Consider the following 71,519-nt stretch of genomic DNA (forward strand, 5'->3'; position numbering starts at 1 on the left):
TATGTACAGTGTAATATTCTATTAGAATATTTCACGTATTTTTAAAAAAAATGGAATTTATTTTTATTTTTTTTTATTTTTTTATTTTTTTAGTTAATTCAAGTTCCGAAAATAATATTTAAAAAAAGAATTTTTAGATTTTTCCATTTATTCTGCATTTTAAAATTATTTTTTAGAATATGTCAGTGTAATATTCTATTAGAATATTTCACGTATTTTTCAAAAAAAAATAGAATTTATTTTTATTTATTTTATTTATTTTTAATTTTTTTTTAATTAATTCAAGTTCCGAAAATAATATTTAAAAAAAAAAAAAGAACTTTTAGATTTTTCATTTATTCTGCATTTTAAAATTATTTTTTAGAATATGTCAGTGTAATATTCTATTAGAATATTTCACGTATTTTTCAAAAAAACGGAATTTTTTTAATTTTTTTTTAGTTAATTCAAGTTCCGAAAATAATATTTAAAAAAAGAATTTTTGGATTTTTTCCATTTATTTTGCATTTTAAAATTATTTTTAGATTTGGTCTCACGGTCTCACAAAATTAGAATGGTCTCAAATGAACCTGAACCTATATATATATATATATATATATATATATATATATATATATATATATATATATATATATATATATATATATATATATATATATATATATATATATATATATATATATATATATATATATATATATATATATATATAGAAGATTAAAAAAAAATTGGTTTGAATTTGACCGTTTGCAAACGGTCTAATAGTCATAACGGTTACTTTTTTGCCGTTTCACTTCGTTTCCATGGCAACGAGAAGCGGACAACGAGTTGGAGGGGAGGCGGTGTTCCCCCGTTAAGACGGCGTCGAGAACAGTCACGTCACCCGCGTTGTTACTCGTTTTGGCCCATACCGATCACTCCAAGTGAATCAAGCATGTGGCAAAACCCTTCCCACTATAGGCTCTCGGCCCCTCCTCTTGGGATCCTTCGAAAAGGCTCCAAAAAAGAACCATGCACTATCTTATCTTTGACCAAACTTTAATTCTCCAATTACCAGTTAAAAATTCTCAAATTTTTGACCTTTTAAGGACACCCCACCCCACCTACCTAAGAATCCTCCCAAAAAAAGTAGAAGACCCATCACCAGTCTTCTTAATACAAAACTGCAGAAGATCAACCCTCTTATTCTTAAGCTGATTGACAGCTTTAAGAGTATCAACCCAAATGGAATTCCTATTCGCAAGTACATAGCAATCAATATAAACATTGAATGGCCTTAACAACTCTAACCCAAAGTCCTTGGGTTTTGTAAAAATACCCATTTAAAGAGAAAGGCACAATTAGCAAAAAGGCTCCTAACACCTAGCCCAACATTTTTTTTTTGAGACAAGACATTCATCCGATTGCAAATATTTTAAATAAAAGTTGTGGATTTTGTTTTAAATGACGAGCTGTATTAATTTTCTATTCTTAATCTATAATAAAAATTTATACTCCACTTGGGTATATAATTAGTATATATAACTTATGTCACTACAATAATGCACAGAAACATTAACATGAATAATGATACGACATTTTCTCAGTTACTAGTCAGTAATTGCAGAAAATATGAACATATGAAAGGCCCTATGAATGGTAAAAAAAAAAAAAAAAAAAAAAAAAAAAAAAAACTATATTTCTATAAACAGTAAAAAGAATGAAAGTAAGTTGCTATTATACATATTTAATTCTTAAAAAATAGCGAGAACATTAATATATTGAAAGAATGAATTGATACATTAAAAGAAATCTTTAAATTCATTGTAGTTCATCAACATTAACTTCATATTGTTCCCCGGTTGATAGGATTTTAACACCAACCATTCCTCTTTCCCACTCTGCACTTCCCACAAGTATCAATCTGCGTGCATTTATTCTTGTTGCCCGTTTGAACACCCTAACACACACATACATATTAACAACTTAATTTATTACAAATAGATACAAAAATCACAAGTGAAGTGCTTATTCTTACCATTTAAGTGGTTTGTTTTCCAACACTAAATCCACACACTGACCCTTTCCCCTAAGAACACTAGCAACCATAGCAGCCGCACCTTGAAGATTAGGATCCAACGAACAAACAATGTTCTCAATTTCAAGTGGGGGTTCTGGCAACAGTCCTCTCTCCTTCAACAGCTATAATAATAATAATAATAATAATAATAATAGTTTATTCAAAGTTTTTTTTTTTAAAAAAAATGGTAACATAATGAAATGTTGAAGTAACTGACTTCAATAATGACAGCATCACCAAAACCAAAGCCACAAGCAGGAAGATCATCACCACCAAAAGTAGAAAGCAAACGATCATAACGCCCACCACCACATATCGCTCGAAGCTTACCTTCTCTATCAAATCCCTGAAAATTACCATATTACCCTTGCATTCCGACAAACAATTTTCATAGTATTCAACAATCATAATCAGATTGAGAGATTAAAAAAAAAATTAAAGTAATCTGACCTCGAATACGATTCCAGTATAGTAAGCTAGACCCCGAACAACAGAAGCATCAAATTGAATCCATTCTGAATAACCAAACTTTTCAGCAAGTGAGAATAGTTGTTTCAGCTCACTCACTGCTTCCCCTGTGCCTCCAAGTTTCTCTGTCAACAACATACAACATATGCATGTCACTCATTCACCAAATTTTTATTTTTTTTTATTTTTAATGGTAATAAATAAATATTTAATAACAATACCTTCCAACTCTGTCAAAGACTTTATGGTAAGAACTTGAAGTAGATCCTCAATAGCATCTTTTGATAACTCGACCAACTCCAGCTCTTTCTTGATCTCCTCCATTGGTATTTTCCCCATCTTTTTTTTTTCAATATAAACACAAATCATTGTTATTAATTCATAAGCATTCCAACATTACTGGTAGATTTTATTTTATTAAAATAAAATAACAAGTGTTGCATTTAGATTTTGACATAGGCATATGACTAACCTTATCTATGATGATGCAAGCTTTGGCAAATAAAGATTCTGGAACCGAATAGAAACTCAGCACTTCCTGTAGAACCTGCACATATTTACTAAAAGAGGTGAAACTTTCCTGAAATAAATTTCTCTAAAAAACTTGGTATACTCAATGTTTTGCATTACATATACTCGGTATTCAGACCTTTCTGCTAGATATCTTGAAGCCAACATCTTTTTCAGTTATCCCAATCCGTTTGAAAAATGTAACAATAGATGAGATAAGCTCAGCTTCTCCCTATTACAAGGAAAACAACAAACAGATGATCTTATTAGACATCAACATTGAAAGATGGATATGAACATTCAAATGAAACCTAAAATACCATTTGAGGTTAATGATTATGAAGAACATACAGTTACATCAGGGACACCAATTATATCCATGTTCCATTGGTAGTGTTCACGACGCCTTCCCCTAGTCATTCTTTCATAACGCCAGCATTGTCCAACAGCAAACCACTTTATTGGAAGGGCTACAGATTTTCTGGACATAAAATAACAATAAATAACTACACACATGCCTCATATTGTTTAAAATTTAAACCATGAAACACCTAAAGAGATTGAAATTCTCCACAATAATAGTGGTATAGTACCCTTTTTGTATGACAAGCCTTGCTAGAGAAGGAGTAAGCTCAGGCCTCAATGCGACTCTGCGATTTCCTCGATCCTCAAAACAGTAAAGCTGCATCATAAAAGTTGAGAGAGATCATCCATCAACATTCAACACAATTACACAAATCAATCTTTTTTAGGTTTTACTTGTAGATTATAATACACTTGACTTGCTCCTAATCTTTGTGTCATTTCAAATTTCTATCATTGCATTCCTATTGTAAAGATTTCACAATTCAGGCTTCACATAGCTGAAATAATTTGCATGTAAAAAGATTCTGCCCCAGATTCATCTCTTGTGAAAATTAGAAAAGTAATATGTCAAACCAGAGGTAACTGCAACAAGAATGAAAGAATTACCAAACCTGGTCCCTTATTTCCTCCCCTGCTTTTCTTATATATAGAGCTTCTGATTCTAGTACTGGATAGTCAACTTCTTCAAATCCGAACAATTGTGAAACCTAATATTCAACAGCCAGTTAGCATAAGTTTTAAAAGATATGAATACATGTACAGAAACATATGCCGAGCAGATGCAAATCGAGGGATAGTACTAGGTTTGAATTAGATACTACATCATCAATAAGTTCAAACAAATATCCCAAACCCTTCTTTCCCTTTACCAAAATAATCTACTCGAGCATCAACTAAACAGTGTCAGATGAAAAACAGAAATAAGTGTATTGGATAAAAACCTCTTTGAAGTTCTGGAAAAGCCAATTGCGGAGGCGCATTTCCTCTGGAGGGAAATCTCTGGTGCCTTTGGGCGGGTTAACGTCTACTTTTTGGGAGTAATCGACGACCTGATGTGGTGGGGAGGAGATTGAACCGGATCGACCGGCACGCGTGGTTTCATTGACATTAGAATTGTCGGCAGACAAAGGGGTAGCAGTGGCTAATGGGGAGGTGGAGAAGGAGTGGTGTTTGTTATGAGCGAAGCGAACAGGGAGGCGGCTGAGAGGGGGAGAGTGGAGGGAGAATTGGTGGCAGATGAGGGGGGTAGGGCGGAGAGTAGTGGCAAATAGGATGAGGCGAGGGTGGAGGATAAGGAGAGATGGAGTTGCAGCAGCCATCGCGCAACGGCAAATAGGCAATGGCTTCTTCTCAGTCCAAGGCAATGGCTTCTTCCCGAATAACATAAAGTGAAAAGTGCAAATTTGGTCCTTTGTTTGTAAGAAAATGAGGTTTAAGACACTAAACTTTGAGTTAGTTTTGCTTAGGGGTTGTTTGTTTGGCCTCTTAATGATCCCATAAAGAGGCTAACTCTAAATCCTTCAAATTCAGAGCGTTTGGTTGGAATTTTTTTAACCTCTTAATCGGTCCGATATAAAAGAAATGGGTATTGATCGGTCAGAGTTGTTGACAAGTCTGGATGAAATTTTTTCCAAATAATACCCTTAGACCTAAAAAAACATCCGCCTCTTTTTTTTCTTCCCCGTTGTTCTCCCATCGTGCAACATTCTCTCTTTTCCATCCGATTCTCACCTTGCCATCGGACCTCCGGCAGCCCCGCTCCACCTCCGCCTTCGTCGCCTCCCTCCTCGCCGCCTACCCCTTCGCTGGTAAGTTTTCTAATATGTCTTGTTATGGTTGTTTTTTTCTTTTGGCATCCTTCTGGTCGATTTTTCTGTGTTCTTGTGTTTATATGATCATTTTTGTGAAATCGATTTTCTCAATACCTAAAACCTGTTCTTATGTTTGGTTGATCAATTTTTTGAAATCGATTTTTTCTTGTGTTTGGTTGATCAATTTTTGTGAAATCCATTATTGTGAAATCATTTTTTATGCTGCTCAATATTATATCAAATCGGTTTGATGTTCATCAAATAACAATGAACTAATCGAATAAGTTAATATGTATATATGGATCGATGCTTGGATCCATATCTCTCTTTCAAATTTAAGAGTTTATTGTCAAATGTATGTTAAAGATTTGATGATTGAAGTTAATTACGGATGATTTTTACCCATAATCAAATTATGAACTATTTCCTATTTAATGAGTTTATTGTCTTTTACTTGTTGAATTAACTGGATTCATATGTGATTTGTATACTTGTAATCTTTAGGTTTGGTTTCTTATTTGTGTTTGGTTCACAATCTGGAAATATATGTTCGCTTTTCTTCTAACAACACTTTTTTATTACTTTTGATTCTCAACTTTTGTAGGGAGCAATGCCACTGGAAGTAAACAATAGCAACAAAGATCGTGATGAGTTATCTTAGAATTGCAATCAACTTGTTTCAATCGAAACCCGACAATCAAATTTGTTTGAACTGATTTATTGCAATATATTTTTATAAAATCTATTATACTATGATCTAAGGATCTATATATGACATATTTGGATGTTGTACGATATCTAATTTGAATGTTGTATGGAGTTTATTTTTTATGCAAAAAATAGTTTATAGGGTTAAAATGGTCATTTTTCTTGTTAAGAGGCAGCCGTTCACAAGCCTAACCAAACATCAATTTATCGTTAAGATACATGTTCATAAAGAGCCTCTGCATTATCCAAACATCTATATCATTCAGATATGAATCTTCCAGATGCTACCAAACAGCCCCTTAGTACATTTTGTTGTATGTTCGGTTTGAGCTTTTTAACTTATGCTAAAATTTAGTAGTTAAATCAACCACATGTTGTAACGCCCCAATCCTCAGGTATTAATTAATTAAGAATTTCTGGACGAAGCTCTACTCGACGAGTTGGTCGACCTACTCGTCGAGTAGCAGCGGGGTGAGAACACGTGTTTAGTGACCTACTCGGCGAGTCCACTATTGGAACTCAGCGAGTAGGAGCTGGCAGATGAAACCCTAAATTCCAGGGTTTGCACCCCTATTTAAAGGAGCCTCAACCTCGTTTGGGCCTCCTTATAGTCTTTGAGAGCCCTTAAAACCCTAATTCGTGTGTGTGTGCCTTGGTGTGGGTTTGAAGCTTGGAAAAGAGGATCTTGGAGGAAGGAAGCTAAGGGTGCAAAGGAAATTGAAGCAAGAAAGGAGTGGGAAGCGGTTTTTGCCTCAGCTAGCATCTTTTGAAGGTATCAAAGTGCCATTCTTACTTCCTTTTCTTCCCTATTGTTGAGTTCTAGGGCTTTTTATGGATTTTCAAGTTGGGATGATGAGCTATGGGCTAGATCTGAAGTTGTAACTTCAGATCTGGACCCTCTTTGGATGCTAGAATCATAAAGTTGTTGTATTGGTTGTGGTTGAAGTCCCTCTTGGACTAGAAGCTCCATTAAGAACTTAAAATAGACATTTGGAGACTTTATAACCATGCATGTGTTGGATTAGTGTCTAAGTCCATAACTATTTTGGTATGTACTCGACCCGATGGTGCATGGTCCTTTTGGGTTGCCTTCACCAAAGCAACTTGATAGGATGAATTATGGAGAGAAAGGATTAAATATGATTTATTAATATATTATGAGAATTATATATTAAAGGAGAAATCATATTGTTTAATTAATATTAGTCAATAATTAATTGGTAATTAGTTTTGTGACTAAAAGAGATTAATTAAACTTAAGGGACTGGAATTGTAATTATAAGATAATTGCAATTTGGGCCATGGATTGCCTTTTATTATAAGGTGGACGAATTCTATGGGGGAAGCCCATATGAAATCGTCCAAGGCCTTATGGAAAAAGGCTCCATGGGTTGCTTAGGGCTTAAGCATCCAAATTAGGGTTTCCAAGTTAGATAACCCTAATTGCCTCACTATATATAGATCCCTTAAGGACCAAAAACGTGGCTAAGCTTCTTGCTAGGGTTTCACATGTTTTTTGGGCAGCCTCTAACCTCTCTCCTCTTCATCCTCTTGCTTATGGTGTTTGTGAACCATTAGAGGAGTGACACTTGTGACTCTAAGCCTTCCAAAGTCAATTCAAGGAGGAATTGGGATTGTTATTGCTACATAACAATCAAGGTAATATCATAAACCTAATTATATGTTAATATTGATTTCCATATGCTAGAATTAGAGTTTATAGTCTTGGATTCAAAGTATGTACGATAGAGAAACCTATATCCAAGCATTAGGGTTTGTATGAGCACATAGGATGTCTTATGACCAAAACCCATCAGTGGTATCAGAGCCTAGCTTGATTTCAATTGTATTGATGCATTGTATAACTGGAAAATTCGTTTTTTGGGTTTCTGGAGGCTGGACTCGCCGAGTCCATGCAGACTCGACGAGTCCAAGCCTGACTCGACGAGTCAACTCGTCAGATGGAGAGTATTTCGCGATTTCTTGCTGTTTTTGCATTGGGATAGTTACCTTATCATGTTAGATCAATATTAATCCAATTATATGATATATTTGACTATAATTTTGATCTAATTGAATATATATTTATCAATTAATAAGATAATTGTTTCCTTATGTGATAATTGATTAATTATTTTAACTAAATTGATAAATTGTTTTGCAAGAAATCATTAAGTAAATCAAATATGGATAATTATGTGATTAAATGTTAATTTGAATTATTTGTTATTTGATCCTTGTTGTTATGAAAAGTTTCATATTTTGCCCTTTAGGTTTTATAGTTTAAATTTGAACCCAAAAGTTTTGTTGTTTTGAAATTTAAATAGTTAAAACCCTAATGTTTTGAAAAAGGTTTCAAAACTTGCCCTCAAGTTTTGGAATTTAAATTTTGATTAATAGTTTAATTTTGATGTATATTTAAATTCTAAACCCTAATGTGTTGAAATGTTTCAAAACTTGCCCTCAAGTTTTGGAATTTAAAAGTTGATTAAAAGTTTAATTAGGAATGTTAAATTCTAAAACTCTAGTATAGTTTTGAAAAAGTTCATATCACACCCTTATGGTTTTATTAATTAATTAAGGTGTATAATTAATAGAGATTTAATAAATCCATAAAAGTTTAGGTTTACAATTTAATTGAATTAAAAGTATAATTGTTAAATTAGACCACCTAGTATTTTAAAAGTATAAAATACACCCTATACTATATATAACATTAAAAGTCTAACATTATATATATGTATGAGTAAAAGTCAATCTTACCGTTAGTAGGCCTCATTCACGAAGCTGGTCTATAAGGGGTGTTTAAGGAAATTGCCTATAAAATGGCGATTGAATGGGTATCCACTCTTACCCACCACACTCTTGACTAGTGGAGGGTCGTTAGCCGAACGGGTAGGATAGGACGAAACCTTCCATTATAAGTATAATGAAGTATAAAAGTAACTAAATGTTTTCATTAAATTCCCAAACTTAGTTACTTAGGCAAAAGTGAATTGATGCAATTCTATGAAATTACACTTTGTGCCCTTGCGAAGACGTTAGTGGAGCGTGTGTGGTTTACCGGCACACTAAATGGTTCTAAGCAAAGGTAGCAAAGGGTGACTCAATGTTTGTCATAGTTCGGTGGAGCGTGTGTGGTTTACCGGCACATCGAATAGGTGACTGTAACACGTGAGGGCACCATGTAAGCTTGCATGGTTATTCACACCCGCTTTGTGATCCTCGGCATCCCAGTCACAAACAAGAGGGGCATATCGAGATTTAAACATGCCATTGAAACGTTCAATGAATCTCAAAGGATCTAGGAGTTTTCATAGATTTAAAACTTAAATTTCTTTTTTGTTTTTCGTGGTGGAAATTAGTGAATCGTCATTCACTTACCTTCAAATATTCTGCAATTAGGGTTACGGCATCCCTCTCCCGAGTTGTAGAATATTGTGTTGGGTCCTAGCCTTAGTATCTCATTTGGGTGATTTACTAAGGACTCAATCAATCAACTAACTTGAATTCGTTTTCTCCCGTTTTGTAGATGTCAAAGTTTGACAACTATGGTCTTCTCAAATCCCGTGGAACAAGCATTCCACATGAAGATGATATTCCACGATTCGATCGAGGAACAAGAGATCATGCTTCACTTCCTCCTCCTCCTCCAATTGTTCTCCCTAACCCACAAGTTCAAAGGCTTGAAAAGTTCAAGATCACTCAAGCCCTTTTGGCAAGTAAACATAAAGAAGGAAAGCCGGTGTGTGCACACGTCCTAGGGACGAAGTCACACATTGATAGGTTAAGAATGTTGGGATCCGTTGTCTGTGAGGAAATGGCTGTTGATTGGGTTCTTCAGTCACTTCCTAACTCATATAGTGAGTTCGTAAGAGAGTACTATATGATGAACTATGACGTGACCCTTATAGATCTCACCTATATGCTTATTGCTGCTGAATCAACAATGATTTGGCACAATAGAAAAGCAAAGTTGATTGGTGAATCTGCCTTCGAGACCTCTATGGATATAGACAATGGCAACGAAAGAAATGTTATGATCGAAAATTTTGATCACAAGAGAAAGGAAATGTCTGAAAAAGTTCCATGTCATGTTCCAAAAGAGTCAATTTGCTTTTATTGCCAAGAGAAAGGGCATTGGAGACGAAGCTGCCCCATTTACCTAAGAGATCTAAGAGATGGGAGAGTCGAAACGTATGGCTCTAATATAGGTAAAATCCATTAACTAACTCTTTTAAGCTTCTATTCTAGGTTCTTAATACATAATGTGATAAGATTACAATTGATGTTTTGTAGGATCGAAGAAAAGAAAGGAAGCTTAAGGGAAGAAGTGAGCAGAATCTAACCGTGAAGGAATGGATTTCGATCGCATTTCTCGAAGATTAGATTCTTAAGCTACTACTTAGAGTTAGAATTAGATTGGTAAGAAAGATGTATTAGCATAAGTTTTTCAATGAGTTGCATTGTAAGGACAAATTTTTCCGCATAAAATAAATTTTGATTTTTTATTTATCCTTACAATGGCGTGTATGAAAAATTGATGTTAAAATATTTCTATTATTAGCAATAATAGACTTGGTTCTTATTATGTTATTTATGGAAAGTCGAGAGTTTACCAAATAGGGAGAGTTTCTCATCGCCCAAGTTTCAATTGGACAGAAATTTGGAATCATGCAACTTGGTTGCACGATGAATGAGAAATTTCATATTTGGAAATTAGACTAATTCATTGACAAAGTGTCAAGTGAAGGACTTGGAGATCGAGTACACAAAGTTGTGTGTTGATCAAAGTCCACCATAAGAGTAACATGATATTCGTCATGATTTACTAAAAGTTTAGTAAATATGATTATACTTACAAGATTAAGTATTGATTGAAAAGATCAATAGCAGAACGAATAAGAAGAATCAAGTAGGCAGAAAGATAAAAGTTTCTCCATTCTAAGAAGAAGGGAGAGTAGCTTTTATGCTTTATGATAGGTCTTAGTGATTAAGAACCATATCTCAATTGATCCTCTAAGTGAATCTTAGTACAATTGTATGTCTAAGAAGAGGAATCAAGGATTGAAGAAATGGTTAAATCAAGAAGTCAATCATACTTCGTCCTAATAACAAGTCTTAAAGTTAAGATTGTGACATTGACTGAAAAGTATTAAGAAGGTTTGTAACATTCATCAAATGTGGAAAGGTGTGATGTCTTGGATAAGAAAAAGACCAACTAGGACCAATTTATGAAGAGTTTTGATAAAAGCTACACTAACTCTTGAATATTTGTTTGTCAAGAAATGTTTTGACAAGAGAATTGTATATGTCAAGGAGTCAGTGGGAGTCTTAATAGTCTTGAAAGGTTTCAAGAACAAATCAAATAAACCTTATCGATCATCACTAGCACACGAGTTGAGGTTTACAACCTATCGTGTTGACATTATTTTGATTCTGTTCCAATCCAATCGAGTTAATTATGCATGTGAGTTCTATGAGTTCTCATTTTGAACGCATAAAAGGCAAAGCACCTTAATCAATGAAAGGTACATTGATAGGAAAGGGTGAGCTGCTTAACTACTTGGAAGACATGGTGGGCAGTTCTGCTACCATAAGGCAAGAAATCAAGATTAAGAAAGTTCGGTCCATATGAGTTTGAATTTGTCGTAAACTTTAGTTTTAACAAATTCACATGGATAGGAACACATACACCGTTTAAATCTAAGAAGTGTCATAAGATTTCCTCCTTCATGAAAATGATTGTGAGGAAATGCTTTCACCACGAAAGATTTTAAGAAGATAGTGATTGTAACATTGCATTCTCAAATTCGATTATGGTTACGGTATCCCTTTCCATAATTTGAATTGTGAAGTTTAGCAATTAGTCTTAAATTGTTTAGACACACATATGAACTATCTAAGGCAAAAGTGTTCAAGAAGCCTTGATAAAAGATTATCAAAGCACTAAGTATTAGAAACATGAACTTAAGAAATTCAATAAACATTTTTTTTTTCTGAAAGTTAAGATGTTTATGAATACATGTCGAAGCTAGTGGGAGCATAAGTGTTATGTTTTATAATAATCATCATGATAGTGGGAGCATAAATGTTATGATTGTATGATTATTAAGGCACATATTGCAAGATGGCAATATTAATTATAGAAAACAAGAGTTATACCTTGCAAAGTAGTAAGGGTTATAAAGTTGTTTTGCTATAATTAAGGGAGAGAATATTATGCTTCATTTCAAATCTAAAGGTTTAGGTTGAGAAATCTTAATAAATTTAGTCAAAGGTACATAGTGTGTTCTTAAATTTTCAATTATGATTACGGCATTTCTCTTCACAATTCGAATTTTGAGAACATAGCAAATAAAACATTATGTGTCGTGTCCCACACGCTTCGGGTATAGGATCGATTGCAAATGCTTTAATGTTTAACCATTCTAAAATTTTCCAAATGTCTAGCGCATTTAGAAGGAAAAAGGACAAGAATTGGTTTTGGCTAAAATAATTAAACAACTATCAAAGGACAATCCAAAGTTCGACGAGGATTGGTCGGTTGTGAGTAGTTGGAAGCATGGTATTGGATGAACCATATCGACATTATTATGAATAAAAAAGATTCTATTAAGAATGAGTTGTCACATGGAAATTATGGAAATGTTTCCATATTGGATGGACCATATCGACATCATTACGAATAGATAAGATTCTATTAAGAATGAGTTGTCATATGGAAAATATGGAAGCGTGTCCATATTAGGGAATTGAATATTGAAAATCTATGTCTAGATTAGAAACTCTTATGCAAAAGGATGTTCAAAGGAATGTACTTTGAGTGAGAGACATCATATCTAAGGAATTGTCTTGTAACAATCTCCGATAGAAGACTTTCTAACATCATTGGCAATAGTCTTTGTGACTTTGGTGCAGTGACATTACAAAAGAGATCATTGCATAAAATGTTAGAATCCAGCATATTCTATAAGTAGCAAGAATTTGATATTCTTTCACTTATGAAAAGGATTTGGAGTTGTGAAATGAGAATGATTGGGAATGTGTTCAATGTAATCTATTTCACAAATTAAGAACCACAGGTAAACATTGTGTGCATGCTAGGATCATGGGACAAGTATTGTAATTCAAGCAAGAAGTTGATTACCCGAAACGACAACTAATGAGTAATCAATATGGTGATAAATAAAAAGTGTTTTATTTATGCTCAAAGAGTTGAGGCCATATGGGGTTAGTATTATTCTTGCATTTCACATTTGCATGTTTTGACTTCCAGAATAATTGAGTTTATTAAGAATAATCGAATTATTCAAACGGGCCACAGTCGTTCATATGTTGGAAGTAGATATGAATGAAGACTGTCGCGAATTGATGTGTGGATTGTCTAAAAGAGTATTAGACATAAGCAAATGTTTGCTGCAACGTTCATGAGTGCTTATGAATATGATTTGAGCATTGGATTCAACCCAAGCTCACTTGGATCACTCCATGGATTGTATCACGAGTGATTGGTGAGACAATAACATCTTATATTCTTGAAATTGAGATGTGTGAGTTGTATCTTGCAAATCGGTTGCACATTGAAAATATGTAAACGCACTAGTAACTTGGTGTTATAAAACATATTGTTGTGTGTGATTTGGTTAGTAAGTGCAACCAAGCATTGTATCAAAGTTTATCCGTTCCTTTTATCCAAAGTAGGATAAAAGCAATATCTTTGGGCCCCTCGATGGTTTTGTGATGGCAAACGTAAATGCTCGGTCGGGCTAGGGCTAATTTGATTTGTTCAATTAGTCAGTCGTCATAAATCGGGAATCAAGATATAGTACAAAGAGAATGATTTGAAATCATATCTCATATGATATCTAGAATGGAGGAATATATGATCCCTTATCTAAGGACACGCGTATCTGATAGGATCAGAGTTGACAGCGGCTTTGGAAAGCTACAATTGCAGATCAGGATCTGAAGTCATACGCAGAATAGTTGTTAGACTTATCCAAGTGGGAGACTGTTGGATTAGTGTCTAAATCCATAACTATTTTGGTATGTACTTGACCCGATGGTGCATGGTCCTTTTGGGTTGCCTTCACCAAAGCAACTTGATAGGATGAATTATGGAGAGAAAGGATTAAATATGATTTATTAATATATTATGAGAATTATATATTAAAGGAGAAATCATATTGTTTAATTAATATTAGTCAATAATTAATTGGTAATTAGTTTTGTGACTAAAAGAGATTAATTAAACTTAAGGGACTGGAATTGTAATTATAAGATAATTACAATTTGGGCCATGGATTGCCTTTTATTATAAGGTGGACGAATTCTATGGGGGAAGCCCATATGAAATCGTCCAAGGCCTTATAGAAAAAGGCTCCATGGGTTGCTTAGGGCTTAAGCATCCAAATTAGGGTTTCCAAGTTAGATAACCCTAATTGCCTCACTATATATAGATCCCTTAAGGACCAAAAACGTGGCTAAGCTTCTTGCTAGGGTTTCACATGTTTTTTGGGCAGCCTCTAACCTCTCTCCTCTTCATCCTCTTGCTTATGGCGTTTGTGAACCATTAGAGGAGTGACACTTGTGACTCTAAGCCTTCCAAAGTCAATTTAAGGAGGAATTGGGATTGTTATTGCTACATAACAATCAAGGTAATATCATAAACCTAATGATATGTTAATATTGATTTCCATATGCTAGAATTAGGGTTTATAGTCTTGGATTCAAAGTATGTACAATAGAGAAACTTATATCCAAGCATTAGGGTTTGTATGAGCACATAGGATGTCTTATGACCAAAACCCATTAGCATGCACGTAAAGTTTGCAACTTTACGTGGTAAGTATGCCCTAGAAGCTTGGATCTGTGATTTGGAGTTGCTGCATGGCTCAAAACAGGTATGTATGGAAAGAGGACTGGATGGACTCGGTGAGTCGCAAGGATGACTCGGCGAGTCACATGAAGATGGTCATTGAACTCGGCGAGTTGGATGAACAACTCGTCGAGTGCGATGAAGATCGCCATAAAACTCGACGAGTTGAAGAACAACTTGGTGTGTCAGATGGCTTTTCCCTAGGATATGCATGCGTGTGTACTCGTTGAGTTGCAAGGAGGAAACTCGACGGGTGGCGTTAAGGATTGATCAGGATTCGAAGGAACTCGACGAGTCACTCCGATGACTCGGCGAGTTGGAATGTGCTCCATGGACTCGGCGAGTTGAGGTCAACATGGACTGTTGACCTTGACTAAGGGTTTTGACCTTGATCAGGAATCACTAAGAGGTTATGGGGTGTCTCATAAGAGTAAGAACTTATGAGTATATTGTGCTATGGTTATAGGTGGTGGAGCCGGTGTCAAGTGATCCGATAGTTGGAGTTTGCATTTCGAATCGACATCTGCGAAGTGAGTTATCCTCACTATATCGATAGGGTCTACGGCACCAAGGTCGGCCCTTTATGATTTACATCTTGGTTTAGGATGGTTTCTTTGTTATTGCAATGTTAGATTTCATCCTGGTTTAGGATGGGTGTTATGTTATTGCTATGTTAGAATTCATCCTGTTTAGGATGGTTGTTATGCTAGAGATCGGTTAGATCGGTTGTCATGGTATGCTACATATGATTCTGATCTGTTAGATCGAAATCAGGATAGATAGTATGTTATGCTTTTATGATCTGTAAGGACTGGTATGTTAGTGACCTGTTAGGTCGATGCTCCAATTACGAGTGAAACTCTATGATTGATGGTAAATGAGATAGATATGTTTGCTATGTGTATGTGCCAGTATATGATAGTATGCGTACATGGTTAGTTGGGTTGAGGCGGTCCTGTTTTGTATTGAAGGCCAACACACCCTCTGAGCGGTCCGGGGAGACTGTAGGCCCTCGCGGCGAACCAGTCATGCCGAAGGCTCGGGATAGATTCAGATAGACTGCAGGCCCAGTAGGGCGGACCAGTCCGGCCGATGGCCCAGTATGTATGCTGTTTGATTGATCGTTATGGCTATGGTTTCTTCCAGTGTGGTATTGGTATTTTAGGGGTAGCTCACTAAGCCCTCGGGCTTACAGTTTTCAGTTTATTGTTTCAGGTACTTCAGGAGAGCGAGGGAAGGAAAAGGCGTGACCATACCGCTCCTCATCCTCATGATCTATTCTAGGACACTCTGATGATAAAAGAATTGGGAATGTTTTGTAAAAACAATTACTATTTGACTCTTTGTTAGTATTAAAAGTTTAAATTTGGCGTAAATTTTATGGGTGTTACACATGTGGCTCACACTTAAGTCATTCATGTTCAAAAATAAGAATCAACTATGGTTTTATGTTTTTGTGGTAGATTAGTAGTAGTTCATACATCATGACCAACAAAAATTTGGCCAAATATTTCTATGGTTGTCCATTAATAGTAATTTCTTCTCATAAAGTAGTGATTTTTTCATCTTCTGGTCGACAGCCTAATTTCTATTTTTTGAACATGAATGAATCAAGTTGTCATTTTACAATATGTGTGAACCCTCCTGTGTATCCTAATTCCATGGCCATTGTACTTGGTTTATTGATAAGAACTGACAAACCGGAAGCAATGGTTGATCAAGCTGAAAGAGGTTCAAGAAACTTCAAGTTGGGGTTCATTCTTAATTGGGTTGTGTTGTTGCTACTTGTCTTTGTTTGGAATCAGTGGCAAACATTATTGGGGTTTTTTTATTTTAGGTTGCAGAGAATGTTTTTTTTTGGCGTTTCTAAAGCATTGTTTTTTATTGCAAAATGGCATGTCATATGTAAATGTCATTGTTTACGTACTAGTGAAGTAAGGAACCAGACTTTGTATGTTGACAAAATCTCATATTTATTTCGCATTACATGGCACTTCTATCATAATGGTAAATAACTCCAAACATTGCAACAAAATCACCACAACAAAATTAATAAGACGACTCATTAGTAAATAACATACTATTTCCAGTTTTTCATTTAAAATAACGGTGCCACATTACCTGTTTTAACAAAACTTGATACCATGAAATGTTTGTCAAACAGATGACCAAATATTTTCCTAAACATAACCACTTACCTAGTACATCCTTAAACAAACACCAACAAAAGCAATCATAGTATTGTGTCAAGTTTCTTAAAGATATGCTCATTAACATCAACAAAACCATTTTTTAAATACTAACTCAATTATTTCGCTGACCTCCACATTGACCCTTTCATGTCCTTACATTATGCCATTGTTGAAGCATTTCCTCCAAGTAACATCGAATATATATCTACCTTCAATTCAAACATTTTCCCATGATAAAAATCAGCTGTTTGAACTGCACCTAGTACACATGTCTTCTCATTAGAAAGCTCTTTAAGCATTGTTCTCCCCTTATCTTTATTTCTAAAGCATATACATACTCCCAATAATCATTTAATATATACTCTATATATTCAAACATACATGTATATGCATTACCAACTACATTAGGTTGGTTTGTTGGAAACCCTACCCATTATGCATTCATGTCAATTGTGTTGTGGAAATCAGTCATACATACTTTTATTTCCTCCACAAAGTTGGTCTCATCATCCATGGTTTAATTATCCTTACTTGAGTCGTCATATTTTTCTTCCTTTGAGATATGGCTCTCCCATGTTACGTCCATATGAGTTCTAGCCAAATAATGGTTCAAATTCTTGAAAATTTTGTACAAACTCTTCATTGTCGACAAGAAATTTCTCATCAATAACTTGGTTATCCATGTGTATTAGTTCTTGTGTGCCTTTTTATTTATCAATATCATGAAAGACCAATTTCTTGTTTCAAGATGATGTTTATCTATTGGACATTGTCCCTGTACTTCTTAATTTACCCCTCAGCACCATGTCAAATTGTCCATCTCAATCATTCTTCTCAACCATCATCTCATTGTCACCCTCTACTTCCTATAGACTTTTATGAAGAGGAATTCCCCCACTCTCATCTAACTCTCTAATGATCACATGAGAGGAATTAACATAAGTGTAGGATCCCAATGAAGATGACAATTACAGAATTAAAGAATCAATGCATAATCAATAAGACCCGATTGTATAGATATGGGAGAAAGTGCGACAAATATAAAAGCATGATCTTGCTTACTACATTATTCTATCTCTCTAGAACTAGACTAGAATTCTATACAATGGGAGCTCACACAACCCTATAAATGAAAACTATACAAGTATGTATGTGTGTGTATGTATGTATATATATATATATATATATATGTGTGTGTGTGTGTATATATATATATATATATATATATATATATATATATATATATATATATATATATATATATATATATATATATATATATGCAAGCTCTACCCAAAACCCCATATCACAAAGGGAAAGCCTAAGACACCATCCAATGAAGAGCTTTGAATTCTAACAATAAGACTTGAAATAAGCCATAAGGATGTTAACCCATACTTTGCATACACTCCTATAAGCATATTTGCAGCAACATACTTAGATAGGATACGATCATCTTAATTATTCACTAATGCTTTTAACCCAAAATCTATATCAACTCAAGTATCCAAAATTGATAGTAGATGACTGATGGTGCATGATGACATAGTTATTCCACTACATAGTCTATTTTCATGGATTGAAAAATCATCATTATTTGGTAGGTCAATGATGCAAACTTTTCCTTCTGCATACCTCCTTCTAGGGAATCTGGTGAACTTACCTTCATGATGCACTTCGATCAAGAAAATTATAGGGTGGTTATCTATCAAGAACAAGAATAAAAGGGTTCCAAAATCTTTCTATATATATTGCTTTCTTACCCAATAAACATGAATGTGGTAAAAAAACATATATACTCTCAACCTCGATGTACTAATTCAGATGTCGTAAAATCCGCATTGGCACAACCATATCTAGCCTTGATGTACTGATTCAGGATAGATTCACTACTAACTTGTTTGGAAACGAATAATATGAAAAGAATGGGATGACATTTTGAGTGGTAATTGGTTAATAGGGTGATCAATTTGAAGGTGTAGGGAGTGATGGTTTTGTAATGGTAGTAAACTAGTAATAGAGTATGTGATAAATGAAATGTAAATTACCTTCATGTGAAGGAAGGTGTAGCACCTGGTTCCTGGTACGTATGACCTATCTAAGTAATTTACATTTTTAGCCTTGAACTCGGCGAGTTGTAGGCCCAACTCGCCGAGTAGAGCCGGGTTATTAAACACGTTTAAGTTGGCTACTCGGCGAGTCCCCGCTGTCTGGATGAAACCCTAATTTCAAGGGTTTGCACCCTATTTAAACCAACCTTATGCGCCCCAAGCCCGACTCCTTCACCCTCAGAGCTCCCTATATCGTCCTAACCCCGTTTCTTGTGAGATTGAAGTGTTTTGGTGTGATTTCTTGAAGATTTTGAGAGAAAAAGGAGGGTAGATCAAGAGGAGAAGAAGGAGGCCATATATATTGGTGTTATTTCAGAGATTCCTTGAGGTATAACTCAGTTTCCTTCTGTTTTTATGCTAAGAGTCCCTTAGAGCACCATTAAAGTCCTTCTTGAGCCATTTCCAAGCTTGTTTATGGATTAGGGATGGTAATGAGTTAATTAACCTCTAGATCTAGGCATGTTTGAGCTCTAGAAGCTCAGATCCATGGCCTTTATGGAAGTAAATGGCTTGAATGTCCTAGATCTACCATTTTAGCCTTTATTAAGCCTTAAATCCCCATCCTATGCATATATACACGTAAAGTTGGAAACCTTACGTGTAAAACCTACCCTAAGAGCCCGGATCTATGTATGGCATGAGTTGGATTCAAGCAAAATCGAGTATGTAGTAATTGCATGTGAACGACTCAGCGAGTCGTTCATCGGACTCGGCGAGTCGAGTCGCGAGTCCCCGAGTTTTCCCCTTTTTCGTGTTTGATGAGTGGAGTCGTGAGTCATGGGGGGGACTCAGTGAGTCGGAAGCCAGACTCACCCATGGAGGGACTCGGCGAGTCAACGCCCTGACTCGGCGAGTCCAAGGCCATCTTCTTACCTCAAGAACAGACTCAGCGAGCTGTTCATACAACTCGGCGAGTCTCAGCATGGGGTGTTCTTCGGATGAAGATGAACTCGAGGAGTTGTTCATGCAACTCGGCGAGTAGGATGAAGGACCTTTGGACCTCAGTTTAGAAGGAGAACTCATCGAGTCAATGCCTAAATCAACGAGTAGAGGTGGGATTAAGGACAATCGAATGGGTAGGGACTCGATGAGTTGGCAAGCCAACTCGGCGAGTCGGGTCAACTGGAAGTTGAATTTGACTTGGACTTTGACCTGGTCAAGGGTAAAATGGTCATTTTACCCTAGGTTCAACTAGCAGTGTTTGATTGAACGTTTTGTGGGAATTATAGCAGAGGACTTTCGGAACAGCAGCAGCAGTAGACAGTCAGTTCCCGCTCAAATCAGCAGCTACTTTGAGGTGAGTTACCTTCCAGTAGCGGTGGGTCTACGGCCACAATGTCGGCCCACCAGTAGGAGTTATATGTTAGATGATTGTCTTTGTGATATCATCTAGGTTTGCTATTACCTGATATGTTATATGCTGGCATGATATGTTATATGTGATGGTAGTAGAGTTCGGTCGTTAGGACCGAAGGGTAGGTCAGACACCCCAACTATGTCTGACAGTATGTGATGATATGCTTATATGCTGGCCTAATATGATATATGTGGTAGTAGCAGTAGGGGTGAAATAGTCCCCGAGGATCGGTTGTTAGGACCGATGGGTAGTCAGCACCCCAGAATGGCTTGACACGGGTAGTCGGCACCCCAGAATGGCCGCACCGGGTAGTCAAGCACCCCAGAATAGCCTGACAGTATGTATGTTACGTGATCGCATGGTATGTGGTACGATGGGGGAACTCACTAAGCTTCGTGCTTACAGTTTACAGTTTTGGTTTCAGGTACCTCTTCGTCCAAGGGGGAGGAGCTGGCGTGGTAGCGGCACATCATACACATACACTGTTTTCCGCATTCATGGGATTGTTCTGGGATTTATACTCTGACATTTTGATTGATCACATGTTTTGGTTTTCAGACTTAGTATATGTTTATGAAATGGTTTGATCAGACAATGTTTATTTGCAAATGATTTTACTAAATATTGATTGAGAAATGAAATTTTTGGACGTGAAAAATGGGTCGTTACAAAAGGGAACGTGTTTGACCTAACGAATGCATTTTAACAGGAGTTAATAACAACCACATTCATAAAGGAACGTACTTATAACGAATATCTATACAAAAATTAATTTTATGTATGTAATTCCCGTTCCTTATGGATGATAATATTAAGGTTCGTTTAATACCATTATCAATTAAATTGACAGTTAGAACATGTATTTTCCTAGAGTATATGAAAGGATGAATATAAAATATATATTGGTGTATAATTTTGAAATGAATAAACCCTTGTGTTTATGGGACCATAATTAAAAAAATAATCCTTTTAGCATAATTAATGTAAAATAAAGTTGTAGTTGAATCGAATATGAACGCGTGGATCTAAAGAATGTCGAAATCTGAATTCAGATAAAGAAGTTATGGTGTTTTCTAGTGGAATTGGAAGAGGGTTTATGAACCCTAGAAATTAGTATTGTTTTGAATGATGGAACTCTTGATGAATTAGGATAAGTAGAGTGGCAAATATTTGTTTTCCAACTTTAAACTCCAAGTAAACACTTGAATATCCCTGTCATTGTGAAATTTGGAAGATGATCATAAACCTTAATTTGGTGAATTATGGTATAAGTAATACTACACTTGTATCTTAATCAGTTAAGTGGTATAGATAAGTTATACATGGAGTATAATCGATTTAGATGTGATGATTTAGTCGTTAAATTAAGTCATGCATAAATGACATGTACATTAAGCTAACACTATTTGTAATGGTGAATGGAGAGTATGGAATATATATATATATATATATATATATATATATATATATATATATATATATATATATATATATAGAGAGAGAGAGAGAGAGAGAGAGAGAGAGAAAGACAACTATTTATATGATGAAGATAATTTGGGTGTAATTAAATGATATGACTTACTAAAAGTACTAAGTCAAGCTTGTGAATAAGTGAGTGATATTATGAGTTATAATACTTAAGAGTTATGTGATTGTTTGACAGCTATTGGAATTTCTTAAAACGGGAACAACTACGGGATTTTTAAAGTTTGATTCCCTATACATGAAGCATAACCAGGTGAGTAACCTTATCCTTCTTCGGATAGTTAATATTGAGATGTATAGAAATTATTATGTATGTTAAAATTATAATATAAGAGTAATCTTGACCTAATTTGATAACTAGTTAATGATGTTGTTATGTAAGTAAATTGTTATTCAAAGAGCTTATGATATATATATATATATATATATATATATATATATATATATATATATATATATATATATATATTTAAAAGACTTGGATGATGAGAATTCAAGTAATAATGTCATGAGTTAACAATGAGATAAAATAATCCTTGTGGATTGAAGAAGAAAATATTTTTTAGTGAAAAACATGAGTTAAGTACATATATGGTGAGACCTTTGAGAGATGATAAGGTTTACTTATGTGGTAAAAACATAGATTGAGTACATATATGATTAGATCTAATCATAACAGAATATTAATAAGATGAATAATGGAGTTATATTATGAGTAATATATTGTGTAAATGAGGGTATCCTATTTGTGAGATATATAGTTAGGCCTTTTAGAGATTAGAGATGATGAAGCTTAATCATAAGAGAACACATCTATAGTGAAAACATAAATCAGAGATATGTGGCTACGCATTTAAGAGATGATAAGGCTTAATCATAATGAATAAAATGTAATGCGTATTGTCTGATATTAATTGTTGAGTATGATTCATATGATGAGTATTTTAAGGAAGTTATACGTTTGGTAATTGGTGTGTGTTTATATATTTATATGCAATGTGTGTGCATTTTTCATTATGTGAAAGGCAATTGGTGATTTAATGGAGCTATTGTTGTTTTATTGATATAACTAATGTATATAATTATTATAGGCAATGTAATTAGGGATTAGTCGCTAAGCTTTATAGTTTAACTTTTGTGTTGTTGTGCCTTTCAGGTTTATGTAGATTTAAAAAGAATGTAACGTCGTAGTGAAGATATGGTAACGTCCTGCTAGAATCGTTGTTGAAGTTTATTATATATGATCCTTATTGATAACTACTCGTATCTCTTTTTTGACATAAATGTACATCATATTGTTTTTTAAAAAAATAAAAAAATAAAAAATTTGGGTGTATTTTGTGTTTAAAAAGTCGGGTGTTACAATGTACGTAAAAGCTAATTTTTGATGAACACAAATAAAGTTTACTCTACATAAACAATAGGTAAATTACAAAAATAGTCAATATACCATAGTGAAAATAGCAACTTTTGACCAACCTTTTTTCCATGGATAATTCTTGCAATTTCATTTTCTAGTAAGTATGGTCTTTTCTAAAAAGACATCGTTAAGATACACACGCTAAATGATTGTAAAATGATCGATTTAAACGTATTTTGTATTTTTCCTATTGTTATTTTTATTTTTGTCGTTATTATTAAATAAACATTGGACATCATAGAAAGAAGTGAAGAATAGGTGAGACTACAAGGAAAGAAACATAGGTGGTTCTGTTAGCATAATGAATACGATGGAATTGGAATATATCAAGAATTTGGAATCTAATTCTATATTTTGTTTGGCAGGAAAGAAATGAAATTAAAATCCAATTTCATATTTTGTTTTGTTGGAAGAAAATGACATTGGAATGATGTAAAATGATAAAATTGTCCGTCTTATTATTCTATTTAATTTTAATTTGTTTTATAAGTTATATGTGTTGGTAGGTAATGGTGGTGGTGGTGGTGGTTGATAGGGGGTGGCGACGGTGGTGGTGGCAAATGTAGTTGTGCTTGTGGTGGTGGGTGATGGTGGCGGTGGTGATGGTGATGGTGATGAATGGTAGTGGTATCATTATGGCGGTAGAAGGTAATATGATAATTTTACATTTTCCTTCATGAATTAGAATTAATTTCATAAACATTAAAGGAATTCATTTTCATTCATTTGATGGAAAAAAATCATTTAGGGTGCGTTTGTTTCACATAATTCTTAAGGAATTAAAAGGAATTGGAAATTAAAATTTGTGGAAGATTGTGTTTGGGTTAACGGAATAAGATTTCCATTATTACCATTTACTTCCTCATTTGAAAGAATTATAATTCTTCCGGTGTGCATCATGAATGTAGATTCAATTCTTTACATCATGAATGTAGATTCAATTCTTTATCATTATTTTAAATTACACAATCAGCTTCCTATTATTTATGAGATAAAAAAAAATCATCAGCGTGACTTTTACCTCTACTTTTTGTTTTCTTTTCTTTTCTTTTTTGCCTACGATTAATTTATTTTGTGTCCTATCTATTTACCCCTTATGTATGTTTTTTGGACAAAAGTCCTTAAATTATTTAAAATCTATGGTAGTTATTTTTTTTAATTCAATTTTTATAGAAGAGTTCAATAAAAAATATTGTAATTAAATAAAACTGTCGTGTTTATTAAAAAATATAATTAGTTACAAAAATCATTAAGGGTATTTCTGTCTTATTATAAAACTAGGTGTGAGACCCGTGTACTAACGTGTTTATTAAAAATAAAAATTTAATATCAATAATTAAACAATAAATATTTTATTTTATAAAATAATATTTTTACATAACATAATGTAATCTTTTGGAACATTTATAAAAGAAATCAAATATATTCTTTAGAATATTTACGAGACTTTATTATTAAATTAATAGAATGATTCTTTTTTCTTATAAAACTCATTAGAATTTTATTTTTAAACAAATGGAAATTCCTAAAAAATGACAAGTGAAAAATAATAGTTCTAAAACTCCCACAAAACTCATGTGGCAAAACTTTTGAGAATTTGACAAGTGGCAAAAAAACCTTCATTTATTAAAGAGGATTTATTTTCCAATTCATTTATGAAATCAGCAAACCAAACAGAAAATATATTTCATTCCATCTCAACCAAATGCACTGCAGCTTCTAGTATATTCAAATTATGATTCCTCCGGATTCCAATTCATTTGATAGATTTCATTCTTCTTTAAAATATTTACGAGATTTTATTATTAAATTAATAGAATGATTCTTTTTTCTTATAAAACCCATTAGAATTTTATAGAATTTTATTTTTAAACAAATGGAAATTCCTAAAAAATGACAAGTGGAAAATAATAGTTCTAAAACTCCCACAAAATTACATGTGGCAAAACTTTTGAGAATTTGACAAGTGATAGAAAACCTTCATTTACTAAAGAGGATTTATTTTCCAATTCCTTTATGAAATCAGCAAACCAAACAGAAAATATATTTCATTCCATCTCAACCAAACGCACTGCACTTCTAGTATATTCAAATTCTAATTCCTCCGGATTCCAATTAATTTGATAGATTTCATTCTTTCCAAAAACATTTTGTCGACCAAACAACCCCTTAAACATCAAAATGTCTTCTCCAAAAGTTGAACCAAAGAGGAATTTCCTTACTCCCCCGATTTCACAACTTTCCAACGAACCACATACCAAATTTCTAAAAATTGAAAAATGATTCCCCAATTTCACTTTCCAACAAACCACATACCGCCTATGCCTCCTTTTTATGAGGACGTTGTCTCATATAAGAGGACACAGGGGCTAAATATCGAGATTGATAAGTGAGCCTCCCTAATCCTTTATAAGTTTTCTAAGTTTCGGTTTTCTCATCTTTATTGTTGATATATGTTCCATGTTTTTATGTTTTACTACTCTCAGAGTTCATCTCATTTGTAGGTTTCCCGGTTTCATACGTTAATACTATGATTTATTTCTCGTTTATGTCTTCCAACTCAAGACTTACTCTCATTTTGTTCCTGGTTTCAGGAGATCATTTTTTCTCCGCACATGTTACAGGTCGTTTAAATGATGCAATTCTACCACACCGGAAACATGACTATCGACGTCCACCGCCCCTTCCCTTATTTAAATAGGATTCCCCCGTCGTGTTGTTGCTCAAAGAACTTGAACTTGTAATAGAATATACGGAGTATATAGCATCACCATATAATTATTAAGTTCATGTCATAATTAATTAATGTAGTAGGTGTCGCACCGTTGGTTGCGAAATTCCATGTGACATGTTCATGTTCGTTTCTTATATGAATGCTATTATAAAAAAACACGTTGACATGAATTAGAATTTTTAGAATGAAGAGACAATAAACAACTAAAAAATTTTATAAATCAAAGAAAGTCAGGGGTTTGGGTTTTTATCAGACGTCTGAGAGCAGATCAAGATATTTGTCAACGGCTATGGAGGGTACAGCAAGCATGACCTTCACTGAACGGCTGTGATCGTCTACAGGTAGCAATATACAGTACCTATCCGTACAAACCGGCGCCAGATGAACCGGCCTCCCCATTCCAAAGTCAACCATCTCTAAACCCAGCCTTGACCACTGCGATAAAACAAGTACGCCAACCGGGTCGGGGACACAACTTGCTCCGTTTAGACTCACCGATTCCACCACTTCTTTTACATAGTTGTTGTCGACTCGGTTTTTAGCTTCCTTTATTAACTCGGTGGCGTAGGCTAATCCCTTCTCTGTTAAGTTTCTTGCTGTTGTCTGAGCACAGCCGAGTACGATGCCGTTACCGTAGAATCCGGTGGGTAGGCTCGGTTTGACTCGGTGGCGTATGTCGACGCTGAAAAGCAACTTTAGGTTTTGCTGTGGTGGGAAGTCCAATGCTGTGGCCCAGCTTTTCCAAATATAGGCAGACAACACCTCGAAGGTCGTGCATAGCAATCTGAGTTGACTCGTCGGGTTTATGGAATGCTTCAACTCGTTTAGTCTCCACTCGTCAAACGTAACCGAGGTGGGAGTGAGTTTGTCGGGAGTGAACCGACTCATAAACTTGCAGTGGTCAGTAACTCGGTTGAACTCGGGGTGTAATAATTGGGTTGGTTGTTGTCTTAAAGTGAAAGGCGTTTTATCGAGAAGGTGTCTTTGCCAAACGGGTTTTGGTTTAAAATCCGCCGATGATCCATTCCGGCGGCCGGTGGCCAACTGAGCGAACAGATTGAGAAACTCGACACTACCGATTCCGTCGCAGATACAATGACTAAACCCGAAACCGAGTGCCGCGGCACCATCGGAAAGCCACGTGAGCTGGACTACCAACGGCGGAGCCCCCTGCAACACGTCCGCCACCTCCAACGCCAAAAACCTCCGCCACTCCGTAACATAACGTGGGGCCTTCTCGAAATCGGAAACCGTAAAATCAGCAGTTGCTTCGACGAACACTACTGGAAAATTGGTAATAGAGTACACCCCCATCTAATACGGTTGTAAAAAAACCCGTACTATAAAGGGATAGATAAATATAATACACACAATTGTACATCTAATACGGTTAATTGCAGCATCTAATACGGTCAATGAGATGTACTAGAAACAAAATCAAATAACTAAAAAAATACGCCCCCATTTTGATTAAGTACGACTAATACATAAATTGAATACGGCTAATACCTAAATTGAATACGCCTCCTCCTCCTCACATACTTCCTCCTCCCACACTAATCGGTCCTTCATCTCCATCTCCCCTGTCGCAACACCATCATCATCGCCTTGCCTCGCCTCGCCTCGCCTCGCCTCGCACCTCCAATAATTCAACCAACCTGAAAATCCCACCACCGGACCTGCGGTTCAAATTTAAAGGGTAAGAGCTTTGATTTCTGTTTTTGCAATAGACAAACACAGGTAGCGGTTCAAATTTAAAGGTAAGAGATTTGATTTCTGTTTTTGCAACAGAAAAACAAGAGCAAAAATACAAATACAAAGGAACTACAATTGTTCACACGAAAGACAAGGAAGCGTTTTGGCTTTGATGGAGATGCAAAATCAAATGGTAGGACCTCTATTTTGAAAACTTAAAATTCAAACACATTCCCTATTTCATCAAGTCCTTAATAGTCCTTGAGTACTAAGTTCATACTAATCAATTTCAATATATCAACTTCTTACTCACAGAGACCACATTCCCTATTTCATCAAGTCTGTCGAAATATTAGATTAAGTTCCATAATACACACATATATAGTGCAAACATAATATGTATACCTGCTTAATAATCTTGAAATGTTGGCTAAAATCTTTCAAGAAATGATAAAATTGGTGGTTAATTGTTGATTTTTTGTTTACTGTAAGCATTTGAGTTTGCATCAACTAAAAGGATACAGATTCCCTCTGTACCTCATAAACAATGGTTATTCTTTCATTTTTATCATATTCTTCTAATAATTGTATCAATTCCAATGTAATCAACTATTTAATAGAATATTTTTGATTTGTAAAAAATGATAAAATTGGTGGTTAAATCTTTTATCTTGACCAAATTATCCTTGAAACAGGTTTATTAATGATCAACATTTTTGGTAAAACATGATATATTGGCCTGATTCAGGTCACAAAAATTGTAACAAAGTTGATATAAAAAGTAATGAGCTGTGTTGTGGAAGGTTGTGTGATAATTTTGTACCTATAATAGCAATGCACTTACATTTCACTATCAATATAAGCATTATACTATTATTTGTAAATACAAGAAAATACATTGTTATTATTTTGTGGGATGACTCTAATCCTTTCTTTTTGTGCTATTATTTTACACAGATGTATCGTGAAACTTGGATGTATGGACTACCACGGGCTAGCAGTGAATATTTACATAACGTCAAGAAATTTCTTAAAGTTGCTGAGGATCATCGGGTGCATAGAGGAGAATCTTACATTTGGTGTCCTTGTAAAATGTGCCGAAATTGTAAAAAGGTCTATGATTTGGATATAATAGAAGAACATGTGATATGTGAAGGATTTATGAATGGATATACGTGTTGGTCACAACATGGCGAGTTATTGATTGATCATAACACAATTGATGTTGAATCTAGTTACGATGATATAGATGATTCAGAAGATGACATCCATGATAACCTAGATGACATGTTACATGATATTGAAGATAATGTGCCTGATAGAGATTATGAAAAATTTCAACAGTTGTTTGAAGACGTTGAAAAACCGTTGTATGACGGCTGCATGAAATTTTCCAAGCTTTCTGCTGTCCTGAAATTGTTTAACCTAAAAGCAAATAATGGTTGGAGTGATAAAAGTTTCACAGAACTGTTAGGGGTTATACATGAAATGCTCCCTGAAAGTAATGAGTTGCCTGTTTCACTATACCAAGCGAAAAAAATAATGTGTGCAATGGATTTGGAAATCGAAAGAATACATGTATGTCCAAATGATTGTATGTTGTATAGAAATGAGCATGCAAATCTACATGAATGTATTACATGTGGAAGGTCGCGTTATTTGTGGAAGAAACAAACAGAATATAATAGTGATGTGACAAAGAATGGCCCCCCTGCCAAGTTATTATGGTATTTGCCCATTGTACCAAGACTGAAACGATTGTTTGCAAATGCCAAAGATGCAGAATTATTACGTTGGCATGCTGAGAAGCGTAAAAGAGATGGAAAGATGAGACACGTGGCTGATGCTCCGCAATGGAAGAACATTGATCATGAATTTGAAGAATTTGGTAATGAGATTAGAAATCTCCGATTCGGACTTAGTGCAGATGGAATTAATCCGTTCAAACACATGAGAAGTAGTCACAGCACATGGCCGGTTCTTCTTTGCATATACAATCTTCCACCGTGGTTATGTATGAAACGGAAATACATCATGATGTCATTGCTAATTCAAGGTCCGAAACAACCCGGTAACGATATTGATGTGTTTTTGGCTCCATTAATTAACGACATGAAAGAATTATGGAACTCGGGAGTTGAAGTCTATGATGCATTCAAGAAAGAGTATTTCCAGCTACATGCAATGATTTATTGTACTATAAGTGATTTTCCAGCTTACGCAAATTTGTCCGGATATAGTACAAAAGGAAAGAAGGCGTGTCCAGTTTGTGAAAAGGACACACAGTCGATGTGGTTGAAAAACTGTAAAAAAAATGTATACATGGGACATCGACGATCACTTCCAAAGAATCATTTGTATCGTACCCAGGGAAACTTGTTTGACGGTAAAACCGAGGATGAAGATATGAATCTCCCAATGGATGGAAAAATGACATTTTCCCAAGTTCAAAATTTAAAGATTGTTTTTGGAAAACGCAGTAAAAACAATCAGCCGACCAATTGGAAGAAAAGGTCTATTTTTTGGGAATTACCATACTGGAAAACGTTGGAAGTCCGACATTGTCTTGATCCCATGCATATTACGACAAATGTTTCTGAAAGCTTAACAAGCTTGTTGTTGAACATTCCAAAAAAATCAAAGGATGGGCTTAGTGTTCGAGATGACATGGTTGCAATGGGAATTCGTCCAGAGCTTGCTCCTATTAAGAAAGAAGGAAGACGTACATATCTACCACCAGCTTGCTATACATTGTCTAAAGATGAGAAAACAAAGTTTTGTAAATGCCTACATGGTATCAAGGTGCCATCTGGCTATTCTGCAAACATCAAGAAGTTGGTGTCAATGAAAGACTTGAAATTGATTGGTATGAAGTCACATGATTATCATGTTCTAATCACACATGTGATTCCTATTGCAATTCGTGGAATACTTCCGGACCATGTCCGACATACAATAACAAAGCTTTGCTTGTTCTTCAACATGATTCATTCGAAAGTGATTGATCCTGAAGTTTTGGACTCATGGCAACATGATATTATCCTCACTCTCTGTGAACTTGAAATGTACTTTCCACCTTCATTTTTTGATGTCATGGTTCACCTTGTATCCCATATTGTAAGAGAAATAAAGGCTTGTGGTCCGGTGTTTCTGCGATACATGTACCCTTTCGAGAGATATATGTGTGTCTTAAAAGGATATGTAAGGAACCGACATCGACCAGAAGGCAGTATTGTTAGAGGATATGCTGCAGAGGAAGTGATTGAGTTTTGTACAAACTATCTCAAAGGAGTCAACACTATTGGAATACCGCAATCACATCATGAAGGTAGACTTCAAGGAGTTGGTATAATTGGATCGAAAGTGGTAATTCCTGATCGAGACGAATTCCACATGGCACACTTTACAGTCCTGCAACACATGACATCTGTTGCTCCTTATGCAAAGGAACACATGGAAATGTTACGATCAAGAAATAGTAGGAGGACCGAAAAATGGTTAGCTAACGAGCATATTAAAAAATTTCCACAATGGTTGAAAGATAAGGTGAAAGTAAGCTTAAGGACAAAAGATGTTGATAGATTAGTGCAGGTGTTGGGGTATGGTCCGCAAAATGCTGTGTCAACATATCAAAGCTATGACATTAATGGGTATACATTTTATACCCAAAACCAGGATAGAAAGAGCACACTACAAAATAGTGGAGTGACGCTAATAGCCATGTCGACCGAATACTCTAGTGCAAATCATGAGGGAAGGTCACGTATAGCCAAAGACTCGTATTATGGTGTCATTCAAGAAATTTGGGAATTGAACTATGATTCCTCGGTTGTAGTACCCGTGTTCAAGTGTAAGTGGGTTGACAATAGAAGAGGTGTTAAAGTTGATGAAGACGGTTTCACACTTGTCAATCTTTCTACAAACGGTTATGTATCTGAACCATTTATTCTAGCTAAGCAAGCTAACCAAGTATTCTTTGTTGAGGACCCAATGGACACGAGATGGCACATTGTTCTTCATGGTAAACGACGTATACTCGGAGTTGAAAATGTCGTGGACGAGGAAGAATATAACCAGTTTGACGACCTACCTCCATTTTCTATTGGTATTCCATCTATGAATGTCGATATTAATGACGCTGCTTACTTAAGATTGGACCATAACGAAGGATCATATGTTGAAGAAAGGTAATAAACCCCTCTGTTCGATCTAAAAATAAAAAATATAATTTGAATGTAAATCTGAAACATATGAGGATAGTATTATGTATGTATTTAATACATTTTTGTTTGCAGCAACACAGACGGACACGACACTGAAGGACAATAACAATGATAGTTGTAGTTAAGAACAATTCTATGTTCTTAACTACACATTGATGTGTTTGGCTATATGGAACATATGGAAACAGGTTACTTTCTGTTTGGCTATATGAATCATTGATGTGTTTACAACTTTAGATAGTAGTAAGGGTATTTTTGTAATTTTACAGGCAGAAGCAACTGTTATCCATCAATGTACACAGCTGCTATCACCACCAGATGATCCAACTTATGTCATGACTTACATAAGTTTATCTTCATTTTATTATTGATCGTACTGAATTACAAACTGTTTTGTTGATAGAATACACGTTAAAAAAAACCATTATGCTCATGTATATAAATACAGAAAGAATGAAAAAAATGTCCAAGTTTGGAAATTCTAGTTTTCAGCATCTAATCTGTTGTATCATTACAAATGATAATTGGTTAAGTTTTGATAACAAACACAAGAAATCGCTAGCTGTGATAATATTTTTGCATTTGTACAAATTAAATAACGAAATGACAATGCATGAATGTTATGGGTAGTCCATTATGAACTCAACTTGCGTATTAATCGATTAGGAATGATGACTCCATATTGGGTGCAAGTGGGTTCCATATTAAGAGATTATTATAATTTTGAATTAAAAAATAAGAATTAAATTATGGCAATCGAGTTCTTATAGAAAGCTAGATTTAAGGAACTATATTTAAGGTGAATGCTTTATACACGGCTTTAGTAAATTAATCGGGAATATATCAAGGATGTTATTCAAAATGATTTTTTTTTAATACTTACTGTGTACAGTACTCTCAGAATCATATATATAAATTTAACATATAAACTTATTCCATTTATATCATCTTCCCACAAATCAAATCAATAATAATAGTTCAAATAAATCATTGTATTGTAGCATCACTCACAACACAAGATATGAAATCTTGAAATGTGAGCTTGTTTGAAAAATAAATATCCGGGTTCCTAATCTTTTAAAAACGATTATTCTGAATTAATTGTTACAATTTCACGTTCTGATTAATCAACAAAAATACTTGTTTCTTTAAATCAACCCACATATTTATTTCCATAAAGCAATGGGACGTGTTTGTCCTTATTAACTAAACGTTTAAAAACTTTTTCAAGTGGATATGCATCAATCAAATCACTGTTTTTGGAGCAAATTGGAATATGATCTTGGTTTTGTGATTCTAAATTGAAAACGTTTAAAAACTTTAAAGAAGGCACACGCGTGTGACAGAAAAATCTGATCGCTAACAATAATAATAATACTTACTTCTGTGTGTGTGTTAGGAGAATCTTCATTTATCACCCAGCTTTAAACACTTGTACTGTACTTTTTATATGGATGTGCATATTGAAGGGGCCCATCAGTGTAGCCCAGCACATTTTCAATTAGGTCAAAATTTGCAAACTAAACAAAATTGACCCAAAAGTCAAAATTGCAATTACGTTCCCTTTTCGTGTATTTTTTTTCTTATCACGAGAACGACGAAGCCTTCGCCTTCACCCGACGACGCCTCCGCCTCCGCCTCCGGTCTTCAGTCGACGACACAGACGAAGTCTCCTACTCCGGCCAACAGCCGCTTCTGCCTCCTCCTTCTTTCACGTTGTTTACAGGTACGATCGGCCTTCTTTGATTAATGCTCTGTTTATGACAATGTCTTCTGTTATTAATGTTGTGTTTATGCAATGCTGCTAGTTGACTAGGAGTTGATAATGGTTATACTGTGTAAAAGTATAAATGCTACTCAGTTATTGGTTTATTAGACCATAATCAGTAAAATTTCTAGTAATCGACAATTTCACATGGTTCCAACTTCACGTTAGTTTTCACATCAGAAACATGTTCCAAACCAGAATCATTACCGGAATGTGGTGATTCTTTAGAGAGGGTAATCTGGTCTTTTTGTTCTGGACTGGTGATTGAAGTAGAACTTTCACTCTCCTGTGATAACTTGTCAGCTATGGATGCCAACAAGTCAAAGGCGCATATTTTGCTACCCTCTGATGATTTCCTATGTGAACTCCTCTAAAGAAACAAAAAAAATGTGTCAATATTCTTTCTTATAGAAAAACTCAGAAAGAATTTGCTACAAACCCCTTTCACCAAACATCTATTCAGAGCTCACCACTTCTCCAATAGCAGCAGCCTCACTTGGGCAGGTGTATAAAGGTAATTAATTAATTACCTGGGGTTTATCTGATGTGTCCTTTTTTGATGATCTTTTTTGAGAAGCCTCTTTTACTGTGAGACAAACAAAAGCATGTTATATAGCTACGGATTAACTACACAAGGCCTCTTATTTATACTAAAAGCTAATAACCATCCTAACTAAGAAATGACCAGAATACCCTCAACACATTTTTTTATTACAGAACACCTAAGGAGGTCAAAGTCAACTCCTTTAAGGGTAGTCAACACAATAGCTACAATTAAGAGTGTAATAATTTCATTCCACATAAACATTCTTTTTTCTAATTCTATTTTATGCTTTTATTATTTAATTATTTACTTAACTTTTTTTATATAATTTGCCCTTATAAGTATAAGCGGAAAGCACAAACCAACCTTTGGATTTAGACCTTTGTCGCTTCTTTGAGCTTCCATTTAAGCTAGGAAGATCCTACAGGAATTCCAATTCCAATGATGAGGATGACTCATGAGGGCATTCACGTCTTTTGCACAGAATATACATCAATAGCATAAAAAGAATACCTTCTCTAGAGATTTCTTCATAATATCATCATGATTGAAATTGTTTTCTTCTAGGATCTACAAGTTTAAAGAAACTTTATAAGTCTACCATAAACAACTGAACTAGAAGTTAAGAGTTGACCGGATGTTGACTTACCTTTTTAAACTCAGCATGAGATCTATGAACATCTACATACTTGCTATAGATGCAAAGAAACAAGTCAAGATAAAATCAAAATGTAAAAAAATGTCAAATCCCTTGATATCCACATATTTACTATTTTTGTATATATTTGTTTCATGTTACTATTTTTTTTTATCTATTTTAAAAGTATTATAGCATGTGTCTAATGCTAAAATCCCTGTATTAAAACATTATATTAGACTTACTGAAAATTTTATATAAGAATACAAATTTGTGTTGAGAAGCTTTTAAAATCATAGAATTAATAAAGTAGAAAATGAGTGGTATGCACAAGTTTGATTAGGATAAGAAGAGATGATGACTGAATTGATGGTTGAAAATATAAGATGGGATAACGTTCATTTCAATTGTATATTCCAAAGTGTCACTTATCACTTATGCTTTTTTAGTGCAGATTCGTGGCTCAACCACCATTCATTTCACTTGTATAGTAAGATGCATACAAAAATAGTTTCAAGAAGATTGATTTTGTTTTCAAGATGGATTTATGACGATTTCTCAATAGTATTTCATGATAAAGTTAAAAAAAAAACACAATTTTTCACACATTAATAAAGAAATGCTTTACATTAATAAAGAAATGCTTTACATGGTCTGATTTTAAAAAACACAATTTTTCACACACGATTATATTATAATGAAAAACACACTTTTTTGCCATATAAATGTTTTCTTGTCATTAAACGTATAATTGAAGCTCAATGCTCTTAGGAAAAGTACCTACGGTAAAAAAAAAATTATCTTCTTTTTACCTATTAACCGCTTCTTTTTTTACTGTATATCTTTATTGATTTCTTTTTCCACTTATTTCTCTAATTATTTTCTCGACTAATCCACTTCCATTTTTTATGCTCATTTTTTTATCAACAGGTCTGAGGTTATACATTGGAAATTTACCATTACATATGGATGAGGTACTAGTGCAAAGAACCAAGAGCAGGAGGATCCGTATGGTAGAAAGAAAAACCAGAAAAATAAGTGTTGATAAACCCAAAACGAAACATCTTGAAGCAAGGTATACATATTAACAAACATTATTTGAGTTAATATATGAATCAAGAGTACATAAAGCATTGAATTTGTTTTGAAAAGAGCATAAACTTACCTTGGGCATCTTCAATTTTATATAAAATTTTGGTTTTTTTTTGGTGTTTGAGACTCTTAGAATTAATTATACGAGTGTTTATGCTTTTGTAGGCATACAATGGACCGTAAAGAAAAGAAAAAGAGAAGTGTGACATTGATCAGAGATCATTCCAAAGAATATCTATCAAATTTAACAGTTGAGTTTGATCAATTCGGTAGAGCTATTGGACCTAACCGCTTTAAGTTCACCAGTTATCGTGGAGTGACTACGAGGAAGATGATTTCTATCCTTATAGATAGTTGGGATTTAGTGGATCAATGTGACAAGGATCAATTGTGGTTGAACATAAAGGTAAAACTCATTTCAACACACTTTTGATATCATTTAATAGTAGCAATCACAATTTCCTGCCATGTTATTCTCTTCTATCATACAAGTTGTATCATATCATTTACCTAATAATTGTTATCTTCATTTTTATTTAAAAAAGCAGAATTATTGGCATATACGAGATGATAATCATAAAGCACAAGTACTTAGAGATTGCAACACGCAATGGAAGGCCTACAAGTCGGCGCTTCTTAAGTTGTGGGAAAAAGGTGTCAATCCAGTAAAAGAATACCCGTACCTTGACAAAGCAATGTGGAAAAAGTTTATTGTTCTAAAATCCACGGAAGAATTTGAGGTCTGTTTGAGTTTATAATATTATTGTGTTTTACTATTTCTAATTGGACAATTCATTTGTAAAGGAATTAAGAAGAAAAGGAAGGGAGGCAGCAAATAAAAACAAGAACCATCCTCGGTTGGGCCCAAGCGGGTATCGTGGTAATGAAAGCAAATGGGATGAAGAGGCAACATCTGGTGTAACAATAAAAGGCCACAATATATCAAGCAAGCGGGCAAGGAATTTTCTCTATGCCAGGAGAAAACGCAATGCATCGGGGCAGTTGGTTATAACGCCAGAGACCGAACCTCTAGCAGATAAGATTGTAAGATAGTGGTCTTTGAAAGTTCTTTATTAAATAAACTGCTCTTACAGTTGTATTGTTTGCATTTTTATAGATCCAAAAAGATATTCTGATATCTCAAGGAGTGTTGGAGCTTGGACCTCGATCTGATCTACTGGCGGAGGTACTAGGACGGGAACATTCCGGTCGCACGAGGGCAGTTGGTCATAATATCGGATTAAAGCAATCAATGATTTATAAAAGAAAAAAGAAAGAACATGAGTTACCCGATGTTGAACAGATGCAAGAAAAGCTAGAGACGAGGATGTTGAATAGCAACTTTTATGACAAGATCAAAGATAGGTTAATGACTGAGATGTCGGAACAATTAGTACCGATAGTGGTTGCTGCGTTGAAGAAAGATAAGACAATTGATATGGCGGAAGACACAAATTTTTCTCGGGTGAAGACGACAAGTGTTGGATCGAAGACATCCACGACATTGTTGGATGATTTGCATAAGATAACGGTATCTATTTTTTCTAACATATATATTTGTTTGCATGTTTGATAATATAACTTTGCATTAAACAAAATGTATATTTGTTTGTAGGAAGCCACCGACTGTGAGTTGATGCTACCATATGGCACAGTACGCCCATCATTAGCCAAAGGAACCGTCTTCCCTTTCGGAGATGGTGTAATTCATTCGGTTCCTCTAGAAGCAGGGCACTTGAGGGTATCAGTTGATATTATCTATGGAGATCATCATTCTTTCCTTCTTCCAATCTCGCCAATTGAAGGTGTATATAATCTAGGGCAGGCACTTCATAGTTTTATTCAATGGCCTCGAGATTCAATTACTCTTATTAAGGTACATTAATATCTAATCACATGCATCATTGACTATTTACTAAACTCGATTTCAATTATGCAGAAAGATAAAAGACCTCTCATTGAACCATTATCAATGTCGACCCAAGCTGCTCCTATTCTTCATGACCAGGTAGTCACTCTAACTTACAATTTTGGAAAGGTATTGTTTTCATTTATAGTTAATTTGCCATAAAAAAACTACATATATTAAAATATAATCTTTTAATTTGGACTTCAGGAAAAAGAGAAAGAAAACGTGAATGTTGAAGAAGCTAAAGAGCAGAAGAAGAAAGCAAAGAAAAAGCAAGAGTATGAGGTGCATAATTTTCTTCTTTTGATTTCTTTGAAAGATATTATATATTAACATGCCTTAATAAGATAAAAAGTTACAATGAAAATATATGAAAGTTGGATGCTATTTTTAGCATTTAGACCACAGAAATATACTGTATTTTTTACTATTTTTTGGTGGCAGAAAAATCTTCCTAGAAAGAAAAGAAGGAAACTGGAAGCATCTAAAGAGATGATGGGGGATGAAGCAGAAAATAGGGTATATGGCACAAACCTACGTCTCTCTCTCTCTCTCTCTCTCTCTCTCATTGTTATTATTTTCATAGCAATACAATTTTCATGATAATCGTTTGGTTTCTTAATGTAGGTACAAAAGGAAAAGTTATACAAAACGATGCAAGAACCCATGATGCCAAAGAAACTGTTTAAGAGCCACAACATTCCGGAGTCGTTTCCTATTGTGTCTGAACCCGGGATCTTCAACGCTGCGAGTGTTGAAACCGTGATTAGCTCAGTGGCCATTATGGAGATGTTGAACAAAGAACAACTTGATATTAGTTGTATTCTCTGGTATCAAATGTAAGTACTTTAACATTTATGGTATTAATGTTTCAGATTATTTTACCATGATAATATATATTGTGTTTTCAGAATGCTACATTCACTCATGCTTGTATCAAGAATGGATAACAAATGTGGTTTTATAAACCCACAATGTATCACGTCTACGAGATGTGAATACGATGATAGGGGTGAAACAGATCATGTCATCAATGATCTTGTTGATATGATGAATTTTCATGAGGAAAAACAATTTTTTCTTGCACCATATTGGGAAAGGTATGATATTCTAAATGTCTTTACTGTTATGATATTTTTAATCAAAAGTTGTTTATGTTTAATTTGTTTAATCTTTATTAGGAGACATTGGATGTTGATAGTGATTTGTCCTCATCAATATAAAAGCTACATTTTGGATTCTGCAAGACAGACAAAGACATTGAAAGACTACACAATAGTTGAACATGTGAATAAGTAAGAAATTTATTATTTTAGTATTCGAAATGATATATCTTTTTATAAATTTTAACAAATCATTGTTGTTTATTTTTGTTTTAGGGCTGTTACAAGGTTTAAAAAAACAAAAACCAACAAATCACGTTTGTGTCCAATGACTTGGATTTTCCCCAAGGTAATTAATCTTACTAATATATATATATATATATATATATATATATATATATATATATATATATATATATATATATATATCCGAAAAGAAAACTCTCATACGTATATAATTGTTTTAGTGTAATCAACAATTGTCCGATTGGGAGTGTGGTTACTACGTTATGAACTGGATGCATGAGTTTGTACTTTTTCGACAACATGGATTTCCGAAAGTAAGTATATTGTTAGATATATTTTTTTTCATTTTTGTTTATTGTAATAAAGGCTCACCTTTGTTAAATAACAAATTTTTTATCTTAATTTGTTTGTAGAACATTTGGAAGGACAAAAAACCATTTTCTAGTGAGGAATTGGAGGAACGTGTTAAAACATGGATGAGAACTTTTGGTGATAAAGTGAAGCCTTTTTGTAAGGTACACAAGTTGTATTTCATGTTGTATTTGCTCATATTTTTTATGTTCTGGAGAAGTTTTCACCCTTGCATTGCTATAGATGAAGTTGTTAATGGCCAAGGTCTTATTATTTGAGTTTTCTTCATTAAAAGTTATTTGAGATTTTGAATCGTAAGTTTTCTTGTTAATTTTTGTAGGCATACAATGAATCAACCACAAAGGGGAAAGAGAGGTTAGAGGTGACAAAGGGGAAAGAGAGGTTAGAGATGTGACATTAACAAAGTTTTTTCTGTTTAATGAACTAAGTTCATTGTAATTTTTTTTCTATTTCTGAAAATGAAAACATGATCACTGATGTCCCACTTCTTATGGTTGGAATGGAATCATATAGTAGGTTTGTATTTTGTAGAGATTGATCCATGTGTTCCAGAGCATCCATGGACTGTAATTGACTGTTTGGAGTGGAATTGGAATGGAATTGGTGTATTAGATGTGAGACATCAAGTACGGTTGTTTATTGGTGTATTAGATGTGTATATATGGCGTATTAGATGATTGTATGCATGCGATGGTTGTAAACTAGATAGGATAATATAATACGGTCAAATAGCCGTACTCTATTATGCATGTAATCTAATACACCCCTCTACTAATACGCCCTCTATGTACGTATTATATTCACAATTTCAACCGTACTCTATTAACCTTTTTCTAATAGTGGAAAACCGCTCCTTGGCCACGACAAACCACCTCAAGACAAGAACCATCTGGTCGAACCCTGACTCGGCCAGCTAAGGGATAGTAAGGGACCAGAGCTCGACCCAACGCGGCCTTGACACGAGCGGTGATGTCATCTCTATCCATCCCATTGAACCGCAGAGGGCGGTAGATCAGCAGGTACTCAATTGTGAAACGTAGAAAGAGCTGAGAATCGACAGCAGAAAGCTTGAGAAGATGATTAGCAGTCGGATCTGAAGGATTGATTAAGACTGCTTCTTTCACTTGTACCTCAGGGGCTGATCTTGCCGTGGCGGTCATGGCGAAGGTGTATGAAGACTAAACACTCCTATATGCACATAGATACATGCATGTATATATATGTATATGTGTATATGTAATGTTGTGTGTGATGAAAGGAGTAAGATATGGATAGAGAGAATGTGTAGTGTGGTGTGCAATCTTTAAGTAGAAAATATACTATTATATTAAATCCTGTGACCACTGTAAAAGATTTTTGCAAGATTCTCCTGCCACAACTTTTAAAAATTTACAAGAAATATAAAAATACAGCTCGGACTACAGCTTTTTGTCTGTTCGGCGGTGGGTGATGGATAGTGTTTGCCTTTTTCCTGTCTTTACTCTCTCCTCTCTTCTACGTATATGTCTCTCAAATTCCTTTTTAGACTCGAGACCAGCACGGTCTCCGTTGCGGTTTGCCACGCTGGACCAAAGGAACACCGTCGCATCCTACCGTAAAAACTGCTTCATTCCTCTCTTTCTTTTTTGGCTTTTTTTTCTTCTTCTTTGAATAGTCAAATATTCAAAAATCAATTTTTTTCGGTATAAATAAAACCTCACACCCTTATTTTACTAAAACTAAAACAAATTCTTATATATCTTTCTATATATCTATTTCTCTCAAAATCTCAAAATTACTTGAAAAATATTGTCATTTTCATCTTCTGCATAATTTCAATTTATGCTTGACGTTGTTGTTAGACTACTAAAATAGTGTAGCAAACTTATAACACTATACGCAGTGCCGAAAGTTCACAATGGAGATCAACGAAGTTATATATTCAGAGAAACCGTGAATCGCCCCACGAACGTTTGATGCAAGACTACTTTGACGAGCATGCCACTTTTCAAGGTTACTATTTTCAAATGCGGTTCAGAATGTTTAAACCTTTATATGAATGTATAATCGAAGATTTGACGAGAGAGTATAATTATTTCCAACAATGTTTCGATGCTAGAGGTACACCTGAGTTCACTCTCTTACAAAAATGCACAGCCACACTTCGTCAATTGTCATATGTTATCCCTCCTGATACGTTAGACTAGAGTTTTAAAATGTCCTCTAGGATCGCACAAGATAGCCTCCACTATTTTTACAAACATGTGATTGAGATTTATGGTCCAAAATATTTACATACGCCTACACGCAATGACATTTTGCAATTGCAAGCCTATCATGCTAGTGTACATGGCTTTCCGGAATAATAAGAAGTCTATATTGCCTCCATTGGGCATGGGAAAATTGTCCTAGCTCACACTATGTTCAATTTACGTGAGGTTATCATGGTCACCCAACGGTCATACTTGAAGTGGTGGCGTCATAAGATCAGTAGATTTAACATGTCTTTTATGGTTCTCTCGGCTCGATTAACGACATCAACCTTCTTAATTGTTCACCGATATTCAACAACATATATGATGGATGTAACGCCCGTTTTCCATAGTGGATCAACTAAAAAACTTAATGGGATCAAAGAGGGTGGTTTTTAGGAAAAACCATTTGTCACGACGAGGGACATAGGTTACCACGACATGGCAATATTTATATAAGTTTGTTTCAATCTTGTGCATCATGATGTGACGGTCGCCTGGGTGTTTAACCCTAATTCCAGGATTTGTGCCCCTATTTAAGGGAAATGGGGGCTAGTGTTTGTACACCCTTAGCATCCATCACCACTCTTTCATCCTTCAAGAAACCCTAGCCTTCATATTGACCTTGTGAACTCTATATGGTGGTTTTAGCCCTTAAAGAAAGTAGGAAATGGTGTGCTTGCTAGTTGGAAGAGTGTATCACTCCAGATCTTGCATCTCCTGCATCTAGCGGAGTTTGGGAAGTTATAAAGCTTCCATTTTTTTGGTTCTCTCTCCATAGATCTAGGATTTATTGCATTTCTTGGTTCTTTTTTGAGTCTGGGTTGGTTGGATGAGATAAGTTTGCAACTTTATAACTTATCTTGGTCCTTTGGTGGTCTTTATATCTTTTGGATCTGAAATTTAATCATGCATTGAGCTCCATGCATGAGATTTTGGTCTTATTTTTCCATTTTGATCTAGTTTGAGTTATAGACTTGCATTGTGCATGCATGTCTGTAAAGCTATGATTTTTATGTTGGATTAAAAGTAAGAAATCCTTATAGAAAGTATGAATAGGTTCCTTGAAGGATTAAGAGCTTAACCCATTAAGTTGTGAGAGTTCAACATTCACGACGTTGCAGCCTGCTTGCCACGACGTGATGGTTGGTGCCATCACGACTTTTTTTTTTTGTGAATACGCCACGATATGAACAATAAGTGGTCACAACATGGGAGTTGATTGGGGTTTGACTTTGGCCATTGGTCATTGACTTTTTTACTGGTTTGACTTTGGGTCAAACTTTGAGAGGTGTTAAGTTATATTATGAAGTTTAGCCTGTGTTTGGTTTAGGGGGATCGTGTAGTTGATACTGTGGAACTTTGATTAGTGGATTTCAGCTCTTCGTTCAGGTGAGTTTTCTCACTAGAATTTGTACTGTAGTATGTGTCCTTGTGTGTAGGATGTTGTTATGATGTAGTGATCCGTTAGACTAATGATTACTTGTTCCTGACTGTTATTGTTTTGGACATAGTATGGTTGGGTTGAGGCGCTATTACTTTGTACTGTAGGTCAACATACTTGGGGGCAATTCAGTCTTTATGGTCGTGAGTCCGGGGGCAATTTAGTCCTTATGACTGTGGGCCCAGGGGCAATCCAATTTTACGGTGTGGGCCCAATGTACATGTATTGGTTTGTGGGGTATTTTGGGGAACTCACTAAGCTTTGGCTTACAGTTGTGGATTTAAATGTGTTTAGGTACTTATCAGATTGCGAAGGATGGATTGTATGCACGCACATCAATGGTTTTATTATTCAAGATTATGCATTGTTTTCCTTATAACTATGATTTTGAATTATGGTTTTTTGGACAAATGGATTGACTTAATGTAACTTTATAAAAATGGTGTTTGTTTTATTTAAAAATGAAAATTTTTATTCTGGATTTGGGACGTTACAACGGATTTGCACTAGATTTCTCTTTTTAAGTGCATGGAATGTCATATAAGTATGGTTATTATCTTGTTGATGGGATCTATCCTGACTATGTTGTGTTTTTTAAATCATTTTCATGTCGAAATGATTCTAGACAGAAAAAAAAATTCAAGAGGGATCAAGAGAGATCTAGGAAGGAAAAAATCACCATCTTCTGATTTTTGAGTTATTGAAGGTATAAAGTTCATACCTTGACCTTTGATCTTCTTGTTTCAAATTTGAGTTCATTTTGGATGATTTTGGTCCCTTCCATATATTATGATTTCTGAGTTATTAAAGGCATAAAGTTCATACCTTGACATTTGATCTTCTTGTCTCAAGTTTAAGTTCATTTTTGATGATTTTTGTCCCTTTCATGGATGCTCTTGGAGATTGAGGAACCCCATATCTTGTTGTGACTCTCAAATAGGCTTTAGGTTTCCGAGAGTGAGAAAAGATTTATGTTTGGATCTATCTTGTGTTCTTGAGCAAGCTTTGAACATATTAAGGACTTAATAAACTTAGGGTTATAGATCTTGCCTTGGAGTGAGGTCCTAACGGATAAAGTTGGAAACTTTATCCATTAAGTCAATGATAAGGATTAGATCTTGAGTTTAAAGCCATGATCTATAAGGATTAAGCTCTTAATGAAGAATTGTACAATCTGTCAGTAACCACGACATAGCCAAGGAATGACCACGATGTGGTGGAGTCTAGCTTCACAATTATTTTGTGTTGTCATACCCATGACATGGCCAAAGAAGGCCTGTGACCTGGCGATGTCCTGCATGTCGTCTATTTTGTCTTGTCATGCACACGACGTGGCCAAAAGGTCTCCATGTCGTGGTGTTCGTTGACTTTTGTTGACCGTTGGCAGTTGAATTTTGAACAGTTTGACTTTGGACTAAACTTGGAGGATTTGTGTCGTTCAAGGAGGATTCATATCTTTTGGTGATTAGTTGGTTTGGGAGATTGATCAGTACAAGGGGTGGGAGTGTTGTTGTGCTTTTTCTATTCTTCAGTTCAGGTGAGTTTCTCACTATGCCATGTATCCCATTATATATCCTTTACGTGGTAGGATAAATGTATTGTTAGAGTATAATTATTCTAGTTGAGTAGGTTAACTCCTTGTTATGCATGTGTATTTAGAACACTTGGTGTCTTCGTATGTTAGACTAGTAGAGTCTTACATGTTAACCGTATCATACTGCTAAGTGTCATGATTGGTTAGGGTAGTGCTAAGATTGGCTAGTTGTTGAATGTTTGCCCTAAGGGATTATATGTAGTCAAGTTGGATGGCCTGAGAACTCATGGTCTAATACCCAACTTCATGGTTATTTTCTGATTCATTTCTTTTGATTGGATCATCTGTTCGAATGTCTATCCAATTCCAACCATGTATGGCTTTGGCATTACACGAAAGACCAGGATGTAGCTACTAACAATGGAGTTTGGGTTGGGCCCATGTACTCCTTGGATGGGGCTCATTATGTATGGTTGGGTGGGGACCATTATGTATGGTTTGGAGGGGTCCATTAGGTATGTTTGGGCGGCACCCGTTATTTGAGTTAGGTTGGGCCCATGAACTCTTGGTTTGGGCCCGTTACATATGATATATGTATGTGAATGGGAGTTTTGGTTGCTCGACACTAAACTCAAGGATTATATGTAGATGCATTGTATGTATGGTGGAATATGCGGTATACGGAGGAACTCACTAAGCTTTATGCTTACAGTGATGAATTAAACATGTTGCAAGTCGTTCGTGAGAAGAGCTTGACGGGACTGTACACACGCATCAAAGATGTTTGTTTCAAAGATTTTGTAAACTTAACTCTGTTGCGGTGCAAAGTTATTTATGATTGACTTTGTAAATGTTTGACTTTTGTAAAACCCACTTGCATGTGGTGCTTTAGCCTTTAGACCCATTTGTTTGTTAGAGTGAGAGAGAGACATGTAAACACCTCTATATAAGGTGGGTTTGTCCACTTGTAGAGGTGTGCTTGAGAGAAGTAAAAGTGAGTGTGTAAGTGTGTGTTATTTATGTAGTCTAGATCTAGATCCTTTTTGTGTAACACCATATACATTCAATATATCTCTTAAACACCCAAATCACCATGTTCAATTGTGCAAGCTTTAATTCCGCATGCCAAACCATGTTCTTTGTCACTACAATTGGTATCAGAGCGGGTCTTCAAGATCAAGGTGATTATTGAAGAACGATTCTCGGTTTGGCAATTTTTGTCACAATTTTAAGCAATTTTGGTGAGTCTCTCTCTATGATCTCTCATAATATTTGATTCTTGCGTTGTGTTTTTGATTCATGATCGTTTGACTCGTTGGATCAAATTTTTCTTGAAAAACCCCATTGATGATCCAATAATTTTTTTTATCAAATCCAATCAAAACAACAAAATCTAGATTCAAATACTATTCATGTCCAAAATTATTGAGCCAAATGAATTTCATGTTCAAATTAATATTCAGTTAATCATATTGAATCCAAAAAGTTAAATCCAATTACTGTTCATCGTTTATTCAAGGTTCAAGCCCAATTGATCCAAATTTCAATCGTTACTGTTCACAAGTGAGTTTAAAGCCCAATTTGAAATCAAATGTTAATTGTAATAAGAAGATCTATCCTTCGTATCTCATATTGATCGATATCAAACAATTGTTGATATGTGTGTACGCTTGCATTACCGAGTTGTACGTTTGTTCCAAGTTTTTTTTTCCGTTCTTCACCTGTTGATTCATTCATCGATTGTTCGTTAATCGATTCATCTTGATTTCAAATTTCATTCCTTCATCTCTATTAATCATTTGTTATTCATTGGTAATCTGAGTTTAGATTTTGATTTCAGATGATACGTATGCGATGAAATCAATTTTTTTTTCGTATCTAAGCATTTTGAAATCGGAAATTGATTTTGAGATGTTATAAATTTTGATCAAGAACACTTGAATGCAATAAAGAACAAGTTAAAGATTCTTTGTTTGATCTGAAAATCAGTAATAGAATCATGAATTTGGTGTTTGTTGATCTTTGACTCCGAAAAGTCAAACTGTGAAATCGAATGGTATAATCGTGAGTTTGATCAATGAATTTGTAACTGAAATTGGTTAATACAACTTGTTTTGAGGTTATGGATGTCGAGATCAAGTCCGATTTGGGGTTTAATTTCGAAATGGGAGTGTGTTCATGATGAACGAATACTGTGTTCATTTGCACGAAGGATTAAGAACGATTTCAATGCTCAAAGGATTAAGAACGATTGAAGATTTTGGAATGTATAATCAAAAATTTGGTGTTGATTTTGAGAAATCAATGATTTGGATTGCACTGAAATTCAAAATGCGAAAGCTTGGAGTCGATGGATTTGTGATAGTTTTGGAATGAACTGGAAAAATTTTGGAGTCGTTCATGTCAATTTTGCGAAAATATATAACCCGAGTTCGCATCTATGGATCGATTTTAATGTTCACTTGGGTTTGCACAAAAGGTTGTGATATGGTTCGCAATTTGGAAGACAAACAGGAAGTTAGTTCGCAATCTATGAAGATATGAAATTTTGTGGTTCGCATCTGGGTTTCCAACTTCACTTCACATTTGAGTGTATAAAAATCAGTTTCGCATTTGGTTATAGAGATTGTGTTCGCATATTTGGTTAATTGGGTGAAAGATGCGAAGTAGTGTGCGAATGAAAATGCGAAGTCTTTTATTGTACAACGTGAGTTGGGGAAGAAAGCAAATAGTTTCACATTTGGCTCCTGATCTTTTCACGAAATAATACAAATGGTCCAACTTCGCAAATGGGATTATAAATTGACAAAAATGCAAAATTTTCATTTCGCATCCCTGCAGTTTTCGCAAGATGGCAAATTTTACCCAGTTTCGCATTTGGGGTAAAAAATTTGAGAAATTGGAATATTTTCAAATCTGGTCCCTGTAGTTTGTGCGAATTTACACATTCTACCCAGTTTTGCAAATGGGGGTGTGTTTCGCATATTTGACTGTTTTTGGCGCAACGGGTCACTGCAGAATTTTGAAATTGACAATTTCTACCCATTTTTGAGAAATTTTGTCAAAGACAATCCGTGAACGACAATAAAAATTGATTATTTTTTGGATTTTCCGGATTGAAGCACAAAGTTTATGCCACATGTTAAGGGGGAGTTTTGACATGAAAAATTCCAAATAGAGCACGTTCTTTTTCCTTGGAGTTTTATAATCAAATTTCGATTATAAAAAGGGGGAGAAGTTTTATATGGAAATTCGAACTTGAATTTTTCATATTACGCGGATTTGAAGACCGAAGTGATCTTGAAGTTTTAAAGCCTACGAGTTGATGCAATTGGAAGTTTGGATGTGATGTATTAGAAATGGGTTTGGTTTTATTGAAGATTTTTGGGGTGTGTTTTTAGCGCAACTTTTTGGATGATTATTTGGAGTTAATCATTTGTTGCTGCTCGGATTATATGGTCTCACATCCTAGAGCCCAAATTGAAGAATCATGGAAGAATTAAAGATTGAAGTTCGTTTCGACATGTGTCACCTTTGAGACTCGAACCGCGTAGTGCTTGATTTTGGAAGATTTGAAGTGGGTCATTCATTCCTAACTTTGAGGGGGAGAATGTTGGGGTGCAAAGTTATTCATGATTGACTTTGTAAATGTTTGACTTTTGTAAAACCCACTTGCATGTGGTGCTTTAGCCTTTAGACCCATTTGTTTGTTAGAGTGAGAGAGAGACATGTAAACACCTCTATATAAGGTGGGTTTGTTCACTTGTAGAGGTGTGCTTGAGAGATGTAAAAGTGAGTGTGTAAGTGTGTGTTATTTATGTAGTCTAGATCTAGATCCTTTTTGTGTAACACCATATACATTCAATATATCTCTTAAACACCCAAATCACCATGTTCAATTGTGCAAGCTTTAATTCTGCATGCCAAACCATGTTCTTTGTCACTACAAACTCTGATAATGTAAGGTTTTCAATCAATCAAATGTTATTCAATGGTTTTTGAAACTGAAGTTTAGTTGGTTGATCTATTTTAAAAATGAAAAAAAAATATTTGTAATTTTTGGGATGTTACTGTTGGATTAATGTCTAAGTCCATAACTATAATTGGTAAGACTTGACCCGACCCAACATGCTCCATTTGGGTTGCATGGCATCATGCATTTGGATAGACTGTAATGAGAGAAATAACACTTAAGGTTTGTTAATATATTATAATTTCTAATATATTAATAAGATTATTTAATTAGTATTGATCAAGAATTAATCTAGGATTAATTAAGTGATCAAGAGAAGACTAATTAAATATATGGGTTGATTGTGTAAGTCACCCATACTTGTATAGTGGGCTAATGCTTTATGGATTGTCAAGTTGGGCTAAAACCCATAAGATTCTCCATGGATGCTCCATGGTATATTTGAACCCATTGATCCAAAGAAATAGAAAGCCATGATAATTAGGGTTCACCCTAATTGTCACTAACTATATAAACATCTTATTCTTGACAAAATCGGCACTAGAGAATATGTGAAAGGGCTATCCGATTTTCTTGAAGTATGTATGTTCTCTCAAGTTATTCCAAGTGTTTTGGTGTTGTGTGAACCATTTGAGGTGTCACACTTGGGGCACTAGTAGGGATGAGATTTAGAACCGGAAAACCGGACCGGAACCGGAATCGTTAGAACCGGAATATTTAGAACCGGTTCCGGTTCCGGGTTTAAAAATTGGTTTTATATGGGTTCCGGGTAATTCGGGTTTGGGTCCATCGGGTCCGGGTAAACCGAGTCTAAAAGCCGGAACCGATGTTTGGAACCGGAACCACTTTTAGGGCCGGAACCGGTTTTTGTGAAACATTTAAAAGATGCATATCTCATCCATTTCAACTCTGATTGACATGTGGTTTTTTCCAACATGTAGTTTAGAGTTTGTACATGATTTTAGACTATAAATTTGCCATTTATAGTATTATATTCATTGACTTACAGTCCTCCAAAGACGAGATATCAAAGCTGAAAGTTTTTAGTTTTTCTGTTTTTTTGTATTCGGTGAAAGTTTTAAAACATGCATATCTAATTCATTTGAAGTCGGATTGACATGTGGTTTCTTCCAACTTGTATTTTATAGTTTGTACATGAGTTTAGACTACAATTTTGTCATTTTTGGTTTAACGTTCAATGATTTACAACCCTCCGAAGTCGGGATATCAAAACTGAAAATTTTCAACTTTTTAGCTATTTGCTTTTGTACTTTGTATTATGTGAAAATGTTAACACATGAAAATCTCATTCGTTTAAAGTCGGATTGACATGCGATTCTTTCTAGAGTGTATTTTAGAGTTTGTACATGATTTTAGACTATAATTTTGTTAATTTTGGTTTCATATTCAATGAGTTACAGTCACCCAAAGTCGGGATATAAATATGAAAAATTTCAAAGTTCAACCTACTAAGTAGTAAGTAATTACCAAAAAATTCCGGTTTTTCCGGGTTTTCTGGTTCTAAACCCACTTTATCCGGTTCCAACCTACCCACTTTGATGTTTCAGGGTTTTCTGGTTCTAAACCCACTTTACCCAGAACCATACCCGGAACCGAACCGGAACCGGTTCCTATATACCGGTCCGGTTTCCGGTTCTACAAAATCCCGTTAACCGATTCCGGGTTTTTTGGGTCCGGGTCCATCCGGTCCGGGTTTGGACCCACTTTCTGATGGGTTTTGGTCATAAGACATCCTATGTGCTCATACAAACCCTAATGCTTGGATCTAGGTTTCTCTATTGTACATGCAAGTTAACCAAGACTATAAACCCTAATTCTAGCATTCAAGTAATCATATTAACATGAAAATAGGTTTAAGATGTTACCTTGATTGTTATGTAGCAATAACAATCCCAAATCTCCTTGTATTGACTTTGGAAGGCTTATAGTCACAAGTGTCACTCCTCTAATGGTTCACAAACACCATAAGCAAGAGGATGAAGAGGAGAGAGGATGGAGGCTGCCCTAAAACGTGTGAAACCCTAGGAGAAGTCTTGTCCACGTTTTTGGTCATAAGGGATCTCTTTATATAGGAGGCAATTAGGGTTATCTAACAAGGAAACCCTAATTTGGATGCTTAAGCCCTAAGCAACCCATGGAGCCCTTTCCTTAAGGCCTTGGACGAGAATAATACTAATCCCATATGTCCTCAAACCTTTGAGTATAAATAAAACACCTTTTATTTATCACCATATCGATTACTCATTATTTGTCGTTTCGGGTAATCAACTTCTTACTTGAATTACAACACTTGTCCCATGCTCCTAACATGCACACAATGTTTACCTATGGTTCTCACTTTGTGAAATAGTTCGCATTGAACATATTTCCAATCATACTCATTTCACAACTCCAAATCCTTTTTCATCAGTGAAAGAATATCAAATTCTTGCTACTTATAGAATATGCTAGATTCTAACATTTTATGCAATGATCCTTTCGTAATATTACTGCACCAAAGTCACAAAGACTATTGCCAATGAAATTACAAAGTCCTTTAACGGAGATTGTTACAAGACAATTCCTTAGACGTGATGTCTCTCACTCAAAGTACATTCTTTGAACATCCTTTTGCATAAAAGTTTCTAATCTAGTCATAAATTTTCAATATTCAATTCCCAATATGGACACGTTTCCATATTTTCCATATGACAACTCATTCTTAATAGAATCTTATCTATTCGTAATGATGTCGATATGGTCCATCCAATATAGAAACATTTCCATAATTTCCATATGACAACTCATTCTTAATAGAATCTTTTCTATTCATAATAATGTCGATATGGTCCATCCAATACCATGCTTCCAACTACTCACAACCGACCAATCCTCGTCAAACTTTGGATTGTCCTTTGATAGTTGTTTAATTATTTTAGTCAAAACCAATTCTAGTCCCTTTTCCTTCTAAATGCACTCGACATTTGGAAAATTTTAGAATGGTCAAACATTAAAGCATTTGCAATCGATCCTATACCCGAAGCGTATGGGACACGACGCATAATGTTTTATTTGCTATGTTCTCAAAATTCGAATTGTGAAGAGGAATGCCGTAATCATAATCGAAATTTTAAGAACACACTATGTACCCTTGACTAAATTTATTAACATTTCTCAACCTAATCCTTTAGATTTGAAATGAAGCATAATATTCTCTCCCTTAATTATAGCAAAACAACTTTACAACCCTTACGACTTTGCAAGGTATAACTCTTGTTTTCTATAAATAATATTGCCAACTTGCAATACGTGCCTTAATAATCATACAATCATAACATTTATGCTCCCACTATCATGATGATTATTATAAAACATAACACTTATGCTCCCACTAGCTTTGACATGTATTCAGAAACAACTTAACTTTCAGAAAAACAATGCTTATTGAATTTCTTAAGTTCATGTTTCTAATACTTAGTGCTTTGATAATCTTTTATCAAGGCTTCTTGAACTTATACACCTTAGCCTTAGATAGTTCATACGTGTGTGTAAACAATTGCCAAACCTCACAATTCAAATTATGGAAAGGGATACCGTAACCAAAATCGAATTTGAGAAATGCAATTTTACAATCACTATCTTCTGAAAATCTTTCTTAGTGAAAGCATTTCCTCACAATCATTCTCATGAAGGAGGAAATCTTATGACACTTAGATTTAAACGGTGTATTTGTTCCTATCCATGTGAATTTGTCAAAACCAAAGTTTACGACAAATTCAAACTCATATGGATCGAACTTTCTTAATCTCGATTTCTTGCCTTATGGTAGCACAACTGCCCACCATGTCTTCCAAGTGGTTAAGCAGCTCACCCTTTCCTATCAATGTACCTTTCATTGATTAAGGTGTCTTGCCTTTTATGCGTTCAAAATGAGAACTCATAGAACTCACATGCATAATTAACTCAATTGGAACGACACAGAAACAAAATAATGTCAACACGATAGGTTGTAAAACTCAACTCGTGTGCTAGTGATGATCGATAAGGTCTATTTGATTTGTTCTTGAAACCTTTCAAGACCAATAAGACTCCCACTGACTCCTTGACATATAAGAATCTCTTGTCAACAACCATTTCTTGACAAACAAATATTCAAGAGTTAGTGTAGCTTTTATCAAAATACTTCATAAATGGGTCCTAGTTGGTCTTTGTCTTATCCAAGACATCACAACTTTCCACATTTGATGAATGTTATAAACCTTCTTAATATTTTTCCACTCAATGTCACAATCTTAACTTTAAGACTTGTTATTGGAACGAAGTATGATTGACTTCTTTATTTAACCATTTCTTCAATCCTTGATTCCTCTTCTTAAACATATAATTGTACTAAGACTCACTTAGAGGATCAATTGAGATATGGTTCTTAATCATTAAGACCTATCATAAAGAATAAAAGCTACTCTCCCTTCTTCTTAGAATGCAGAAACTTTTATCTTTCTGCCTATTTGATTCTTTTTATTCGTTCTGCTATTGATTTAAACTTTTTCAATCAATTTAGAATTACACTTAATCTTGTAAGTATAATCATATTTACTAAACCTTTAGTAAATCATGACGAATATCATTGTTACTCTTATGGTGGACTTGATCAACACGCAACTTTGTGTGCTCGATCTCCTAGTCCTTCACTTGACACTTTGTCAATGAATTAGTCTAATTTCCAAAATATGAAATTTCTCATTCATCGTGCAACCAAGTTGCATGATTCCATGTTTCTGTCCAATTGAAACTTGGGCGATGAGAAACTCTCCATATTTGGTAAATTCTCGACTTTCCATAAATAACATAATAAGAACCAAATCCATTATTGCTAATATTCAAACATCAATTTTTCATATACGTCATTGCAAGGATAAATAAATAATATAAAATCAAAATTTATTTTATTGCGGAAAAATTTGTCCTTACAATGCAATTCATTGAAAAACTATGCTAATACATCTTTCTTAGCAATCTAATTCTAACTCTAAGTAGTAGCTCAAGAATCTAATCTTCGAGAAATGCGATCGAAATCCATTCCTTCACGGTTAGATTCCGCTCACTTCTTCCCTTAAGCTTCCTTTCTTTTCTTCGATCCTACAAAAGATCAATTGTAATCTTATCACATTATGTATTAAGAATCTAGAATAGAATCTTAAAAGAGTTAGTTAATGGATTTTACCTATATTAGAGCCATATGTTTTGACTCTCCCATCTCTTAGATCTCTTACGTAAATGGGGCAGCTTCGTCTCCAATGCCCCTTCTCTTGGCAATAAAAGCAAATTGACTCTTTTGGAACATGACATGGAACTACTTCAGACATTTTCTTTCTCTTATGATCAAACTTTTCGATCATAGCATGCCATTGTCTATATCCATAGAGGTCTTAAAGGCAGATTCACCAATCAACTTTGCTTTTCCATTGCGCCAAACCATTGCTGATTCAGCAGCAATAAGCATATAGGTGAGATCTATAAGGGTCACGTCGCGGTTCATCATATAGTACTCTCTTACGAACTCACTATATGAGTTAGGAAGTGACTGAAGAACCCAATCAACAGCCATCTCCTCACAGACAACGGATCCCAACATTCTTAACCTATCAATGTGTGACTTCATCCCTAGGACGTGTGCACACACCGACTTTCCTTCTTTATGTTTACTTGCCAAAAGGGCTTGAGTGATCTTGAACTTTTCAAGCCTTCGAACTTGTGGGTTAGGGAGAAGAATTGGAGGAGGAGTAGGAAGTGAAGTATGATCTCTTGTTCCTTGATCGAATCATGGAATATCATCTTCATGTGGAATGCTTGTTCCACGGGATTTGAGAAAACCATAGTTGTCAAACTTTGACATCTACAAAACGGGAGAAAATAAATTCAAGTTAGTTGATTGATTGAGTCCTTAGTAATCACCCAAATGAGATACTAAGGCTAGGACCCAACACAATATTCTACAACTCGGGAGAGGGATGCCGTAACCCAAATTGCAGAACATTTGAAGGTAAGTGAATGATGATTCACTAATTTCCACCATGAAAAACGAAAAAGAAATTTAAGTTTTAAATCTATGAAAACTCCTAGATCCTTTGAGATTCATTGAACTTTCAATGGCATGTTTAAATCTCGATATGCCCCTCTAGTTTGTGACTGGGATGCCGAGGATCACAAAGCGGGTGTGAATAACCATGCAAACTTACATGGTACCCTCACATGTTACAGTCACCTATTCGATGTGCCGGTAAACCATGCACGCTCCATCGAACTATGACAAACATTGAGTCAGCCTTTGCTACCTTTGCTTAGAACCATTTAGTGTGCCGGTAAACCACACACGCTCCACTAACGTCTTCGCAAGGGCACAAAGTGTAATTTCATGGAATTGCATCAATTCACTTTTGCCTAAGTAACTAAGATTGGGAATTTGAAAAACATTTAGTTACTTTTGTAATTCATTATACTTATAATGGAAGGTTTCGTCCTATCCTACCCATTCGGCTAACGACCCTCCACTAGTCAAGAGTGCGGTGGGTAAGAGTGGATACCCATTCAATCGCCATTTTATAGGCAATTTCCTTAAACACCCCTTATAGACCAGCTTTGTGAATCAGGCCTACTAACGGTAAGCCTGACTTTTACTCTTATATATATATATATATATATATATATATATATATATATATATATATATATATAATGTTAGACTTTTAATGTTATATATAGTATAGGGTATATTTTACACTTTTAAAATACCAGATGGTTAAATTTAATAATTGTACCTTTAATTCAATTAAATTGTAAACCAAAACTTTTATGGATTTATTAAACCTCTTTTAATTATACACCTTAATTAATTAATAAAACCATAAGGGTGTGATATGAACTTTTCAAAACAATACTAGGGTTTTAGAATTTAACATTCCTAATTAAACTTTTAATCAACTTTTAAATTCCAAAACTTGAGGGCAAGTTTTGAAACATTTCAAAACATTAGGGTTTAGAATTTAAATATACATCAAAATTAAACAATTAATCAAAATTTAAATTCCAAAACTTGAGGGCAAGTTTTTAAACCTTTTTCAAAACATTAGGGTTTCAACTATTTAAATTTCAAAACAACAAAACTTTTGGGTTCAAATTTAAACTATAAAACCTAAAGGGAAAATATGAAACTTTTCAAAGCACAAGGATCAAATAACAAATAATCTAAATTAACCTTTAATCACATAATTATCCATATTTGATTTATTTAATGATTTCTTGCAAAACAATTTACCAATTTAATCAAAATAATTAATCAATTATCACATAAGGAAACAAATATTTTATTAATTGATAAATATCTTCAATTAGATCAAGAATATAGTCAAATATATCATAAAATCGGATTTATATTGATCTAATATGATAAAGCAACTATCCTTAAGCAAAAACAGCAAGAAATCCCGGTTTTCCCTCCATCTGACGAGCCGACTCGTCGAGTCAGGAATGGACTCGTCGAGTTCATCATGAACTCGACGAGTTCATCTAGAAAACTCGACGATTTCTGACCCCAGAAGCACAAAAGTCGAATTTTTTCAACATACAAAGCATCAATACAATAGAAACCAATCTAGGCTCTGATACCACTGATGGGTTTTGGTCATAAGACATCCTATGTGCTCATACAAACCCTAATGCTTGGATCTAGGTTTCTCTATTGTACATGCAAGTTATCCAAGACTATAAACCCTAATTCTAGCATTCAAGTAATCATATTAATATGAAAATAGGTTTAAGATGTTACCTTGATTGTTATGTAGCAATAACAATCCCGAATCTCCTTGTATTGACTTTGGAAGGCTTAGAGTCACAAGTGTCACTCCTCTAATGGTTCACAAACACCATAAGCAAGAGGATGAAGAGGAGAGAGGATGGAGGCTTCCCTAAAACATGTGAAACCCTAGGAGAAGTCTTGTCCACGTTTTTGGTCATAAGGGATCTCTTTATATAGGAGGCAATTAGGGTTATCTAACAAGGAAACCCTAATTTGGATGCTTAAGCCCTAAGCAACCCATGGAGCCCTTTCCTTAAGGCCTTGGACGATTTCATATGGGCTTCCCCCATAGAATTCGTCCACCTTATAATAAAAGGCAATCCATGGCCTAAATTGCAATTATCTTATAATTACAATTCCAGTCCCTTAAGTTTAATTAATATCTTTTAGTCACAAAACTAATTACAATTAATTATTGACTAATATTAATTAAACAATATGATTTCTCCTTTAATATATTATTCCCATAATATATTAATAAATCATATTTAATCCTTTCTCTCCATAATTCATCCTATCAAGTTGCTTTTGTGAAGGCAACCCAAAAGGACCATGCACCATCGGGTCAAGTACATACCAAAATAGTTATGGACTTAGACACCAATCCAACACTTTCATCCCTAGGCACTAGGCATTCAAGCTTCATGAAGACATTCTACATCAAAGAGTTATGTAACTCTAACTTGATATATTCATATGAATCAATGTTATTATGCTAGTTAGGATAAATACCTTGTAAAGTTCATATTTGCATGTATAATAGAGAAAACAAAGATCCAAGGTATTTAGGGTTGCATGTACACTTAGGAGTGTTAGAATGCTCAAAACCAAACAGTGGTATCAGAGCCTAGGCTTGTTTTCAATTATACTTGATGCAAATTGCTGAAAAATGCTGAAAAAAAAAATCGATTTTCTGGCTTTCTGGGTACTGGACTCGCCGAGTCCACTGATGAACTTGCCGATTCCATGAAGAAAATCATCCTACTCGTCGAGTAGGTTGATACACTCGACGAATAGGAGCCCCAGACAGCATATTTTCGAGTTTTTTGGCTAGAAATGGACTAGGAACATTACCCTAAGCTGTTTTTGAACTTATAAACTTGTTTTTGATGTGGTAATGTTCATACTAATCCAATTTCAAAGATAATTGTCAATATATTCATGTTTTGTATTAGTTTAAAAGTTATGCTAATTACATGAAAAAGTTTGATGTGAATTATCTTTGTTCTTATGAGTTGCTTAGATTAATAGATAAGTTAATTAATTATGTGTTTTCAATCCATTTTTATCTAAGAGGTGATTCTAAAATGTGTTTGTGTAACTTGTCCTCAAGTTACATGAAAGGTCACATTCAAGTTCCTTAAAACTCATAAAAGATGGCAAAGGTTACAAAATGAAGAGTCTTGTTCTCATTAAATGGTTTTATGACTCCATAATTTGTCCTCAAGGTATCGAGGTTCAAGAGTCACTTCATTAAGTAATAAAACGTGTAACCTTAATTAATTCCATAAGTTACAAAATAAAGAAAAGTTACATTCTTTTATTAGTTTAAAGTCTTCCATAATTTGTCCTCAAGTTATGGAACTTGGAGAGTTTTTTAATTAAAACTACTTTAAACTCATAAGTTATGGAATTAATTAGTTTTGAATAGTTTCAAAACTTGCCCTCAAGTTTTGGAATTTGAAAAGTATTCACTTATGTATACTTTAATTCCAAGTTAGCCCTTAGAATTTTAAAAGTTAAAATTCAACCCTTATACTTTATAATATTATAAGTTAATAATATTTATATATATGTATAAGAGTAAAGTCAGTATTACCGTTAGTAGGCCTTATTCACGAAGCCAGTCTATAAGGGGTGTATAAGGTTACTGCCTATAAAATGGCAGTTGAATGGGTGTCCACTCTCACCCACCGCTTCCTTGACTGGTGGAGGGTCGTTAGCCGAACGGGTAGGACAAGGACTATAATTCTCTCATCATTAAAAGTATTAATGATAAATACTAAGTAACTAAACTCTTATTAATACCCAATCATAGTTACTTAGGAAAATGTGAATAAGGTGCTAATCCATAAAAGCACACTTTGCACTTTGTTTAAGTCGGTTAGTGGAGCGTGTGTGGTTAACCGACACACTAAATCATATTTAACAAGGTAGGCAAAGGGTAACTTAATGCTTATCATAGTATCGATCGAGCGTGTGTGGTTAACCGGCACATCGATTGAGGGGTAAATATTAAGGGTACCAAGTATATTTGGATGGTTACTTCACACCTTGTTTTGTGATCCTCTGCATCCCAGTCACAAAACCTGAAGGGCACACTCGATATTGAAACATGCCATTGAATAGTTCAATGAATCTCAAAAGATCTAGGAGTTTCAAATACAATTAAAAAACCTAATAATTTATTTCGTTTTTCATGGTGGAAATTGGTGAATCGTCATTCATCTACCTTCAAATATTTTATAGCTTGGATTACGGAATCCCTCTTCCAAGTTATAAAATATTGTGTTGGGTCCTAGCCTTAATATTTCATATTGGGTGTCATATTAAATACTTTAGGTCAACTATCTTGAATATCTCCCAAAAGATGTCTAGTTCAGACATCTATGATCTTCCCAAATCTCTTGGAACTTCCCTTCCTCCGCCTCCTCCAATTATTCTCCCTAACCCACAAGTTCAAGGTCACTCAAGCCCTATTGGCAAGGCAACATCTAGGTGTGATCACATCTTGGAGATGAAGTCACATATTGACAAGCCAAGAGAGTTGGGTGTCAAAGTCTTGAGAAAGTTGGTGGTTCAATCACTTTCTAAGTCACATAGTGAGTTCCTTTGGGACTCCTATGAAATAGACTATGACAAGACCCTTAATGATCTTATATGTTTGCTAAGATCAACTTCTTAAAACTTTATGGACATTGACAATGATGACACTGGAAATCCAGAAAAAGTATTATCTTCCAAATGGTAAAGATAAAAGCTAAGTTTGTGATAGTCCCGCGTACCATTCCAAAGGGTCCATATGTTTATATTGCCAAGGGAATGGGCATTGGTTGCGTAGCTGCCAATTTTACCTAAGGATGTTAAAGTCATAAGTTTGACTCTACTTCAGGTAAAGTCCATTATCTAACTCTACTAAGTTTCTATTATGAGATTCTTATTACATGAGGTGACTAGGTCACATGTTGGTGATTAAGAATCAAAGGAAAAGTGGAGAAACTTAAAAGAAGTATATGCAGATTCTGATCGCAAAGATGGATTTCACTTGCATGGTCCGGTGATCAGAATTTTTGTGCTATTACTTAAGGGTTATGATATATATTGCTTAGGAATAGATAACAACAATTTTTCATATGGATTGTAAGGATAAGTTTTTCCGCAAAGTTTTAAAATAAAAGGTAAAACTTTTGATTTTAGTTATTTTATGTATCCTTACAATGGCGTTTGTGGAAAATTGTTGCTTATAAGATTCCACTGATAGCACTATTAGAAAGTGAATTTGATTCTTTCATTTGTGGTAATGTCTAAATTTACCAAATAAGGAAAGATTCTCGTCACCCAAGGTTTCAATTGAGACTTGGAATCATGCAAGTTGTAGAGCATATGAATGAGAGTTTTTCATCTTTGGAAAATTAAGACTAATTCCTTGTTCACATGTATATGTGAGTAAAGCGAAGGACTAAGGGATCGAGTACACATTCTTGTGCACTGGCCAAAGTCCACCACAAAAGATGGATAAGACTATTCGTCATGATTTACAAAGTCTAGTAAATATGGTTATACTTACAGGCCTAAGTATAATTCTGAAGCATTGAAAAGATTTCAGTGTATGGCAGAACGAATGAGAAGAATCATATTAGGCAGAAGGATCAAAGTTTCTCAAATCTGAAAACATGGGAGAGTACTTTAGTATCATGTTATATGATCATCTTAATGATTAAGAGACCTTATCACAATTCATCCTCTAAGTGGATTCTGATAGTTAAGAAGAGGAGTTATGAATTGTTGAAGTGGTTAAATCAAGAAGATGATTCATACTTCGTTCCAAAAACAATTCTTAGAGTTATACTCTAAAATTGTAACTTGAGTGACATGTCTTAAAGAAGGTTTAAAACACTTGTCAAATGTAAGAATAAAAGTTTCTATTCTTGTACATTTGAAATTGGTAAGTTGTGATGTTTTGGATAAAACAAAGACCAACTAAGGCCAATTGTGTGAAGTGTTTGTCTTGATTAGAATCCACACTATCTCTTGAATATCTGACAAGAAATTCTTATATGTGAAGAGTACAATGGGAGTCTTAAAGGTCTTGAAAGTCTCAAGACCTAATCAAGAATAAAACCTGATGTTCTTCACTAGCACACGACTTGAGGTTTATAACCTATCGTGTTGACATATTCTGTGCCAATTCCAATTATAGTTGGCTTTGCATATGAGTTCTTAGAGTTCTCAATTGTTTGCACAACAACTTGGAAGCAATGGCAGACCCTTGAGCTGTCAGGTGGCAATAAATTAAGATTGCGTTCAGCCCATATGAGTTTGAATTTGTCATTATCCTTGTATTCTGACTATGCTTTTGACAATTCACATGGATAAGAACACATACACTATTAAATCTAAGTGTCATAAGGTTTTTCTCCGATTCATGAAAATGATGGTGAGGAAACACTTTCACTAAGTAGATTTTAGCTAGATAGCAATTATGATATTTGCATTCTCAAAGTCGTTAGTGGAGCGTGTGTGGTTAAACGGCACACTAACATGGACTTGTGAGAAGTGGAAAAGGTCTAAACAATCGAGACTATCATTACGACATCCCTTTTCATAGTTCTTAAAATTGTTTAAACACACCTGTGAGCTATCTAAGATAAGGTGTATGATATTGATAAAGTGTTATCACATCAATCTAGAATCAGAAATCTGAACTTTGGTAAGAAAGTCAATAAAGTATTGATTTCTAGAAGTCCAGCTGATTTCTAAGTACATGTCAAAGCTAGTGGGAGCATAAGTGTTATGCTAATAATCATCATGTTAGTGGGAGCATGATAATTATGATAAAGGTTGCAAGTTAGCAATGTTAATTATAGAAAACAAAAGGTTTCAATTGGGAAAGAGTTGTTTGCTATAATTAAGGGAGAGGAAATCATACTTCATCTCAAATCTAAAAGCTTAGATTGACGTTTTAATCGTATTTAGTCAAGGATATATATATATATATATATATATATATATATATATATATATATATATATATATAATTTCATGTTGGAATGGCTCAACGTAAGGAAATTCTATATATGGGTCCAATATTTGTGTTCTAAAATTCAATTATGATTATGACATCCGTTTTCATAATCTGAATTATGAGAAATTGGCAAATCATGTGCTATAATCTAAATTTTTCAAAAATGCTCAGAGCATTAAGAGGGAAAAGTCTAGAATTGGATATGACTAAAATGATTAAGCAATTGTCGAGGACAATCTAAGGTTTACGAAAGATTGGTTGCTCAAGGACAGTTGGAAGTATAGTGTTAATTCTGGAAGGACCATATTGACATAATCTGTAAGGAGGCAACTCTTGTTCAGAAGTGATAGTCAAAATGGAATATGGGAATGTTTCAAAGTTAGAAATTATTCAATCCGTGTAAGATTTGAAAAACTAAATGCAAGAATGATGTCTCCATGGATTTGATCTCCATTGTAATACTCTGTAATGTTTGTTGACAAGTCTTTGTGAGTTTGAGCATAAACATTACAAGAGGATCAATGCATATAAGTCTAAAATCTAACAGATTTTGGTAAGTGGCAGGAATTTTGAATTCTTGCATTTGCAGTAAGGATTTAGGACTGTGAAATGAGAATCATTGGAGTTATGTTCAATTGATCTATTTCACAAAGTAAAGATCATAGACAAACATAGTATGCATACTTGGTGTATGACATGACTAGTGTTTAGAAAACATAGTGTACATGTTTGGAGCATGGGACAACTATTGTTTTAATTCAAGAATAAAGTTGATAGCTTAAACAGTATACAATGAATAATGTGTAATCATATGGTGATAAATAAAAGGTGTTTTATTTATATTCATAAGTTCTGAGACCATATTGGATTCGATTATTATTGTGTTTCACTTTGCATGTTTTGACTTCCAGAAAAACTAGGTCATTGTTCTGAATGACTAAGTTATTCAAACCATCCACAATCGGTCATATGTTGGAAGTAGATATGAATCAAGACTGTCATGGGTTGGGCTTGTAGAGGTCTAAGATGTTGGACAAGGTGGTGCTACAACACTCATGAGTGCTCATAAGTTCTGAGTATTCGATTCAACCTGCGCTCATTGGAATCACTTCATGGATTTTATCACGAGTGATCATGAGACGATAATATTTTATATTCTTCAAACCTAGAGATATGAGTTGTTACTATGAGTTGGTTGTACCTTGATTGCACGAAAACTCATTGGTAACTAGATGTTATAAAACGTGCCTTTGTGTATGATTTAACAAGTAGTAGAACAAGCCATATGAGTCGAAGTTTATCCATTCCTTTTACCTTCGGGATAAAAGCGATATATGTGGGCCCCTCGATGATTTGGTGATGACAAATGTAAGTGCTCGGCCGGGCCTGGACTGATTTGATTTGTTCATTTAGTCATTCGTCATAAATCGGAAATCATGAAACAACAAATGGACAGAGAGAATGATTATAATCCATGTCTCAGTCCATATGATATCTGGAATGGAGGAATATATGATCCCTTATCTAATGGACAAGTCATTGACAAAGGTTAGGGATCATCGACAAGGTCAGAGTTCGACAGAAGCTTTTGAGAGCTATGATTGTCAGTCGGTTCTTGAAGTCTTAGTTGCAATAATAGTTTTAGACTTATCCAAGTGGGACACTGTTGTATTAATGTCTAAGTCCATAACTATAATTGGTAAGACTTGACCCGACCCGGCATGGTCCATTTGGGTTGCATGGCATCATGCATTTGGATAGACTATAATGAGAGAAATAACACTTAAGGTTTGTTAATATATTATAAGTTCTAATATATTAATAATATTATTTAATTAGTATTGATCAAGAATTAATATAGGATTAATTAAGTGATCGAAAGAAGACTAATTAAATATATGGGTTGATTATGTAAATCATCCATACTTGTATAGTGGGTTAATGCTTCATGGATTGTCAAGTTGGGCTAAAACCCATAAGATGCTTCATGGATGCTCCATGGTATATTTGAACCCATGGATCCAAGGAAATGGAAAGTCATGACAATTAGGGTTCACCCTAATTCTCACTAACTATATAAGCATCTTATTCTTGACAAAATCGGCACTAGAGAATATGTGAAAGGGCTATCTGATTTTCTTGAAGTATGTATGTTCTCTCAAGTTATTCCAAGTGTATTTGGTGTTGTGTGAACCATTTGAGGTGTCACACTTGGGGCACTAGGCACTCAAGCTTCATGAAGACATTCTACATCAAAGAGGTATGTAATTCTAACTTGATATATTAACATGAATCAATGTTATTATGCTAGTTAGGATGAATACCTTGGAAACTTCATATTTGCATGTATAATAGAGAAAACATAGATCCAAGGTATTTAGGGTTGCATGTACACTTAGGAGTGTTAGAATGCTCAAAACCCAACAGTTACAAGTTGGTATCAGAACCTTGGTTTGAGGGATTAGGGCGCGCCTTGTGGTGTTTCTACATGAAAACTGATGGCTGAGGGATTTTCTAAACAAGTTTTTGAAAGTGAATGCCTTTATTCAAGAAAACAATTTCCTAAAAGGTTTTACAATAATTGGAGGATGTGATGCGTACAGTTGGTCAGAGCTCAAGAAGTAATTAATTCTCAATATACACATATGGTTTGTGTTTGGGTTGTGAGTTAATGATGTTAGGTCCATTAGCATGGCCTAGACAGCTATGGTGCGAAGGCCTTACCTAATGCTTGCCTGCAACCCCTGTGTAGAAGTGTCCAATCCAATATGATTGGTTATACCAATCACATCGGAATGGAGGGACTTGATGATGTTAGGTCCATTAGCATATCCTAGATAGCTTTGGCGCGCCAGCCTTTCCTAGTGCTCTCCTTTCAGCCTTGTCAGGCGTACGCCTGCCATCCTTGTCTAGCACATGCCTAAAATCCTTTCCTAGTATGCGCCTCCCGGCTTCTCTGGGCACTTTCCTAGTGCTCCTAGCGGCTTTGCCCAACTCCTTACTAGTTGGGCCTGAATTGGGTTGGCCCAAGGCCTAACCTAATTCCCTTGACCTAATTGTCCCCTATAAATATAAAAATACCCCTTACATAGAGAGGAGGGGTCCATACAAGGTCCTTTTGAAAATTTGAAGCTCGATTTTTTGTTCAAGAAGTTTGAAGTTCGATCTTTTGCAGACGGTGTCTTCTAGAAAACTTGTTTGGAAAATGGAACAAGACACTAGACCTGCCACATATGATGGACATTTAAAACTCGTGAACCTAAACCATAAATAAAACAGCATCAGACCAGCTGCAGACAGTGGGACATACAAAATCTCTTCATTGATTTGATGTTTGAATATTTGAATAATTGTTTCAATTAAGTAGGTGTAACACCCCGTTTTGAAGAGTACTTTTGTGGCGGTCTCGGAGACACAGGGTATAATTGATTTAGTCTTTTATGGGCCTTGGGATTTATTTGGAAGTTTTAAGGCTCAGGTATGTAGCTAGGAGCGTAGGGCTCATCACCACCTTTTCGTGGATATAAAGTTCGTCAGAAACGGACTAAGAATGAAGGAGTTATATCACTTTGAAGTTATTGGCATAAATGGTCCCTAATGGAAATGGTTTGCAAGCAAGTCCCATGCATATAAGGGAAACATGCACGTGTCCGGCTAGGTTCGCCCCACGTAATATGGGAGTACACCCAGCGTAATGGAGTTAATTAATCGCGGGTGTGGGAGGTGTACGCCCAGCGTACGAGATGTATGCCCAGCGTACTCTCAGGGTCCTTAAACCCTAATTTTTAGGGTGTGTCACTATATAAAGAACATAAGACCCTAGTTATCAGCCTCACTCTCATCTTTAGACAGCCACCACGAAATCCTAACCCTCCCTTGAGTGTTCTTGGAGCTTTAGAGGTCATTAGAAAGCATTTTGGTGAATATGAAACCATTTTCTAGCAAGTGAAGAGTATAGCATGGTTGTGGATCAAAGGGGAAGCAGTAGATCCGAGTTAGGGATTCCATTTCAGATCACTTGGAGGTATAAAGCTATAAACTTTACCTAAGAGTGCTTAGATCTAGTGTAGTTTGTTTTTGAAGTCATTTTGGTCCAAAGGTTGAAGCTTTATAGTCCAAATTTGATTTCTAGGCTAAGGGCTGCCACCCTTGGTGCTAAATGACCCCTAGGTCAGAAAGTTGTCATCTTGCTGGTCTTAATGGATTCATGCAAGAGTTGAGACCACTTTCATGGAAGTAGAATATCATTTTTGGAGTTTGGACTTGTTTGGGGTATGCAAAGTCACCAAGTCGGTGACTTTATGGATTAAGATGTTGAAAAGGACTTAGATCTTTGATTGTAGCTTCTATATATGAGTATTAAGCACTTAATGGAAAAATGAATTAACATAGGAGTACGCTAAGCGTACATGCAGGTACACCCAACGTACGCACCTTTTGGCTAGTACGCTTAGTGTACATAGGGTACGCCCAATGTACTCATCAGTTACGGGTCTTGTGAATTTTAGGCATTGGTTTGGGCCATACAGGGGGATTTTTGTTCTTTGGGCCTTAGTGGGCCATCATAAGTTAGATAATGGGAGCCAAGATGATTTTTGGGCTTAGGGTAAGGCCCATTAGAGGGATTGGGCCCAATTTAGAAAATTGGACCATTAGTGTTGGATTAGTGTCTAAGTGCATAACTATTTTGTATGTACTTGACCCGATTGTGCATGGTCCTTTTGGGTTGCCTTCACATTGGTGACTAGACATGATGATTGTTGAGGAGAGAGGCTGGTTTATTGTTAAGAATAATAAATTAGGGTATAAATATGATTTTTTAATATATTATATGAATAATATATTAATTTGGAATCATATTATTAATTAGTATTTAATCAGAAATTAATTTAGAATTAATTTTGGGATTAAAGGAACTGGCTGAAAGTGCAGGGGTTATTTTGTAATTATTCAATAGTTGAGGCTTTGGGCCATTGGATCACCTTTATTAAGGCTTGAACGAAAATCCTAGAAGGATCTAGGAGTTTTCGTCCAAGGGCTTAAGGAAAGGAGTCCATGGACTTGCTTAGGCCCTAAGCTAAGGGATTAGGGTTTACACCTTGAAACCCTAGTTAGCCTTAAGTATAAATAGCACCCTAAGGCACTAAGTGTGACAACCCCAAATCTAATTCCGTTAAAAATCCCATTTTCACTAACGGAAAGTGTCACTATACGTTACTTTATGTAATATTTGAAAATCGTCAATGTTCGAATGTCTACATGGCTTGATATTATTCTAAGGAATATAACTCGTATGTGTTGACCCTGTTTAACCTAATAGAGTTATATTACCATTTCAACCACTTCACCCGGGTAAAAAGTTTTAGCCCAGTTAACTTTAAACATCGGGTAGCCGTGTATCGGGTGCGATTCCCGAGACATATGCAATGGGTGTGCCCAACATTTGAACACTCATTTACTACACACCCACTCTCTCTCTCTACTTTCTCTCTCTAGACTCGAAATCGGCCCCGATTCCGCTAACTTCCGACCTCCAAACGTAAGTACTCATCCTCTATCTTAATCTAGTCATGCTTCATTGAACTTAGGGGCCAAAAATCATAGAAATCAAGGACCATAAAGGAGTTTACGGCCTAAGAAGCTCCTTAGGCCGTAAACCCCCAAATTCATGCCCAAGGCCATGTTTTTCCTTCCTTTAAGCTAGTACACTAATTAAGGCTTATAGCTAGAAGGGTTTGGACACTAAAACACAAGATTTTGATGCTTAAAAAGGAGTTTACGGCCCAAGCTTGTGCTTAGGCCGTAAACACCTCAAACACCCCCCAAATCCATGTTTAAGGCTTCAAAAACTCTTCTAGGGTGTTTAGTAATTTAGACTTGACAACAAGGAAGGCTTAAAGGCATTAAACATCATCATTTGAACATAAAAAGTGGAGTTTACGGCCAAGGCTAAGCTTGGGCTGTAAACACCCAAACTTTTGTGTCAAACAAGCCCCTAAACTACCCTAATGCATGAAAGGAATTTATCTAAGGCCTATGGAAGTGTGTTGTACCATTAAACACTTCATTTTGACACCAAATGAAGAGTTTACGGCCAAGGATGTTCTTGGGCCGTAAACTCCCCATAAATATGTGCCAAATTGTTCCAAACTCACTATAGGGCCTTCTAGGATTTTTCTAAGCCATTTGGGACCATGTTGTACAAGTAAAACCATCATCTTAAAGGACTTATAGGAGTTTACGGCCCAAGAACAAGTCTTGGCCGTAAACTCCCCAAAAATATCACAAAATATGATGTTTCATCCTTCCCTCTTGGTCCAAAACACACACCACTAAATCAAGGAAGTGAGATAAGGCCTTAAACACACATTTTGGAGTGTCACAAGAGTTTACGGCCAAGCCTAGGGGGGGCTTACGGCCGTAAACTCCCAATGGTTGGCTTTTAGGCCATAAACTCTAATAGAGTGAACTCAAGGACCCTCCCGTAAATCATCTATGGCCTCATACCACTCCCGGGAACCCTTTCTAGGCCTTAAAACCCCGAAAACGACACTAGAATGTCCAAATAATATAATGAGAAGCATAAGATGATTAACTTCTTGTAAAATACATATTTCATATGACATTAGGGTCCTAAAAGGTGCTCAAATGGTTATTTGGTACCAAACGCTCAATCAACACTATTACCCGATTTACCCGATTCACCCGAATTTCCGCGATTTCAGGTGAGTTCATACCCCTTTAATGAACCTTTCAAGTGTTTTACATGTTTTAGGGGGGAGATAAAAGTTGCTTATAAATGTTTATGTAAAGTTTTACAGAACGATTTTCGAGTTACAAGGATTAATCACATGTGATTCACTACTCTTAGTTCAAATCACATGTGATTTGCCCCTATGCCTTAAAAACGGGTTTTACCCTTTTCAAACTATTTTTAAACAGCGAGTCAAATAATAAATGATCTTTTGGAAAAATACTTTTATTAAATCAATTTACTTATAAAATGTAACCACACTGATATATTTATATAAATAAGACTTGGAGGACTTACGACCGGTATCTCGCCTTATTTCCTGTTCTTGTTTGATTGTGGGCTTAGGGTAGTAGTTATCCGTCCGACTGTCGTTGATTTCTTACTTATATAATCTGTATATCAGTGTGGGATACGAATATTACTGCTTTCACTTAATGCCAAAGTCACTAACGTGCTAAGAAACATCCCCACTAAGATAACCATAATAGGTATGGTTAGGGTCGCTACCGCTACTACTCGCTAAAGTTATTACTAACTACACTATAATACTCACTATTACTAGACGATACACTAGTAAGAGAATACACTATGATCATACTAAAAGATGACTACACTATGACAATAGAGAAAACACTAAACAAACAATAATACACTAACCCGCTATGAGATACTCTATTCGCTATTCACTATGCCCGGAGTGTTCCAGCAGGAGACGACTCTACATGTATAGATCTATACGGGGCAAACACTATTACATCCCGACTGTTAACTCAGTCCGCGCCGTACAAGCCCAGGGATGCCACTACTTCACTACACTGTGCATGACCGGGAAGGTCATGGGATTCTCTATTATCCTCACTATTGGTAATGTACAAGGAATACCCTACAACTACTCTAAAATACTACACTAAATGTTAAACCACATCCCGAAGTAAGTAAGTATCTATCACTAAAGGAAGCTCGCACCTCTATCATTGATCACGGGCTTAACTTATCCTATCACGTTTGTTATTTGGAGATTTGCCAATGTATTTTTACAATATACTGTTTTCAAAGAAATAAAGAATGCATACTTTTCACAGATTGTCACTTACAATGTATTTCCTGGAAAATATGGGATTTTTCTAAGTTTCTACTACTTATGAACCTAAATGATACATTTTTAACACTAATGCTTGTATACAAAAACTCACACTAAACTCTTATGAACTCACCAGCTTTATGCTGATAATCGTTTTCAAAATAACTTGTATCTTCAGGTCAAAGATAGACAGGTACAGAGCAGCATTTTTGGAGAAGGTGGAGCACACAAGACCCATCTCTTATTTTTGAATTACTTTTGAGTGATTTTTAAACATTACAAAACACGCATGTAATTAAATTCACTATGTAATACTATGGTTGTATGATTCTTGTTTCTACTATTATGCAATTGTGATGATACTGTTCACTACGTCATCCACCCCGAAACGTATTCCGCCGTTATCGGTTTTGGGGTGTGACACTAAGATTTCGTCCAAGCCTTAGGAAACCCTAAAAGGGACGAAATCTAGGGCAAGATACCTTTCTCTCCTCTCTCCCATATTCATCCTTTCACCTAGTGTGTTTGTGAGCCATTAGAGGTACTACCCTTGTGGTACTTGCTTTCAAGAGCTAAGTAAATTCAAGGAACTAGTTGTTATTACTATATAACAACAAAAGGTATGTATTCTATTCTTCTATGTGGATTTCGAAAATAGTACTAGCATGCCAGGTTTCTTTTTTGTGTTTATAAAGTTGTATAACTAATAGTGAAAACATAGATCCAACTCTAGGGTTTCATGCACACATAGGATTGTTTGTATAAAACCCATCAATTAGTGGGCCACGAGTAGGTTTGGGAAGCCCATCTAGTGTTGAGCCTTGTATGTTACGATTTTGAGCCTTAGATATGGACCAAGTTGGACTAGGGGTAAAATGTTAATTTTACACTAAGGAGGATTATTGATTTGGACTAAGTGGTATTTTGGGTATTGATAGCTCGGGGAGTCGAAAGACCAGCAGTTCGGGGATCTGCTAGCTAGCAGTGAGGGGTTATTCGAAGAATTATTTAGTCAGCTAGGTGAGGTGAGTTTTCTGCAGTTGGAACGAGTCTAAGGCACCAATATCGGCCTGTTTGTGTGTATGTTAGTGTAGACTGGATTTAGATCCGATGTCGGGGTTGGCCCGATGCGGTTTATATGTTCCGGATTTCGGTCCGATGTCGGGTGGTACCCGAGGAAGTAATGTATGTTTAGTTATACATGTTGTCTTTATGATACTTGCAGATGAGTGTGGGGCGGGGCCCGTATCTCATCACTAGTTGAGTGTTGATGGGGTTCCATATCTCCGTAGTAGCAGAGTAGGGACAAGGCCTAAGATAGACGGGGCCTTGAGAATAGTAGTTATAGCATGGAGATTGTTTATTATGTATTAGCATGAATATGTGAAAGTGTTTGTATGTGTATAGTGGGCGGGGTCTGGAGACAGGCGAGGCCTAGTGGAATCATATCTGTATACCGAGCGGGGCTTAATGCCAGGCGGGGCCTGATGTCGGGTGGGGCCCGATGTCGGGCAAGTCCCGATGCAGCGGGCGGGTGCCTAGTATGTGGTTATGTGTATGTATGTGTTAGCTTGGGGAACTCACTAAGCTTCGTGCTTATGGTTTTCAGTTTTTGGTTTTAGATACTTCGTGTAGCGGAGGGAAAAGCTCGGGATGATCGCATCGCACACACCATTTGTTTTTAGCCTGGGATGTTGGACTATGATATTTT

The 71,519-nt window shown here is 35.2% G+C and overlaps 6 protein-coding genes and 1 long non-coding RNA gene across 13 annotated transcripts; 4 read left to right on the forward strand and 3 right to left on the reverse strand.

Annotated features, from left to right (window-relative positions):
• Window positions 1-1,697: 1,697 nt before the first annotated feature.
• Window positions 1,698-4,770, reverse strand: LOC111879851 (histidine--tRNA ligase, chloroplastic/mitochondrial). The gene is made up of 11 exons (XM_023876288.2): window positions 4,345-4,770; window positions 4,015-4,110; window positions 3,631-3,719; window positions 3,389-3,518; window positions 3,177-3,269; window positions 3,000-3,074; window positions 2,749-2,866; window positions 2,510-2,652; window positions 2,277-2,405; window positions 2,018-2,181; window positions 1,698-1,939 (listed from the first exon to the last, which is right to left on the reverse strand). The coding sequence occupies exons 1-11, from the start codon at window positions 4,720-4,722 to the stop codon at window positions 1,801-1,803; spliced, it is 1,554 nt and encodes a 517-aa protein (XP_023732056.1). The 5' UTR covers window positions 4,723-4,770; the 3' UTR covers window positions 1,698-1,800.
• Window positions 4,771-5,079: 309 nt separating this feature from the next.
• On the forward strand, window positions 5,080-6,038 carry LOC128132123 (uncharacterized). The gene is made up of 2 exons (XR_008230050.1): window positions 5,080-5,211; window positions 5,819-6,038. It is a non-coding gene; the product is annotated as an uncharacterized LOC128132123 (long non-coding RNA).
• Window positions 6,039-26,225: 20,187 nt separating this feature from the next.
• LOC111879846 (alcohol acyltransferase 9) lies at window positions 26,226-27,431 on the reverse strand. The gene has a single exon (XM_042899587.2). The coding sequence runs from the start codon at window positions 27,414-27,416 to the stop codon at window positions 26,352-26,354; it is 1,065 nt and encodes a 354-aa protein (XP_042755521.2). The 5' UTR covers window positions 27,417-27,431; the 3' UTR covers window positions 26,226-26,351.
• Window positions 27,432-27,481: 50 nt separating this feature from the next.
• On the forward strand, window positions 27,482-30,654 carry LOC128125878 (uncharacterized). The gene is made up of 4 exons (XM_052769074.1): window positions 27,482-27,801; window positions 27,894-27,990; window positions 28,755-30,599; window positions 30,649-30,654. The coding sequence occupies exons 2-4, from the start codon at window positions 27,970-27,972 to the stop codon at window positions 30,652-30,654; spliced, it is 1,872 nt and encodes a 623-aa protein (XP_052625034.1). The 5' UTR covers window positions 27,482-27,801; window positions 27,894-27,969.
• A 7-nt stretch (window positions 30,655-30,661) lies between these two features.
• LOC111879845 (uncharacterized) lies at window positions 30,662-32,453 on the forward strand. 2 transcript variants are annotated; one of them, XR_006188585.2, is made up of 3 exons: window positions 30,662-31,984; window positions 32,093-32,208; window positions 32,290-32,453. XR_006188585.2 is itself a non-coding variant. In XM_052768698.1 (2 exons), the coding sequence occupies exons 1-2, from the start codon at window positions 30,666-30,668 to the stop codon at window positions 32,124-32,126; spliced, it is 1,353 nt and encodes a 450-aa protein (XP_052624658.1). In that variant the 5' UTR covers window positions 30,662-30,665; the 3' UTR covers window positions 32,127-32,453. The 2 variants fall into 2 exon arrangements, 1 of the variants encoding a protein (XP_052624658.1); XM_052768698.1 differs by having other exon boundaries at window positions 32,093-32,453.
• A 933-nt stretch (window positions 32,454-33,386) lies between these two features.
• Window positions 33,387-35,492, reverse strand: LOC111879848 (uncharacterized). Of its 2 annotated transcripts, none has more exons than XM_023876285.3 (6): window positions 34,982-35,492; window positions 34,846-34,902; window positions 34,699-34,753; window positions 34,319-34,374; window positions 33,996-34,158; window positions 33,387-33,854 (listed from the first exon to the last, which is right to left on the reverse strand). In XM_023876285.3, exons 2-6 carry the CDS (start codon window positions 34,864-34,866, stop codon window positions 33,850-33,852), a joined length of 300 nt encoding a protein of 99 aa, XP_023732053.1. In that variant the 5' UTR covers window positions 34,867-34,902; window positions 34,982-35,492; the 3' UTR covers window positions 33,387-33,849. The 2 variants fall into 2 exon arrangements, with proteins under 2 accessions (XP_023732053.1, XP_052624659.1); XM_052768699.1 differs by having other exon boundaries at window positions 33,387-33,774; window positions 34,982-35,450.
• LOC111917613 (uncharacterized) lies at window positions 33,429-40,933 on the forward strand. Of its 5 annotated transcripts, XM_052768696.1 has the most exons (18): window positions 33,429-33,746; window positions 35,900-36,044; window positions 36,227-36,467; window positions 36,610-36,801; window positions 36,866-37,105; window positions 37,179-37,592; window positions 37,677-37,937; window positions 38,001-38,069; window positions 38,178-38,255; window positions 38,415-38,489; window positions 38,598-38,809; window positions 38,882-39,070; window positions 39,152-39,265; window positions 39,350-39,422; window positions 39,541-39,633; window positions 39,733-39,834; window positions 40,011-40,072; window positions 40,223-40,933. In XM_052768696.1, the coding sequence occupies exons 2-18, from the start codon at window positions 35,935-35,937 to the stop codon at window positions 40,227-40,229; spliced, it is 2,532 nt and encodes an 843-aa protein (XP_052624656.1). In that variant the 5' UTR covers window positions 33,429-33,746; window positions 35,900-35,934; the 3' UTR covers window positions 40,230-40,933. The 5 variants fall into 5 exon arrangements, with proteins under 5 accessions (XP_052624656.1, XP_052624657.1, XP_052624653.1 ...); XM_052768697.1 differs by having other exon boundaries at window positions 38,607-38,809; window positions 40,011-40,933; XM_052768693.1 differs by having other exon boundaries at window positions 33,430-33,746; window positions 40,011-40,933.
• Window positions 40,934-71,519: the final 30,586 nt, after the last annotated feature.

Source organism: Lactuca sativa, chromosome 2 (assembly GCF_002870075.4).
Source record: "Lactuca sativa cultivar Salinas chromosome 2, Lsat_Salinas_v11, whole genome shotgun sequence".
Lineage (NCBI taxonomy): Eukaryota > Viridiplantae > Streptophyta > Magnoliopsida > Asterales > Asteraceae > Lactuca > Lactuca sativa.

Excerpts from the sequence above, each read along its gene's own strand:
- LOC111879846 (XM_042899587.2), bottom strand. The coding sequence starts at position 27,416 with ATGGGGGTGTACTCTATTACCAATTTTCCAGTAGTGTTCGTCGAAGCA.
- LOC111879845 (XM_052768698.1), top strand. The coding sequence starts at position 30,666 with ATGAAGTCACATGATTATCATGTTCTAATCACACATGTGATTCCTATT. Across the intron at positions 31,985-32,092 it reads GGATCATATGTTGAAGAAAG|CAACACAGACGGACACGACA; the intron begins GTAATAAACCCC and ends TTTTGTTTGCAG.
- LOC128125878 (XM_052769074.1), top strand. The coding sequence starts at position 27,970 with ATGGAGATGCAAAATCAAATG. Across the intron at positions 27,991-28,754 it reads TGGAGATGCAAAATCAAATG|ATGTATCGTGAAACTTGGAT; the intron begins GTAGGACCTCTA and ends TATTTTACACAG.
- LOC111917613 (XM_052768693.1), top strand. The coding sequence starts at position 35,935 with ATGGATGAGGTACTAGTGCAAAGAACCAAGAGCAGGAGGATCCGTATG. Across the intron at positions 36,468-36,609 it reads AATTGTGGTTGAACATAAAG|AATTATTGGCATATACGAGA; the intron begins GTAAAACTCATT and ends TTAAAAAAGCAG. Across the intron at positions 39,634-39,732 it reads GACAACATGGATTTCCGAAA|AACATTTGGAAGGACAAAAA; the intron begins GTAAGTATATTG and ends ATTTGTTTGTAG.
- LOC111879848 (XM_052768699.1), bottom strand. The coding sequence starts at position 34,866 with ATGAAGAAATCTCTAGAGAAG. Across the intron at positions 34,375-34,698 it reads ACAAAGGTCTAAATCCAAAG|TAAAAGAGGCTTCTCAAAAA; the intron begins GTTGGTTTGTGC and ends TTTGTCTCACAG. Across the intron at positions 34,159-34,318 it reads ACACATCAGATAAACCCCAG|AGGAGTTCACATAGGAAATC; the intron begins GTAATTAATTAA and ends TTGTTTCTTTAG.
- LOC111879851 (XM_023876288.2), bottom strand. The coding sequence starts at position 4,722 with ATGGCTGCTGCAACTCCATCTCTCCTTATCCTCCACCCTCGCCTCATC. Across the intron at positions 2,867-2,999 it reads CTTGCATCATCATAGATAAG|ATGGGGAAAATACCAATGGA; the intron begins GTTAGTCATATG and ends GAAAAAAAAAAG. Across the intron at positions 2,653-2,748 it reads GTCTTTGACAGAGTTGGAAG|AGAAACTTGGAGGCACAGGG; the intron begins GTATTGTTATTA and ends TGTTGTTGACAG.